At 39.5% G+C, this 72,089-nt stretch overlaps 2 protein-coding genes across 7 annotated transcripts; both read right to left on the bottom strand.

Annotated features, from left to right (window-relative positions):
- Window positions 1–34,297: 34,297 nt before the first annotated feature.
- Window positions 34,298–50,057, bottom strand: LOC114284430 (uncharacterized). Of its 6 annotated transcripts, none has more exons than XM_028227323.2 (4): window positions 49,909–50,057; window positions 47,508–47,655; window positions 38,351–38,719; window positions 34,298–37,610 (listed from the first exon to the last, which is right to left on the bottom strand). In XM_028227323.2, the coding sequence occupies exons 3-4, from the start codon at window positions 38,695–38,697 to the stop codon at window positions 34,487–34,489; spliced, it is 3,471 nt and encodes a 1,156-aa protein (XP_028083124.2). In that variant the 5' UTR covers window positions 38,698–38,719; window positions 47,508–47,655; window positions 49,909–50,057; the 3' UTR covers window positions 34,298–34,486. The 6 variants fall into 6 exon arrangements, with proteins under 6 accessions (XP_028083124.2, XP_082759610.1, XP_082759611.1 ...); XM_082903484.1 differs by having other exon boundaries at window positions 34,298–37,598; window positions 49,909–50,054; XM_082903485.1 differs by having other exon boundaries at window positions 34,298–37,598; window positions 47,508–47,594; window positions 49,909–50,000.
- Window positions 50,058–56,237: 6,180 nt separating this feature from the next.
- Window positions 56,238–56,749, bottom strand: LOC114284416 (uncharacterized). Its single transcript, XM_028227312.2, has 2 exons — window positions 56,414–56,749; window positions 56,238–56,318 (listed from the first exon to the last, which is right to left on the bottom strand). The coding sequence occupies exons 1-2, from the start codon at window positions 56,747–56,749 to the stop codon at window positions 56,238–56,240; spliced, it is 417 nt and encodes a 138-aa protein (XP_028083113.2).
- Window positions 56,750–72,089: the final 15,340 nt, after the last annotated feature.

Raw genomic sequence — 72,089 nt, 5'->3', positions numbered from 1 at the left:
CCTCTTTTTCCATGATGCCACGTATCCATCATCACTTTTAGCTTTCCTTCACCAGAGAGAAACCCCCATTTCATGCATGATTCCTCCTACAAGTTGTCTACTAAGCCCATGACTTAGTCCAATAATTGCTCCATCATCAGCCCTTCCAATGACGCTTGTCCCTTAACTGATATTTGAGCCTGCCACGTGTCGTCGCTTGATGAACGCACCTATCAACAAGAATTTGACAAAAATAGGTACAAGCAATGCCCCCATTTTTATAGTTAAATAAATAACCGTGTCTTTTAAGTTAAACAAATCCACTTGTTGGGCCTAGGCTGAAAAACACCTAGCCCAAACGAAGAAAATCTTTGACTTGTACTCAAATCTGGGCCCATTACAAACTATAAAAGGCTAATCTTTTCAACTTCGCCTTACTTCCTCTTTTGAACTTCTCAGAACTGTTCTTCTCCCTCTCAAAAACTTCCACTCAAAATCTAATCATTTCAAAACCCTAAACCATGGCACCCAAGAAATCAAAGTCCACCAAAGAAGATGACAACAATGATGACCTTCTTCGGTTCCCAAATCCCATCAGAGAACACATATCCCCTTTGAAATTAGATGTCACTTTACTTCCAAGTATGACCTCTATTGCCAAAGCGACCTTAGGCCCCACATTTTTATCCTACTTTCCAAATGAGCTATCCCCTTATTATCCTCTCGCCAATGGTGATAATCTGCTCCTTAACCAACCCAGACTCAACTAGACCAACTGGAATAGCAGCAAAAATCCCCCTAGGTCTTAGAGACAACCAGATCCCTTATGGCAGAGCTAGGTTAAACGAATTGAAGCCCACGACTCTGAGGTATGGAAACATCAAGGCATCAGTGTGGTAATTTGACCGTCGACCATCAAGTATGATATGGATAAGTGGCTAATTGTTATTACTGTATGCTTCTTGTCACTGCCCTGCAACTTGTTACTCTTAAGATTCGGAATGACTGCACCCACCATCCTTGACGTAGCCCACTTTGCTGGGCTTCCCATCCTAGGGCAACAAATTAGTGCATTACTAGAACCCCCAAAAGTAACCTTCACCTTGAATACTAACATGAGCAACATTGAGTTCACCAAGAAGTACAAAGGCAAACAAGGTACCCCTGTCGAGGATAAAGAAAGGACTACTTTTTACCTAGTCTGGCTTTGTTAATTTCTTTTCTGTGTCTCTGGGTGTAAAATCACCAAGGAATACCTTCCCATAGCCTTATGTATCCAATAGGGCCAAGCTATGGCCTTTGCCCCTTATCTCCTAGCCACCCTTTATACTGGTTTATTCTCTCTTGTTGAAAAGAAGATTTCCACCAATTATGGTAGGCCTTTCTGGCTCTTCCAAGCCTAGTTGTATGCCTACTTCTCTAAGGTACAACCTCTAAAACCCGATACTATGAAACCAATCCACCATTCTTATGCAGAACACTTCCTCACTTTTGTTTGCAAACCTTTCCTCAACTTCTCTCATTATCTTACCACCTTCTTCAACTTCCCTTTTGAGAGATCCTCTATTCTTCTCAAGCCATTTCAAGACTATCGATTCTCTTCTTCCAGATTAGATTACCTTTCCATGGATCCTTCTAACTTGACCAATGACCAAGTTCAATCACAAGCTGAAACATGGAAACACATCCTTACCTATAGACACATCCTGGTCGGCTGCTTCATTTCCTCTACCAAAATGTCTAGCTGCAGTTTTGAAACTTACAGCCCCAACCAATGGTCTAGACAATTTGGACTCTTTTAATGTATACCATACCCCTACTTTTATTCAACCATTCATGAGGAAATTAGGTCTAGAGCCACCATTAAAGAATCCTCCCAAGCCAAATCAATCATCTTAGAAAATGAAAACCTTTTTAAGGCTTTTAGTAATTTCGTCTTCAAACTTGTTTCTGACTTTACGACCAATTTTGAAAATTAGTGGAACCTTATGGCTACCATCATATTCTCCAAGCCCCTTAAGGCTTGCCTTAAAGACACCTCTATCGACAACCAAGGCCTTGAACCACCATCTCCTAACCTTAAAGCTACATGAAAGAATTTTTAACTCCCAACTCAACACATCTCACATCATTGCCTATTCCCTTCATTACCAACTTCTTTAGAATCTTGTAGCCAACGCTGTTCCCATGGTACCTGCTGTTAAATCTCTGATCAGGGATCAACATAAAGGCAAGGCCCAATGGACCCAACTATCAATCTTGAAGTCACTTCTCTTGTCCCCAAATTGATGGGAGACTCCATCGTAGAAACAAGAACCAAGAAGAAGCAAGAGCCCTCTGCTACCTTCTTCTCTAAAGAAAATCTCAATGAGTGGGACATTGCACTCAGTCGAATACTTGGCCAAGCAACTCAAAACCCCACCAGATCAGCTCTACCAAGTGCTCCTTTCTATCCACTTATTATGCATCCTTTCCTTATAACCTAACTTCATCTGTGCTTATTATTATTTTATTTTTTTACAGAGGAAAAAGGAGAAGAGTACTCATCTCCACCACTATTGATGATGAAGAAAGCCCTACCATCTCTCCTAAAACCACTGCTCAAGCCCAAACTTCTCCATTTAGAATTGTGCCCAACATACCAACACCAAATCAATCTATTGCACCTACTCATTCTAAACCACCCCATATTGACTTCAGGAATGTTATCCTTGGGGCCTCTCTTGTGAAAGCCCTCTATCCTGGTGAGATTGAACCTATCAACTTTCCTTCGGTGTTCTCCCATCATCCATCAACATCTAACTCCACCAATTCTCAAGCCTCCATCATGCAATAGGAGAGGACTGACCTTGACCCATCTACAAATGGTCAATCACTTCCTCTCAGTCCACATACTTCTCCTAAGGACCAAACAAGTGAGCCTCTTCCATTTGAGACTCAAACCATTCATGGTAAGTATACTTTAAACTATTACCCTGTGTATTTTCCTTCCCTTATTCCACTAACTATTTCTTCACCATCACAGGGACAAAAACAACAAGTGAAACAACATCATCTGCCAAACTCAACGCTTCCAATGCGCAAGATATAATCCCCAAGATTGCAGATGCAAAGGCAACTCTATCAGCAAACAAGGATGCTAGAGACATCACCAACTCCTCAACCAATGAGTCCCTCATTCCAACCAATCTTGAACAACCTTAGATCTCAACAACAGAGCAAATCCTATCCTCAGAACTCACAACTCCACCTGTACCTACTCCCCCTCCTACTAATGAGCAGGTAATATTGGAGGAGTTAAAATAGTCTCCCTTCTAAGTCTAATCTCCTTAGATAGAAAAGTTACATTTTTTACAAATCTTAACAAGGTATTAACACAAGGTCTACATGAGTTGACAGAGTATAAGGATAGGTTACAAAAGATATATATCGATATATAAGAAAAATAACAATTACAAGAGGTATGTCTTTATTACATCAAGAGTTTTGACACTTACAATCCTAAAACATGGTTACAAAAGAGACTTAACAAAACTAGTAGCTAATTCTTCTAGGGTAGCCATATGTCCTCAAATGCTTCAACTTTTCCTTCAGCTAGCTAATAGCCATCAATACCTGGCATAAAATGCCATAAGTTTTGAATGCCTATGTAGACGTCCCCGAACGTCCCCGGGGGGATGAATCCCGTTTCGTTCGTTTGTGGGCTCGCTACAGTTCGAACTCAAATCGTCACGGTTCTTAATTTGAACCAAAGAGTCCAAATCCGGCAAATCGTTTTGAAAAATAGATTTTTAGAAAGAAGTGCCAAACATGGACTGCTTTGCCAGATACAGAGTCGCAACCTAAATATTTTTTATGGGGGAATTTAGGAAACCCTGACTCGTTTGCATAAGGCCACGTGTCCGTCATCACCAAAGTTGCCTCGGCTCGGGAACTTGGATACAATTGGTGAAGGCCAGCTATGAGCACCCCCTCTCGCCCGATCCGAAGATCGGCCTTTACTAACCATGATATCTTATTTTGAAAACATTATGCGTTCTTATACCGGTTATTAGCCTAGAATTACTATGTGATGCGTACAGCAAAACAAGTATAGACTAAATTGCCTAAGTCGGAACAAAGCATCGCATTTCCGTTTGTTTGGAAAAGGGTTTGAATTTTGCTACTCACGAGTAGACTAAAATACGGATTTCAATGAATTATCCCAATTCAAACAATCCAACCTTCGCCCACAGGCATTCATGCAGTTATATCACATAAGCATATAGCCACATGGTAAGCATGCTATCATGTTAACATTCACACTCATGCGAGATGCTAAAACATAAATACTTACATCGTACTCCGTGCCAAAACAGTGAACTAGTTAGTAATCATATGCATGATCCTAATTCATGTTAAGGTGGCTAATGTATCTCATACAAAATGTCACTAGAATAGGCTCGGCTAATCTATGAACGACATGTGAGATGCAACAGATAACATGTATTCAAGTTTGATTTGAAATACGATGCAGTCAGTATGATGTGCGAGCCCGGTGCATGCAAGACTGATGAATGATGCAAACATGCGAGCATAAGTATGCTAATTGAAACATGCCCTAATACTAACCATTGAAAGTAGGCAAGTAAAAGGGGGGGGGGAAGAAGTGGGGGTTGGAAGACATGCACACACGCACTCACACTTATTACAAATTCGCCCTCGCTCGGAGGGACCAAAAGAATAATACAATTTAACTAATCATCAAGCTAATTAAGTATTACAGACAATTAACTAGTTAAGCAAATTAACTAAGCTAATTAAGCAGTAAAAGCAACCTCGGGAAGAGGGCCCAATACATGCGCGCTCGGTTCCGCTCGGAAACCCACCACCATGCACAAGTTTGCCTCTGTTTCCCCTGCTCTGCTCCTCTGAAAATGGCACAATTCCTAATGAATGCTCCATGGACACTGTGGATCATCACTGACCAAGTAGAAACCTCACCGGCCATGGTGGGATGGTCATCTACCATTTGTTGAGCTCTCGGCCATCCATCTTTGGTCAGTCGGCACTCTATTCAGTCAACCGACCAAAGCTTCCTACAGAAACCTGTTTTGACAGCAGCAGAGGGCAAAACATGGCATGGCAATGCATTTCAAGCAAATGTGTGCACCAACACATCCCTTATCATGTTCATGACTCAAAGGGGTATGTTCCTTGATTCTTGGACCACCAATCGCGCATTTCATTGCGTGATGGCCCAAGAAACCAAGTTGTGCATTTTCAATGTAGAATGAAATGCACATAAACAAACAATGAGTTTAACCTCTATCATACTCAATTCAAAAGGCAAAGCATGCATGCCAATGCAATGCAACCTAGGCATGTGAGCTAGAATGCAACATGAGCATGAGGGCAAGTATGCAAGCTAGGCACACAACCTAAGCAAACAAGCATGCAAGGTATGAAGCATCAATGCTAACCAACAAGCATGCAAGATGGAATATGGGTGTTCAAGCACGCAAACAAGCATGTGATAGGCCAAGTATGCAACAACATGCAAGGCTAATGGACATGCAAGACATGATGCAATCAAAGCATGTAAAGTGTAAGACATGTAACAACATGTGAAAAGTGGACTTAGACTAATTTGGGCAGCTCTATACTAGGCCCAAAACAGTGGCCAAAAGCTATGGGGATGGGGCCAAATGCACATACAAGCATGCATGCAAACATGGTCCATCACTTAGGCATCAAAGAATGACTTTTAAGCACACTTAAAACGGGATAATCAGGGACATATGGCATACATATCAAGCTCTGAAAATCATGCAAAGGTGATGCCAAATCAACCTACAATGCAAACAAGACATGCAACCAAGCCCAAGGACTTAAACTATGATCATATGACACATGAAGCAAATGACCAAATTGAATCAAAACAGTCCTGAATCATGCACAAGTGAGCCCCAAAAAACCACTTAGATGGCATCTAAATGATCTAATCCTAGAGGCATACACAATAGCACAAGCATGGAGCATAAGAAAACAACCTTTTAACACATTAAAGGGGCATCAAATGCAAGCATACAAGCATGCTAAATGGACTGAAATGGCATGGCAAGTGGTTCCAAACCACTGAAACAAAGCAAGGATGGCATGCTAGAGGGGTCAATGCTCAAGGCCTACAAGGGGGATTGCATGGTAACTATACAAAGCAATGCATGGACGACCCAAATGACCAAAAACAGACCTTTAGCATACTAAGACAAGCATAAAAGCTTCACAAAGCTAGGCCAAAACACATGGGCATGGTAGTTTAAATGCTATGCATGTCACGACCCCAAACCGCCCCTAGTAGTTTGGTGCCGTGATGGCCAGTAATCCGTAATTACCGAAGGCCAACTTTCAAAAACTTAATACAATCAGAGTAATAATGAACGGGGCTCACAAATGCGGAAAAAGTAAATCAAAATACAAGTCGTCCATAAGAGCTGTGCATAGAGCAAATGCAATGTCATTCATCTCCAATTAACTTTACAACTTGAATACAACAAGTAAAATACGTATTACATCTTGATCAAAAGGCTTCTCGAGCCGACATATACAAAATACAATAAAATACAAGTCAAGAAGCATGATTTTCAAGATTTGCCGACATGCAATGATGGGCATCGCCGACGTAAATACAAAAGCAAAGCCGACATAAGCACGAATCCAAAACAAGCATCCAAAACGATCTAGGCGTCGCCGCCGTCCTGCTTATCACCTACATATATATAGAGGGGTGAGTACAAACACTCAGTGAATGGTACTAATAATAAAGGTTTTGCATGAATAAAGCCGGAGTCCTTTCAAAACAACACAAGTCAAAACTTTGTCGAACAGGGGATGAACCGTATTCATCAATCAAGCATCATAACATCGGCGAAGCAAGGGATGAACCGTATTCATCAGTCAAGTGTCATAACATCGGCGAAGCAAGGGATGAACCGTATTCATCAGTCAGGTATCATAACATCGGCGAAGCAAGGGATGAACCGTATTCATCAGTCAAGTATCATAACATCGGCGAAGCAAGGGATGAACCGTATTCATCAATCAAGTGGTACTGCGAAAGTTTAGAGTCCTCCAGCACAAGGGACTTGTGTTACTTAGGCCCGTAGCCCGATTTAACAAGGACCGTATCCTTTTATACTTAGTACTGCGAAAGTTTAGAGTCCTCCAGCACAAGGGACTTTCCAAGAGAGGACCGTATCCTTTTATACTTAGTACTGCGAAAGTTTAGAGTCCTCCAGCACAAGGGACTTTCCAAGAGAGGACCGTATCCTTTTCAAAGATGGCATCGAAACAAGGAGTATACTTGACACATCAAAACAAGAGCTATTCTTTCATGCTTAACAAAACACTTTTGTCAAAACAAAGCAAGCAAGATTTATCAAAACAAGTATAACATAGCTTTATCAATAATACCACTCACATAGTTTTCCACGGGTGTAGGCTCAAAGCAATTATCAAGGACCTACAATCACATGGCAAATCACATTCTCAAAACAAGCTTTATGTGCATGCAGATGATCTCGGCATTCTCACCAGATCCAAGTCAAAAACAAAGCAAAACATGCTTGGAGTTTAAACACTGCTCCTGCCTCATGGAAACACACTGGGTATCAACCAGGTCCTTGCCGAGGTCCCACACATCCTAGCCGAGGTGTGGTCCTGCTGGCCTTAACCAAAAACAAAGTCGGGGAAACCTGGGTTCCCCTTGAAATAACATGAAGAACATGATGAACACGATCATGAGAAAGATGAATGCAAGATCATAACTTGTTACAAAAATCTAAGATTTCATGCCATGAGTTCAAAACATGGACCTGGGTACCCATACAAGAAGGTTATGCAAGAATAAACACAAAAACATGATTTCCGTTCCAAACTTTCGATCAAAACAAGACTTTCTTCGAGAACATATGGAAAACCATTTTCTCCTTTCAAAAACCAACTTCAAAACAATGGATGACATGCAACACAAATTCGATCATGCAATGCAGCTAGGTGATCAGCAAGAACAACCAAAGGAGATCAAGATTCTAACCTCAAAACTCGGATCCAACGGTTCAACCACGAAGATCAAGCTTGGGAGACTTACTCTCACTCAAGAACTTCTCTTCCTCCTCTCTAGAGCTTCTCTCTCTAAAAACAAAGATTGAGACCAAAAATGATTTGTTTCAAGGTCTGCCGGCTGCCTGAACAATCAGCTCGGACACGTGGCGCTATCGGGTTGGTTCAGCTCAAAAAGGTGATTGATAGATAAGACAGGTCTCTGACAAAGCGTATGCAGCAAGCTCGACAAGATACATCGGCAAGAAATGACATCGGCTCAAATCAAGGATCCGGCAACAGGATAACAAAACATCGGCTAGGGAGGACGACACTTGACTAAGCTGTGCCACACCTTGGCCGGGGCGTGCCACATCTCGGCCTAGGCCATACCTGCCTGCAGACAAGGTTCACTGAGTGCAAAACATCTCGGCAATAAATGCCCGAGGTGAAGGTGGGGGTTGACCAAGGTCTCAAAACAGTTCTAAGTACAAGGGTTCAAAGGCGAACTAAGCTCAAGGCGACCTCGGCCACACACACACACACTAAGCAAAGAACAAAATCATGCAAGCAACTTTAAGCAAATCAAGGCAAGACAAAACCTTCAAATTAACATAACAAAGCAAGATCATGCAAGAATGTATGCAAGTATGACAAGAGTAAGGTGAGGGTTGTTACAATGCACATGTTAAGGAAAATCATGGCATTACAAGACATGTATGCAAGGCAAGCATGGTGTGTCTAAACCAACTTAACATAGTGCTATAGCATTGCAAAATAACACTAAATAACAGCTAGGACATGGCCAACATGAACCTAAACTAGATGCTCACTCATGAGGCTTAAAATGACCATTATTGAAGACAACAAGGAGAGGGGATGGCCCTCTCCTTCTTAGGACCTTAAACCACCATCCTCACCACTGAAATCCCTTAAGATTTCAGTGGTGAGGAGGCCCAAACAAGGTGGTCCCGGAGCTCATCAAAATAGCACAAAAAAGGGGCCAAACAAGCCCTAAGATGGGTCAAACAACCCCAAAGCTCAAAGCAACCTTAAACAACTATTTTAAGCAAGTAAAAAAAAAATTTATATGTTATATACTAAGCTCAAAAACAGATGCAAGGTAGGCAAAAGGACTATGCAAAAATGGAGAATAAAGGGTGAAGTTTTTACCCTTGTTGACCCCTTTCAAGAACTGAGCTCCAGCCCCTTCTTCAAGCTTGAATCCACTCAAGAACACCAAGAACAACTCCTCAGCACCTCAGTAGCCAAGGTAAGGTGTAACACTAGGTGTTTGTGTGCAATAATAAGACCAAACACACACTTATACACAAAAGAGAGAGAGATATAGAGATGGGGGATATGCAAACCCTAACCCGAATATCAGAGCCCTCTGGAAAAATGTTGTAACCCTCATGGAGGGAGAAGAGGCTCCCTCTTATAGAGATTCACTCTTGCAAAGCTTCCGAAACAAGCTAAGCAATAGTGAAATCCCTCCATACACGTGTATGGAGGGGAGCAAAGCGTATGCCAGCTAGCACAGCTGGCATAAAAATATCTGCAAAAGCAGATGTACAGTGGTCGGCCAGCCAAAAATGCTATTTGACCCAAAAAGATGGCCGGTCGACCACAAAGAGTGCCGATCGGCCAAACATTTGGCCGATGGCAACAAACCAATGGCCGGTAGCCTCAAGACATAGCCGGTGATGTGTGGGGATGGCCCACAAGCCATTCCCTGCCCCTCCAAGGCAAAACACAAGTGTTTGGTGCAAAACCAAACACAAAACAGTCAAGTCGAGAGATCCTGAGGCAAGGCGTGTGGCCAAGACCTCCGGGAACTCAAGACGAACACAAACGTGGATAATCACCGAGTGTTCAAATAGTGACGTCCAAGTCTTGAGGATGGTCAAAAATGGGGTGTCTACAGCCTAGTAAATGCACATACACCTCGTTCATTTTTCCCAATCCAATACACAATTACAATTATAACAAGTAAAAAAGACATGTTATTCAAGTAAACAAGCAATAGTTATAAAGTTAGATGTTAGTAATCTAGAAATCCTCCAAAGAGATTTCATTCTCCCAACCACAAGAATTGGACTCAGATTATTCAGTATGCCCCCTCTTTTGCTGCGTTATAGACCTTACCCCAGATGCCTACAACGGTTACATACCACATAGCGCCCACCGAGGACCTCAAAAGAGACAGTAAAATTAGGGCTTTGCCCATAACCTCCACAAACCTTGTCCATCATAAACACCAGAGGTCCGAATACAACTAATCCATTCAAGGGTTAAAAAACAACCACTTGCGCAAGACTTAACCTTCAATTAGGGAACACGTCCCATAAATCCATACTTGAAGTGATAACAATCACTATCTCTATCTCATAAAATTATTCAAGAGATGAAAAACCCATTACCACCATTATTAAGTTTCCCATTAGTTTAGGTGCTTTAATCAAAGTTAGCACAAGTAATTGAAATAAAAACTTCTACACAACAATGAACATTCATGGCATAAGATAAAGGTAATATAACCAAAAACATATGTAAATGTCATACTAAAGCTTGAACAACCAATAAGAAGCATATTCCAGAAATTAAAAGCATAAAATCATCAACAAAAATAAATTTCCAGATCATATATACTTAAAATATCACAATCTACGAGACATTTTAAATTTTTTTCCAAACTCAGCCTTTCTAGGGTTTATAGAGAATTTTATCAAGTTTCCAGATCATCTTTCAGAAATGGATAGCTTTCCTAGATTTTTAGTTATTAAAGAAATACTCCAATACTGTGCAGATTCGTCAACTGTTACGAAAAATTGGATTTTCTCTTAAACCACTAATTCTTTTTCAATAAACCATTTTTACTTGAAAGATAACACTTAAGTTTTGATATAAAAGAGAGGTCAAATGATTTTTCTACATTTTTCTGGAATTTTTTAAAGTAGACTAAAAATACCAATCTTTCTTGCACAAAGCTTGAAATAAGAAGAGTAATAGACAAATAGAGCAACCATGGGTAATTTTCCACTTCTCTTGTGATGAAAACATGCTAAATAGTATATAAATAACTCATATTTTTAGAATGAAGGTATGTTTTTGGAACTAATATGAGAAGTGGGTAAAAAAAAGATAGTTTTGTTTCCTTTAAGTAAAAATACAAGTAATTACAAAAATAAGGCTCTAATTATTTTATTCAAACACAAGAACTTTATGAATACACATCTGAAAATGATACATTAAACCTCTAAGATCATGTATTTAAATGAGAAAATAAAAAGAAAAGGTTGTGTTGTGACTTACATGTTTGCTAGATTTGCTAAGACTTGGACAAAATCTTTTCTCCCTCCAAGCTCACTCTCTTCACTTCTCTCCCTCCCTCTTAGCGGTGTGTGTGTGTGTGTGTGTGTTAATGCTCGAAAGTGTAGAGAGGAGTGATGTATTTATAGGAAAATTAGTGTGAAAATTCCAAAATGCCATTGGTTCTAATGGAATGGAAAAGTTTTGGACTTAGTTTGAATGTAATGGAATGTAGGATGATTAGGGAGCCTAATCATGTATTAAAACATGATCTAATTAGGGTTAAGCTTAAGTAGAATTAAGCTAGCTACAAGTACAAGACAAACTTACTAAATTTTGGAGTACTAGGTAAAAAATCTTCCAAGAATCAAGCAAACTTGTTTCCAAAGTACAATATATATATATATATATGTGTGTGTGTGTGTGTGTGTGTGTGTGTATACATTGGGTGGCCGTCCCATGTGGGGTGATTTGAGGGGATTTTCTTTGATTTATTTGTGTGCAAATTGATATATAATTTTTAGATTTTGTGTACAAAAGGAATTAAATATGATTAAAGGTAGAAACATATATATATATATATATATAAGTACTTGATTTGGGGATCAAAGTGTTAATCTAATAAAATGTGGGGACTAAGGCTTAATTTGTGAATTAGAATATCTATTTAATTGCAGAATTTAATTAAATTCGGGTTAGGGAAAACACTTCAATTTAGGTTTCTCGTTTTCAAATTAAAAGACGATCGATGGAATGAAAAAAAGAAGAACATGAAATCTAGGATTTTGAGCGATCAATCTATAAATATGGAGTTAATTAACTAGTATTAGGGTATTAGAAGTGATTCCAATGTTACCATGATCGATTAGGGTTCGTATGGTTTCGATCATGATGCATTTTCGATTCTAGGGTTCAAATTACAAGTAAACGAAAAATCAAGGGTTTTTATTCAAATAATTTAAAAGTAAGGACCTTAATTGAAATACAAAATGTAAGGGCCTCACACAATATCTAATGGAGCCCAGCTCTTTTTCATTACATATCTGTAGATCTAAAGCTATGAAACCTATGAAGACGTTATGTTTTCTAAGATGTAGATGGAATGATATGTCAACGGTTAAGGGGAATTTTGATTGGTTGGCAGTGGGGTGCAACTGCACTGAGGAAGAGAGATTAGGTGGTGTTGAAGAGGTGGCGGTAAAGATAGGCATCAGTGGGTTTTGGTTGGTGGTGGACGGCTAGTTGGTGATAGGGTTATCAAAAAGAAAATGGTACACATAATCAAGGTTATCTTCTAGCATGCTTCAAAATATACACATTCAACATATAATTGGCTTTGTTTTACTTCAAAATATTCCAAAAACAATTTTTGAAAAAATATTTTTTGAAAAAATATTGAAGAACCATACTGGACATGCATTTTCTTTCCCTTACCGGGGCTTGCCTTTTCTTTTACCTTAGACACAGCCCTTACATTTTCATTTTCATAGTTGGTAAAATATTTTTGGAAAATAAAAAAAAAAAAGGATACGCAAAATTTTTTGCTCTTGTCTTAACAATGCGGATGACATTCAGATCTCGCTCATCACAGATTACAACACCAGCTTTTCTTTCTACAAGAAACTAAGCTATATATACGAAAGTATTAGAGAGATGTTACTAAAAAAAATAGTTTTATGTTAAGAAAAATGTAGAATAAATAAGAAAATAACTAAAGGGAGCCAATATGAGAAAGGAGTATTTTATTATAAGGAAACTAGATATGATAAGTAAAAAATAGGTCTCAACCTATAAGAGATGTGTATTTTTGTTCTCTCTCTCCCCCAAAAGAAAAAGAAAAAAAAATACAACTTTTATGAGGTTGTTGCATGTCGGTGGTTCCTCAACCTAAAAGTGCTTGGTTATGTAATTTTAACAACAGCAACATTAATCATTTCATAAGACCAAAGTAAAATAAAATTAAAAAAAAAAACAAATACAAAAAAAAACAAAAAAAGCAGTTGCATATCACTGGTTGCTTAAGCTAAACATGAGATCAAAGGGCTATAATAAGAATTATTAAAAACGCGAGCAAGGCAATTATGTCTCTAAAATATCATGATTAATTCAAAAGAAAAAATGCCCGATTCATGACAAACACATGTACAATAAAAGTTAACCCAACGAAAAAGAAATAAATCAATTGAGGATGGCAGGACTTGAACCTTAAACCTCACTTTCCGAGTTGGCAAGAAATATAAGCTAAAATTTGCTATGTCATGATAGTAGCTAAAGGTCCTAGGAGTTCTTCTTGATCAAGGGTTAAAATGTGATATACACAACTTCAAAATAAGGGAAACACCAAAATGGTGTTCTTGATCAATGGAACCCATGCCACACCACAATGGAGAATTGGAACCCACACCAATGCTAAAATGGTGTTCCTGATCAAAGTATAAGTAGCAAATTCCATTTAACTATTACATGACAAATAAGTTCACTCATCCACACACCAACGCGTTTCCCACTTATAGTTGAAAACAGTTTTGATGGGCATGGCCCAAGAGGGGCTGTCTTGCGTTACCCAAACAGTCACTCGGCTGAAACCCAGCAAAATAGGCCCAACACCAAGCCCAGTAGAGAACTCACAATGTTCAAGCCTAGGCACTAGCTAGACATGTGTCAAGTAGGGAATTAGCCATGTGGCAGACAAAGATTTTGGAGAGTTATTGAGCCCATGCGCCAAGCATTAAATGAGATTGTCAAAGCATTAAATGCAACAAGACCTCTATGTTATGAGACGTCGGAAAACCACCATGGCTGACGGCAAGTAGATGGCAGGCTTTCGGCTAATAGGATGGCGTGAATGGACAAGGAAATGATTAATAAGCGATATAAGCAAGCCTCTGAAAAACATTCTTTGGTAACAAGTGATACTCTCTCTCTTTCCCTTCTGTCTCAACCCTCAACTTTCTCTAATCTCTTTTTTCCGACCACTTCCTATCTAACTTAACCATCAGAGTGTCCATGGAGAGGAACCACTCCAGCCTTGGCACCTTCCCATTGGACCTTTTGCAGGCTTGCACAAAGAAGACGAAGGCCAGCAGACCCATAGAGCACGTCGATCAGTCTGACCCATACCTTACCAACCATATTGCATTATCAGTTGGCACCGTCTGTGGAAAGGACTCCGATTGACAATTGTGTTCATTGTCGCCAGAGGCACTCCCCCTAATACCCACTCCTTTTACGTCGGAGTGAATGGTTACGACGAGATCCATGGCTTTGCAACACAATGCCACCAACCCTCAAGCTGAGTCCTCCAACCCAAACAACTCACCTTTATATTTTATAGAACTCACTAATAGTATCAACCATTTGGCTGAGTAAAACTAGGCCGTGATCAATGCTTTTCTCTAGCGTGATCTCCCTATTCCACCTCCCCCACTACCAAAAGACATTCCTCTAAACCACCACTACTCATACCAACCGCATGTTTCCCAAGGACCTCTTCCGCCAACCTTCGCCCCACAAACTCAGCCATCGAACTTGGAGGGCCTGCACCCCTTCCTCTGAGGGCGCAACTTCATCAAGACGAGCCTCAGCCCTTCCATAACCATCATTCGCCACACCACGTTACTGTCCATGAAGGCAAAGCTAGCAGTATTCAACCCCCACTTCTTTCTAGAGAAAACAATGTTCCCATCTAGGACGTTGAGTTGCGAGCCATGAAACTCCAACTTCGAGGGGTCATGGAGAACATGCAGAACAAACCTTCCTCCACCGTCAACTCTTCTTTTGCCGCTTCTATAAGAGACAAACCTCTGCCCCTAAGTTCAAAATGCTGTCAATCGACACCTTCGATGGTACAACTAATCCAATTGACCACTTGGAAGCGTACAAGATGCTTATTGTCTTCCATGCTTTCCCTAATGAGATCATGTAACGAGCTTTCCTTGTTACACTTAAGGGGTCGACGCGACTCTGGTTCAATCAGCTCCAGCTGGACTCGGTCATTTTCTTTAACCAGCAAGATGAGTCATTTCTGAGCCATTTCATCGGTGCTCGACGTTAGCATCGCCCAGCAACTCAACTACTAAATATTTGGCAGACAGAAGGAGAATCGCTACATAGCATTGTCAGTTGCTTCAATTTAGAAGGTTTACAAGTTGAGGAGAACGACAACAGCCTTCATGGCTGGGACTACGCTCGTTAGACTTCCTTTTTTCCCTTTCCAAAAATCCTCCAACAACCATGGCCATCCTACTTGCCAAAGCCCAGAGTACATGAACACTGAAGACACATTGGCAACTCGCCAAGATTCTATGCCCAAACCCTCATAACCCAAAGACAAGAGAAAAGAGCCCAAACCCAAACACTCCCAATACACCCATCGACCCTCCCAGTACTCCGACTGACCCCCACGCTTTGACCGATCGGCTCCTTCCTATCCATCCAGTTGTTTCGAGCAGTATACCCCTCTTAACTCACCCATGGAGCAAGTCCTAAACCAAATCCAACAAGACTACAACTTAAAACGGCCCAAACCTTCAAAGTCTCCCTTTACCCAATGGGATCAGTTCAAGTATTGTCGCTTTCACTGCCATCACGGTCATAACACCGAGAATTGCATTAATCTCAAGGATCAGGTTGAAGATCTGATCTGTCAAGGAAGTTTGGCTCAATTCACCACAACCTGACCACACCAAAGAGCCAGGACCGATCCCCTGAGATGGGATGACACACGCACTTTGCCAAGGCAAGTCGACTAGCCAAGGCAAAATGGTGATAGAGCCCCACAATAACCCCGACCTCCAGGAGGACCCACTCCCCCACTGAGTGAAATCAGGGTCATTGTGGGAGGACTCGCGTGCGGTAGACCATCTCGGACGGCACAGTGAGCCGAGCTCCGTAGGATCAGGTAGGGGTTAGACAAATAAGTGACAATGGTCGACCGACCCCTGAAACAACCCAAACAATGGTCGAAGCCGATCACCTTCACGGATGCAGATTGTACAAGAGTCTGGTATTCTCACGACGGCCCTCTGGTCATTTCCTCTCTTATCTCTAGCTACAAAGTCAGACGTGTGCTCGTCGACAATGGCAGCTCATCGGATATCATAAAGCTTTCAAGCATCTCAAAATCGGCGAAGAAAAGTTATCACCTCTACGAACCCCCCTAGTCAGTTTCATAGGAGATCGGGTAACCTCCATAGGGTCCATCGATCTTCCAATCACTGTTGGCGTGTTCCTAAGGCAAACCACTAAGATCCTCACTTTCCTAGTCGTTGATTGCCCCTCTGCTTACAACGTTATACTTGAACGTACAGCTCTCAATGCTTTCCAAGCTATGACGTCCACCTACCATCTGGTAGTAAAATTTCTAACCAATCATGGGGTCGGCACCGTAAGGGGTGAGCAGACCATAACCCTGAGAATGTTACGTTGCTTTGTTAAAAGAGGTGAAGATGAAAGAGGCCATGATCATTGAAGGCCTTGATGTTAGGGATAAAGACGAACTGATTCGGGGGGAACCGGTGGAAGAGTTAGTGGAAGCACCCATTAATTCATTCGACCTAAAAAAGACAGCTAAGATTGGCAGCCAACTATGTCCTCAGGCCAAGACCAACCTTACAGCTCTCTTAACCAAGCACAATGATGTCTTTGCTTGGACTTATGCAGACATGCCAAGCATTGACCGTTATTTTATTACCCACCGCCTCAGCATCGAGCCTCAATTCTGACCATTCGATTAAAAGCAGTGCATTTTTCACCCAGAGCGCAATTATCTCATCACTGCAGAGGTAGACAAACTGTTGGAGGCCAACTTCATCAAAAATGTAGACTATCCCAAGTAGTTATCCAATGTGGTGTTGGTCCACAAAAGTAATGGTAAGTGGAGACTCTACGTCGACTATTCCAACCTCAACCGAGCTTGCCCCAAAGACAGCTATCCACTACCCAGGATAGATCTATTAGTCGATGCAACAGAAGGACACCAGATGCTCAGTTTCATGGATGCTTTTTCTTGTTATAACCAGATCTTAATGCATGCAGCCGATCAAGAGCATACATCTTTCATTATTGACAGGGGGACTTATCATTACCATGTGACATCATTCGGTCTAAAGAATACAGGGGCCATTTACCAACAACTGGTCAATGCCATTTTCAAAAACCAGATAGGTAGAAACATGGAGGTCTACATTGATAACATGCTCGTCAAAAGAAAACTCGCCTTTAATCACTTAACAGACCTGCGAGAGATCTTTCAGGCCTTGCGCAAGTATAAAATAAAGCTCAATCCAGAGAAATGTGCCTTCAGCGTTGGGTCTGGCAAATTCTTGGATTTCATGGTCAGCCACCAGGGAATTGAAGCCAATTCAGAAAAGATCAATGCCTTAATAGAAATGTAGTCTCCCAGAACGGTAAAGGAAGTTCAGGGGTTCACTAGCAAAGTAGTCGCCCTTAATCGTTTCATTTCAAAGGCAACCGACAAGTGTCTCCCCTTTCTTCGGGGTGCTTAAGAAGGCTTTTGCTTGGAACACTGAGTGCGATGAGGCATTCCAACAACTAAAACAGTGCATGGCCAACCCCCCTCTCATCTCTCAAGCAATTCTGGGGGAGACCTCTTCATCTACTTCACTGTTTCTAATACTACGATCAGTGCTACCTTGATCAGAGAGGAAGACTCAATTCAACACCCGGTTTATTACATTAGTCGAGCGCCTCGGGGGGCAGAATAGAACTACCCCTTGTTGGAGAAGATGGCTCTAGCTCTAGTCATCACCGCCAGACACCTCCGACCATATTTTCAAGCCCATTCCATTGTGGTCCTCACCAACTAACCTTTCAAAAAGGTCAAGCAACAACCAGATTCATCAGGTAGGCTCATGAACTAGTCTGTTGAATTAAGCTAGTATGAAATCTCTTATCGACCTCAAATAGCTATCAAAGGCCAAGTCGTTGCAAACTTTATCCTAGAGTTCACTAATCCCATCCCAAACATACCTCCGCTACTAACACACGTCATTCTTGAGGAGGTTGACCCCCACTCCTGGACTCTTAGTGTTTATGGCTCATCCAAAAAAGAAGGTAGTGGAGCTGGCTTAATCCTCACTACCCAGAAGATGAGGACTTCAAGTGTTCCCTCTAATTCTAGTTTGACGCACGTAACAACGAGGCCAAGTATGAGGCCCTAATAGCAGGTCTCTGATTGGCCAAAGACATTAGGGTAGACCGCCTCTAAGTGTTTAGTGATTCCTAAGTGGTTGTCGGGAAGATAACTGGAGAGTTTGACACAAAGGAGGAAAAAATAAGATCATACAGAGGTATCGCTTTGCCCCTCACTCGTCTTTTCAATAGTTTCCACATCAAGCATATCCCACGATCAGAGAACTCCCAAGTAGATGAAATGGCCCAGTTAGCCTCTGTAGACTAGTCTGACCTTAGTATCGGAGTCAGAATCGAATACCTGATACACCCAGCAATTTCACAAGATCAACAAGAGGTCCACTTACTTCAGAACGAGCATATCCCATGGGCACACGACATTATCTTGTTCTTAGAGCGGGAAATGTTTCCAGAAAATAAAAAGGAGGTCGACAAGATCAGAGCTCGGTCGTCCAATTATGTTATCATTGATGGCATCTTATACAAGCAGGAATTCTCAAGGTCATACCTCAGATGTCTAAATGTTGATCAAGTAACCTATGCGATGAGAGAAATACATGAAGAAGTTTGTGGAAACCATTTAGGCGGACAATCTTTAGCCTATAAAATTGTCACGACCCAAACCCGGCCCTATGGGTTTAGCACCGTAACCGGCCAGTAATCCGAGATTACCGAAGGCCTGCTTAACAGAAATACAGTAAAACAGAGTACAGGGCCTGGCGGAAGCCAATACAGTAATTAAACAATGTCCAATAAGCTGTGACAGTCTGTATGCAAAAGATTTTCCATGCATTCATACGTAAACAGTACTGAACAGTGTGTACAATACTTACATCCATTCAAACTAGGGACTCGACCCTACATAACAGTACAGATAACAGTATAGAAAACACTCCGTCTGTACAAAACAGTACGGTCTATACAGAACAGTAAAACAGTACAGAAGGGGGAAACAAACAAAACACCCCCAAGCCATAGCATGGCAACTCGGAACCTCGCAGTGAGGCACAAAGGCTGGCTTGACAAAACTGGAGTTACCCTGACGCTCCTAGCTCCGATCTAGTTCCTGCACACCTACATATATATATGAGCAGTGAGCTAAAGCCCAGTGAATAACATAAAGCGTAAAGGGGTTTAGGATGAATGTCCTTACGGTAATGAAAACAGTTCAATTCAATCAGTATTTCAGTTGTTCAGTACAGTAAACAGTCATATGTGGTACATCCATTAGTATAACAGTAACAGTAGGTCTTAAAAGACCGAACAGTAATGATGGCCATCAGTCAGTAAACAGTAGTGGTTCCACGAGGGAACCGACAGAGAATTCTGTCGCAGTAACAGTAACAGTAAACAGTAGGTACTAAGGATGCCACAGTACAGTTCAGAAATAAAGGACATACATTCATTCAGTAAATAATACCAGTTCAGTAAACAGTTCAGTTCAGTATTCAAAAGATAATCAGTTGAACATATCTTTACACAATTGTTACTCACAGAGTTCTGGGCTACAGTATGCTAGAGCGCGTCTCCCCAGTTGCCAACCCTACACAGTTAATAGGTTGAACACACTAAGCTACACAGTTGGGAAATCTCATAACTTAATCCCTAATGCCTCGGTGTGTTCTACATCTATATCCTCAACAAGATGCCTTAAACTAGGCCTAAGAATGCCTAGAACGGGATGAAGATGCAAAGATGCACATTTAAAAGCATTTTCAGAAAAACAGAGTCCCGCTCGAGCGCATGTTTCCCCGCTCGAGCGTACATGCAACAAAGGTACACGCTCGAGCGTAAACTTTACCGCTCGAGCGTACTGTAAAAGTACTGGATGGGTGAAATCTCCGCTCGACGCCCGCTCGAGCTTGAGACATGACTCCGCTCGAGCGCCCTATCCTCCGCTCGAGCGGCCTGTAAAACAGTGCAGAGAGATGCTGGTTGCTCGGATTCTACGCTCGAGCGTAACTTTCCCCGCTCGAGCGGAAGTGCGAAATCTGGAAAACCCAGATTGCACCTCCAAGCTCAAACTCAAGTTTAAATGCATCAAAACCGATCCTCTTGGGCTCATTTTCTGGAAAACTCTTATAAACACATGGAATAACATGATTCAAAGCTCAATTTGAGAAATCAAAGCCCAAGGGTGAGTCAATTAAAACCATAATCAAACCCATTTACAAAAACAACATTCAAACATGCATGGATGAGTTTTAAACCAAATTAAAGCTCTAAAGCTTGCTCAAAAGAGCTCATTTCTTTTCAAAACCAGATGAAAACATGGTCTGTAACAACAATATGAGCATGCATGTACTAATGTCCATGTAATCAACCTCAAAATGCAACAATACCAACATGCATGCAAGAAATGATCTTCAATCCATCATTAATGAACCACATCATGACTTAGCTCTTCAAATTAACATGAATCATGCAAGAACTAGCTCAAACACATCAATAAAGGTTGAGTTCTCTTACCTAGAGCCTCAATTACAAGTGTAGGACCACAAAGCAACAATCAACCTTCAATTCTCTAAGTTGCTTAAACCAAATCTCAAGAACTACACCAACTCTCACACTCTCTCTCTAAATTCGGCTAGAACAAGAAGAAATGGCTGAGCAAATGTGTTTTGATTCAAGTATAAGGCTCAAGTGTGTGTATTTGAGATAGTAGCCCACTCAAGGGCATAACGGTAAATAAGTCCAACTCTTTAATTAGCTTATTTAATCTAATTTAATCATACCTAATCAATTTTCAGATAATTGTACAATAAAATCACATAAATTACGAGGGTCACAGAACACTAATCGGTTTCAGATTCGGCCGCCGATAAGGCCTTCAATTAGCAGTTTAAACACTAAAATACGAACAGATCAAATAAACAATCAACAGATAGAATGCAGTTCAAACAGATGTATTCATTCAATTCAGTTTCAATTTCGGTCAGTCAGTTCAGTACTTTAGTCAGTTCAATTACCAGTCATTATCAGTTCCATTTCGCAGTAATCAATGATTAACGGTAATCATTCGGTCATTAATCAGTAAACAGTATGAGGGTTGTTACAAAAATTCTCCGTACAAGCTACTTCTGGGCCACGCTCAGCCAAGTCGCCAACGACTTTGTACTCAAATGCAACAAATGCCAACGCTTCTCCAATAAACCTCACACCCCTCCAACAAAACTGATCATACTTAGCAGTCCCTATCCTTTTGCCAAATGGAGAATCGACTTGATAGGACCTTTGCCCACTAGAAAAGGCCAAGTCAAGTTCGCTGTGGTTGCCATTGACTACTTCACTAAGTGGGTGGAAATAGAACCTCTTGCCAAGATCACCGAATGGAATACTACCAAGTTCATCTGGCAGTCAATTGTGTGCTGATTTAGGATCTTACAAGCCATTGTGTCAGATAATGGCAAACTGTCTGACAACGCCAAATTCAGGAAATTCTACAAGGACCTCAGCATCAGGACATGTTTTTCCTTCCCAGGCCATCCCCAACTTAATGGGCAAGTCGAAGTCACCAACCGGTCTCTGTTGAAGATTATCAAGATCAAGTTTGAGGCCACTAACGGACTTTGGGCAGAGGAGTTGCAGAACATACTCTGGGCCTATTGGAGGACAGCAAGAACTTCCACTAGGGAGACCATTTTTCGCTTGACATACAATGCCGAGGTGATCATCCCCATGGAGGTTGGCCTACTAACCCCTAGGGTCATGCATCCCAATCCCAAACTGAATGAAAAGTTACAGAGGGTTGATTTAGACCTTATTAAATAATTGCGAGAATCAGCCGCCGTCAGGCTAGCCTCATACCAGCAAAGGATAAGGCAGCACTATAACCTCAGAGTCAAACCTAGAGAATTTGCAATGGGAGACCTAATCCTGTGAGAAGCAACTCTCACCACTAAAAACCCGACCGAGGGCAAGCTAGCAGCTAAGTGGGAAGGACCTTACATTGTCAAATCCAAACCGCATCCAGGCACTTACTATCTACAAGATATGGAGGGCAAAGATCTCCCTCATCCATGGAATGCTGAGCACTTGAAGCGGTATTTTCAATAAAATGAAGCCTTTCTTTCATGACTCATTTATTTTACTGTCCTGTTCAATTCAAATCACTTGTTGTATTTTGTCTTTTTACAATTCAATGTATGAATGAAAAATATATTCAACTTCTGTTATCGGTGTCACACTTTTTGTAAGTGTTAAATCAAAAAGCCTCAGCTAGACTAAGCATGAAGATCTCAGCTAGACTGAGTTCAAAAAAGCCTCAACCCGACTGAGTATGAAGACCTCAACCAAACTAAGTTCAAAAAAGCCTCAGCCAGACTGAGCATGAAGACCTCAGTCAAGCCGAGCATGAAGACCTCGGCCAAATTAAGTTCATAAAGCCTTAGTTAGACTGAGCATGAAAACCTTAGCTAGACTGAGCGTGAAAACCTCAACTGACTGAGTTCAAAAAGCCTCAGCCAAACGGAGTGTGAAGACCTCAGCCCGACTAAGTTCAAAAAAACGTCAACTAGACTGAGCGTGAAGACCTTAGTCCGACTGAGTTCAACCAAGCCTCAGCCAGACTGAGCATGAAGACCTTAGCTAGACTTAGTTCAAAAAAGCCTTAGCCAGACTAAGCATGAAGACCTCAGCCAGACTGAGTTCATAAAGCCTTAGCCAAACTGAGCATGAAGACCTCAGCCTGAGTGAGTTCAAAAAGCCTCAGCCAAGCTGAGCGTGAGGACTTCAGTCCGACTAAGTTCAAAAAGCCTTAGCCAGACTAAGCATGAAGACCTCAGCTAGACTGAGCATAAATGCTTTAGCCCGATTGAGTTCAATAAAGCTGCAGCCAGTGATGGTCAGCCAACTTCACCACTTCACCTTTTGTTTTTGGACAAGTCCAGTTTTTATGCAATTGCATGATTGGTGGCCATTCTGACGACCCTTCTTACAGATCACCAGAAAGCGTCCCCTTTTTAGTTTTCCTTAACATTTGAACCCTCACCTTCCCTCTTACATTTTACATTTTTCAAACTCCATTTTGTTCTTCATTTCAACTAATGTAAAATGTGCAAGGCCAGTCCATTACACAACTGTGAAAAATGCAAAATGAGCAATAGTTTATTACTCCATAACTTACAAGACCAGTTTTTGAACTATACACAAGTTTATTACAAACTGTAAAATCCTTTACAAAGAAAATTCAAAAATAACACTACAAGTACAGCTTAGCTAGCTCTCCCTCCATCTTCTTTTTGCCCACTAGATATGAGGTCTTTCTCCTTAATCCCCTCATTCAGCGATGTGCAGGCGATATCTCCATCTCCTAGCTGCACAAGGGTGAAGTTAATTTCAAGAAAGGTCGCCTCTGCTCTTTGTTTGAATTTCGTCCAACCGCTATCCCAGTACTCGCTAAGCAAGTGCTTGAAATAGTTCGACTGTTGGAAATTCTATATTATTTCTGCCTTCATCTGCCCCTTCACCCATTCGGCAGTAGCTATGTTAGATGGCCTAGCCTCACTTCTTTTCTCTCTGGCCAAGCTTATGGCTATAGCAGCATCCATTGCTATTTGAAATTTCGTTGATTGCTTGAACTGCTCCACAGTCACGCCATAGAGGTAGGGTAGGTCGCCCTCTCCACTGCCAACATCCTAGCCAGCTCTTCAGATTTGCTCCTCCTCTCCTCCTCCAGATCCCTCTCCATCTCTGCCACTCGTGCGTTAGCCTCCTCCTTCTCCTTCAGAGATGACTCGTGTAACTCTTCATTGTTAGTGAGTGCTTCTTTCAGACTTTCCATAGCAGTGTTACGGGCCAACTGGGCTTCATTTGTCTTTTTCTACTCCGTCACTACTTCAAACTCCAACAACATAACCCTGCTACGAGTGACCGTCAACTTAGCCGTAGCTTGACTTAGTTGGGTCCTGGCCTTTGCTATCTCAACAACAGCCTCAGTTTCCTCAACCTTGGTGCTCTCCACCATGTAACTCTGCACCACCGCCAACACCTCCATCTTCTTCACATTTTAAGCATGCCTAAGGCCTTTGGCACAAGCACTTCATGCCATATTATGCCAACCTAAGATCTCCAGCTTGGCCCCCTGCAGCTCAGATTGGGCTTTTTCTAGTTACGCTCTGAATGGCATGTCTCCCTTCTACCCATCACCCCATTTCCTAGTAGAGTAGCCGCTAGGGTCAAACTCTTCATTTGGGCAGAACCAAAAGCTCTCATCATCTCGGCATCCCCAAATCGAGACACATCCCTAACGACTGCATCATCACCTGCCTCTAGCAAACAGTCGACAACGGCTCTAGCATCACTCAACACATTGGAGTGCTCGTCTGCCTCAGACCAGGGCAAGCCCATCACTATACTTAAGTGACGAGCAATAGTACTTATTGTCCTAAACGTCTGGTTTGCTCCCGCTACACTAGTTTGAGTTGTGCTTGGGTGCTCCACCTCTACCCTTGCCTCTGTGCTGTTTGCCTCCCGCTTTGCCACTGATGCCTCTGCTTCTGGGCAGGAAATGTCAGCCCTTTGCTCTGTTCTCCTCTCTTCAGAATCTCCCAAGTCCACTAACTCAGCGATTAGAGGATTAGCCTCATCTCCTCCAGTGGCCATTTCAGGCCTGGTCTCCCCCATCTCAACCTCTTCGACCAGTTCCTCCACCACCTTCTTGGTCCTTTTCATTACGGACCCTCCTTCCTTACCCTTGTCAATGGCCTTTCTCTTCCTCTTCAGTTGCTTTATCTCTGCCCTACTCCTTTCTTTCAAGGGATCGATTAGCGCTTTGAGGGACATGTTAGTCCTCAAGTCCCTCACTGCCAGAGCTAGGGAGCGAGGGCGAGCAGACCTCTATACATGCGGTTTTGGAGCTAGCCCCAATTTCTTTTCCTTGTACTTTTTTTTGCAGCCGCCAAGACCTGCCGATCTTCTGCTTCTTGGGCTTTTCTCTCCCTCTCCACTTCATCAGGACCAGGATCTTCCCCCCTAGCTCAAGCCCCAGCTTAAGAGCAAATAGAGAAGAAGGTTTAATGAGATCATCCTATTTAAGCCCTTCATATCCCTTTACTGTTTCACCTGTTTCACTCTTCTTTCGGTAGCGGCAGCCAACTTTAGCTCAATCAATTTCGTAGGGATCTTCCAAATTGTCTGCACTTCTCTTCCGCCATCTACGGACACATAAAACCACTTCTATCTCCTACTGGCCTGACGCCTTATAACAGGAGAAAAATTCATCCACTGACATCCTCTTCTCGTCGGTCGCTCGTAGCCAAACGATTGCGCATGCTACCAAGATTTTCCATAAATTTGGCACTAGCTGCCCCGGTGCCACCTCCAATCGGTTTAGCACGTCAGTCACGAGTTGAGGGAAAGGTAGTCTTAAACCCCCCCGAAATTCCTCTTCATACAACGTAAATTTCCCCGACCTGGCATCCGATGCCTTCTCTTCCGCCATTGGCAGCCTTAGTTTCACGGTCTTAGGAATCTGACACGTTCTTCAGATCTCCTCCAAGTCCTCTACCGTCAATGTCAACTTGTCAGGCTTGGTGTGCTAGTGGTCCAGAGCCACTTGGCTAATCGGTTAGACGACTGAGATCATTGTTGGAGGGATGGGTCGAGGTCGTCTCTCTTTTTTCTTCTCAACCATCCTTTCCACCCTGTACTTTTATGCCAGAGAAATTCCATCGTCGTCCCCCAACAAGTCAGATGTTGTAGCAAGTGCTCTCTCTTGAGCCATCTCCCTCATGTTTATGTAGATGGTTTCAGTTGTGGGGGCGAGGAAATTCGAAATATGGAACAGTGGGGAATCGTCCAAAATAAAAGAGCTCAAGTCTAGAATGCATTGGTTTTTTGCCACAAGGTATGTGAAGTGCACAAATGCAAAAGCCCACAGTTTTCCTGTATTCCAAGGATCGAAGTTCAAAATTGCCAGTTTGAAAATTTGCCAAAGTGATGAGGGAAAGCGAAAAGCACACCAGTTAATGCCTTAGCCCTTTCGAATTCACGTGCCATTGCAAATCAATATTATCTATTCTTTTGAATTTATGCCCTATCACCACTTTTCACCTCCGGAATCATTCCAAATTTACATTAGTGGCCTAGATTGCTCCACGTGGGCAGACATGGTTATTCCACTGTCTACCTCCCGTCATGTCGTCACGTGTATTCCTGTTCCTTGAGCCCCGCGCCCTGCTAGAACATTTAAACATTTCTCTCCCCCATGGTCAGCCACCTCGCCGATCGGACACCATCGATCGGTCGTCTTAACGGTCGGTCACCTCGCCAGTCAGACACCCTCGATCAGTCGTCTTGACAATCAGCCATCTTGACGGTCGGACACTCTCCTGGTCGGACACCTTTGCTCAGCCGTCTTACTGGCCTTGCCTCCTCATGCCTTAGCCCGGTCAATTGGCCCCCTCTTCTACGAATTAGGGGGCTATTATCACCTTCTTTATTCCCTTCACTGGACCAAAATTGTGCTCAGAAATGGAGGACTGATGGGCATGGCCTAGGAGGGGCTGTCTTGGGTTACCCAAACAGTCACTCGGCTGAAGCCTAACAAATCAGGCTCAACACCATGCCCAGTAGAGAACTCACAATGGTCAAGCCCAGGCACCAGCTAGACATGTGTCAGATAGGGAGTTAGCCACGTAGCAGACAAAGATTTTGGAGAGTTATTGAGCCCACACGCCAAGCATTAAATAAGACTGTCAAAGCATTAACAAGACCTCTATATTCTGAGATACAGGAAAACCACCATGGCCAATGACAAGTAGATGGCAGGCTTTCGGCCAATGGGACATTTTAAATGGACATGGAAATGATTAATAAGCTATATAAGAAAGCCTCTAAAAAGCGTTCTTTGGTAACAAGTAATACTCTCTCTCTCTTTCCATTTTCTCTCAACCCTCAACTTTCTCTAATCTCCCTTTTCCGACCATTTCCTATCTAACTTAACCATTGGAGAGTCCACGAGAAGGAACCACTCCAATCACGGTACCTTTCTGTTGGACCTTTTATAGGCTTGCACAAAAAAAGATGAAGGCCAGTAGACCCGTGGAGCACGTGGATCAGTCCGACCTATACCTCACCAACCGTATTGCATTATCAAGTGTAATGCCAATTAACCAACCACACTTGAAAACATAGAGGCTACCCACGTGTTTCAGGTTTCAAAATAGTGAATAATTTCATATAGACTAGAAAAATAGTATGGAACCCAAGCATTTCACAAATATAAGTCCAAAATTTATAGACAAAAATTACAGCCTCCATGCTTGCTTGAAGAGCTCAAAAACTGAAGGCCTAAATTAAGCCCACTTGATCGCAACTTCGCAATTGCTGAACTCTTATGTTGCTGAAGGTTGCAGTAATGGGAAGAAAAGACAAGGATGTCGACAATAGAGGGAAGAGATTGCGTTGAAGAGAGGAAGGCATAGGATTGAAGGAGGAAGAGATCTTACAAAAATAATAGAAGAACGAATCCTAGAGAGACTGTTGCGCAAAGTGAAGACGAAAAGTCAGGGAAAGAAGTTAACCGGTTGAGCAGCTACTCCTTTTACACCTTTAAATAATTCTAACGGTTGAGATGAAATGTTATGTATCCAATCAATGTCAATGGTGGTGCAACTTTTTTTTTTTTTCTTGATGACAACTATCAAAGAAAAAGTTTACAACAAAATGCTAGGGGAAAATTTCATCATTGTCAATACATCGCATTCTAAATATGTTAGTTGTAACGACCCAAACCCGCCCCTAGAGGTTTAGTTCATAACCGGCCAGTAATCATGAGATTACCTACGGCCTTAGACAAAAATCAAATCATATTTAATTATATGGTGTTAGAAGCGGAAGCAGAAATATAAAATTTGTCCAATGAGCTTGTGCATAAATGGCATGAACAAAAGCTTTTTATACATTAATAACTCACCCATACATAAATAAAAGATCTCACATGTCCAAAATCATACATATGTCATCATAGAAAAATCAAAGCATATACACAAACATGGTCTAACATGACTAACAAAAGAAAATAAAAGATCAAAAACAAAAGCCTCGTTCGTGAGGCGTTCTATGGCTAACTCCACAAAAACTCGATAATCCTTCACAGGTTCACTAAGGTTGGATACCTCGCTGCTCACCTACATGCATATAAATACGGAGTGAGTGAAAATCCAGTGAATAACATCAAAGTAAAGAAGTAATATGAATGAGTTATAATGCTTGAGTAAAATCCTTCTTATCATATTAATTTTGTACCATAATGAAACAACCTCAGGTCCAATACATGACAGAACAACCTTGGGTCCAACATATACAGAGATACAGAATAGAACAAATCATACTTGTTGGAACAACCTCGGGTACAATGACCTCGGGTCTAATCAATTACAGTTGTATAATGACCATTGGATTAATCACATAACAGATATTCAGACTTATCAAATATTCGGAACAACCTTGGGTCCATCTTGCAAAATATACAGAACGACCTTGGGTCCATTTTAGATATACAGAACGACCTTAGATCCATCATATATATTTGTATTTCATCAAATACATTTACAGATGTCATGTTGATTAGACAGTAGAAACTCACTCATACTTGCAAAATCATAGATTCGGAAAAACTTACTACATTAGGACATTCAAAAAATAGAGTAAATAAAAAAATATATTTATTAAGATATTACTCACAGTGATTCTGTTGTTGACAAGTCCTCACCGATAATCCTACACAATTCATAAACATACACATATTGAATCACATTGCTCATTTAGATTGTTCTCTAGCTCATTCAATTATCTTAGGCTTCATTTCAGCTCTTTAATTCATTTAGGATTCTCAATTCATGCCTAAGAATACTCAGAAATGAATGAGAACGAAAATGTGATCAGAGTATGGCTTTTCAAAATATGCTTAAACAGGAGACATCACTCGAGCGCAACATTGGTCGCTCGACCGGACAACACGGTTTGCAAAAGTACTGAATGGTCTAAATCTAAGCTCGATGGTCACTTGAGCCAATGTTCAAAATAAAAGGCGGTCGCTCGAGCAGTGACTTGGTTGCTCAAGCCAACTGCAAATGTCTGCAAAAATACTAGATGCATGAGATGTGCGCTTGAGCAATAACTTGTTTGCTTGAGTGATCCTCGAATTCTGGAATTTTCAGAACACAGTTTGAACTTCAAAACTCATATTCAAAGTATAAAAGTTTGCATAATATGTCCTAAACTTCATTTACACACCCATAAGCATGGATACAAAACCAATTTGCAAATTTTAAGCTCAAAACTTCATAAATTCCTCATGCATCTCTCAATTGATTTCAAATTCTTTTCCAAGACTTCAAAAATAGGAAATTGAGTTTCAATACAACATAATTCGTGGATACATGTACAATTCAACTTCTAAATTTAACATGGATGATAAAATCATGCTGAAGAACAGTGAAACTCAACAAAACCATGCATGCATGTGTGAACTAGCTCCACATTCATCATTGTTCGCTCATTTATTGTATTTAATCATATATCTTCTTGAATTCACATATTAAATGATTTAAACTCATGAATTAGGGTTCAAACACTTACCTAAGGTCTTCAATAACACTAATTCTAGCAAGAACTTCAGTTGTCTTCTTCAATTCCCCAATCTTCAAACAAAATTCTCCAATTTCTAGCCCCTCTCTCTCTAGACTTGAGCTCCCTCTCTCTCTAACACTTACAAACTCAGCCAAATGAAATGTTTTTGCTCAAATTCTTGATTACAACATATGCTAGATTAGCTTAGACTAATTAAGCAAGCTTAGGGTTAATTAATCTAGGTTAAATCTAATTAGTCATACTCAATTCTATTAATTAATTCTAATTAATTTAGTCTAAATCAAATTTTAATCGAACTTCCCATTAGACTCTAAAAATTATGTCATTCACAATAGACTAATCAATTTCGGTTTCTAACGCCATTAAGGCCTTCAATTTCAGATTATAACATAATTCACAACAGATATTCCTACAGCTAACAGATATGAATCCAAAAATCATATCAATCACATAATTAGCATTCAAATTCACACTAAACACATAAGCACATTCAAAACTAAAGGATTAAAAGTATAATACATGGCGGGATTGTAACAGTAGCACCCAATGCAAGCCCATTCATGTCCAGCATTGAAGCCCGCCAACAATACTAAGAGAGATTCCAACTCAATTACAAAAGCAAATACAGTCAAACAATTAATACCCCTCTTAAACAAACTCTAATTTGCTTAACATTAAACAAAATATCATGAATAGAATACTGACGATCCTTTGATGAAGCTTTCAACCAAATAGCTAATCTGGTTATGATGAGGTCTCTCAGCTTGCCCAAATTAGGTTGTGTTCCATTGAAGACACACTCGTGCTTGTGCTTCCAAATACACCAAAAAGTTGCTGGGGGAATGGCATTCCAGATCATATTTCCAGCTTTCTTCAATCGATTTCCAGCCACTAATGGAGCACACCTTTAATTGTTCCAAGCATAGCCCACTGTGTTCCCCACCAGTTCAATAAATCAGTCCAAACCTTCCATACTTTGGGGTAAAAAAACAGCACATGGCTGATTGTCTCATTCTCAGATATGCAAAAAATGCAAGGTAGAAGCATTGCCATCAAGAACTCCAATCCTTTGCAGAAATACAGAAGTTTTGACCATACATTCCCAAGCAAGCCACCCAAAAAACTAAACTTTGGGTGGGAGAGAGTTATTCCACACCAATCTAAAAGTTCTGATATGAGGGCCAAAAGCTAAGTCACAGCTGGTATAAAATTGAGACCATAGATGGCCTGGTTGGGATGCAACCCACATAGGCTTGTCCTTTTCAGTCAATCTGAGTGTAGGGGCTGCTCTTAGGGTCATAACTCTTAGATCAAACTTTTTTATCAAAGGAGACACCATGAAGAGTTGCACCATTCCATTCAAATAATCCCAATTACTTCTAAAATTTTCCAACAAAATATGGGCAATCTGTTCTCGAGTGCACCATTAGGAAAAGTATAGAAAGAACAAGTTAAAGAGTTGATACATAGAAAGGCATGCTTGGATAGAGCCCACCTTTCTTAACTGAATTCAAGAAGAAAAAAAAAATTTTAAAAAAATTAAAAAAAAAAAAAAGGGTGCTACTGAAGATTATCAATTAATGGAGTCACCGAAATAACAATTTTCACATATTTCTTTCTTTCAAACATCATTTCAACAAGCATCTGGAATGTGCAAATAAGATTTTTTTTTTTTTTTTTTTTAACATAATTTCTATGTTTTTGTAGCATTATTATATTTTAGCCATATTGCCGTAGATGGTATTAGCTGCTTAAACCCTCTGCTGCAACAATTCTAGCTAACAAAAATCTGCAACTGATATATAAAAGGGCAATTTTTTCAATATATACCACCAAAGCGACATATTGTTTTGCTGTAAATTTGCTGGTAATATATATACTCACGGTTTGGGGCACTACACAGTAATCCTGTTTGTTTTTAGTACTTTCATCTTGTGAATTCTTTCTTATTTATTTTCGAAGTTATATAACAAAAGGCTATATTGAAATTGATAATTTATGTCTTATCTATTGGCCAGACATGTGAGAGATATGAATGTTGTTCTCTATGCCAAATCGTCCATCCTCTTCTCCTGCTAGACTTTTTCTCTTAATTTTCTAATGTTGTGTTTGGTTTGGGGATTTGAGGAACGATTTGAAAAAGGAAATGGAAAATGTATGTAAAATGTGAATTAAACATACCTATATTTCATCTAATTTCACACACCTTTTCCCTTTTCTTTTCGAATCTCTCCTCAAATCCCCCAACCAAACACAACGTAAAAAAATTGTGTATCGCTGTTTACATGCTTGTAATAAAACCTTACCATCACAGGCTTCCTGTTTTCTCAATTTTTTATTTTCGTTTCCATTTGTTGGGACTGTATTTTCTATAGACAACCCCTTCAGAGTCTTGTCGGGTCCAACTTGAGAGGATTGGTGGGCACAAATACCATCCTTAAGGAAAATGATGCAGTAACACACCTTCAAGCATCACCATCATCTTCTTCTTCTTATCACATATTTCTGCACAAACATTATTAAATGCCATGGTGGTTCTAGGTGTCCCAGTCGCTCCAGGTGCCAAGGCTCATGGCATGGCAAGCCCCAGTCCTGCAAACCGGAGGTCTTGGAGAAATATGTCTTGGAGCATCTTATCTTTACTTTAAATGAAGTTGTAAAAAATTGTTTGTCGGTGGTGAAAAGTAGTCCTAGAGTACTATAATTTATATTATTGTACTATGGTATGTATTAATATCGTACTCTGACAGGCATGTTGTTCACATGTACCTCCTTCGTATTTGTCTATTTTAATGTAGGCTTCTAATTGATCACTACTTCACAACTTTAGACGAACTTCTAATTTGGAATTAGGCTCTTTGTTTGCAATTGTTGACTTGAGTTATTGTGGCTTTTGTTTCATAGAAGTTCAATCACGGTGAAATTTATGCTAAATACCTTGTGTTCCACAAGAAATTGTTTAGTGTGTATTGTGTGAACGGAAACATGAAATTGTAAGGTTGTGTTTAAATCATGAATTTAAGTAGGAATTAGAAAAGGGAAATAAAAAAGATGGGTGGAATGTGAACAAAACATAATTATATTTCACCCACCTTTGTTAAATCCTCGACACAAATATATTTCAATTTACTATAAATTGGTGACCACTATTAGATCGTCGGCTGGAGAAATAAATAACTTTTCAATTATTGTGAGATTATATCAAGGATCAACCTTTAAGTCCTTATTTTTTTTGCTTTAGGTATGGATGAGTTGACGAAAAATATTCAGGATGATATGTCATAGTGTATGCTTTTTACAGATGATATAGTTTTAGTAGATGAGATTAGAGGAGTTAACACTAATTTGAATTTAGGATAAGCAGAACTAAAACAGAGTACATGGAGTGTAATTATAATAAAAATAACAATGGAAGCAGAGGAGAAGCGAAAATTGAGAACCAAGAACTATCTAAGAATGAAAATTTCATTATTTAGGATCGATTATCACAGTGGCTGGAAAGATTGGAGCGGATGTAGTTCACAAAATTAAGGCGGGATAGCTTAAATGAAGGAGTGTTTCTGGAGCACTATGCAATAAACGAGTACTCACTAAACTAAAAAGAAAGTTCTATATAACGGCTATTAGACCAATAATGCTGTATGAGATGAAATGTTGGACAACTAAGAAACAAAATGCAGATAAGATGATTGTTGCTAAAATGAGAATGCTAAAATAGATGTATGGCAAGACTAGAAAAAATAGAGTTAAAATGAGCATATTCATGAATGGATAGAAGTAGTACCGATAAAAAATAAGTTGAGAAATAATAGATTGAGATGGTTTGATCATATACAACAAAGACCAACAAAGATAGTGGTGAAGAGATGCGATACAGTGATGGTAGATGAAAGTGTTAGGAGAAGGGGCAAATTTAAATTGACGTAGACTAATGTAACAAATAGAGATATGAATCTCTTTGATTTGACTAATCAAATAGCTATTGATAGAGTCGAATAGAGAAAAATGATTCATATAGCCAAACTCATTTGATGGAACTTAAGACTTGATTTGATTTGCTTGGAGCAGTAAAACATTTTTTATTTCATCGAACCTGTGAAAGCACTTGGTGCGACTTTACACTTGGTATATGCGAATATAACAAGATCAAACACTCATAAATTGATAGAAACTGAAAAACTTGAAAAAGAAATTCTTAAATTAGTTGTTGGAAAGCCAACAAGAGAGTTTAAGACAATGCTAAAACTACAACATACAATTCCATTAGTGACAGAAGTGCATATTCAACTTTCTGAATAAATGAGACTACCTCAGTAATTGATTATAGAGAAATGTACAGAATAATACCATACAAGAGGAAGCACAGAAGCTACAACGTAGCCTCGCAATCAACTTTGTTATCCCCTGCTTCCTTGCAGTTAGTGCAAAAATCTACCCTTGTCGTTGGTTCCAGAACATTGGCCTCTTTAGCCTCACAAGAATCTTTATTATGCCCTGCTTCCTTGCTGTTGGTGCATGAATCTACCATTGTCGTCGGTTCCAGAACATTGGCCTCTTTAGCCTCACAAGAATCTTTATTATGCCCTGCTTCCTTGTTGTTCGTGGATGAATCTACCATTGTCATCGGTTCCAGAACATTGGCCTCTTTAGCCTCACAAGAATCTTTATTATGCCCTGCTTCCTTGCTGTTGGTGCATGAATCTACCATTGTCGTCAGTTCCAGAACATTGGCCTCTTTAGCCTCACAAGAATCTTTATTATGCCCTGCTTCCTTGCTGTTCGTGCATAAATCTACCATTGTCGGTTCCAGAACATTGGCCTCTTTAGCCTCACAAGAATCTTTATTATGCCCTGCTTCCTTGCTTTTCGTGCATGAATCTACCGTTGTCGTCGGTTCCAGAACATTGGCCTCTTTAGCCTCACAAGAATCTTTATTATGCCCTGCTTCCTTGCTGTTGGTGCATGAATCTACCATTGTCGTCGGTTCCAGAACATTGGCCTCTTTAGCCTCACAAGAATCTTTATTATGCCCTGCTTCCTTGCTGTTCGTGCATGAATCTACCATTGTCGTCGGTTCCAGAACATTGGCCTCTTTAGCCTCACAAGAATCTTTATTATGCCCTGCTTCCTTGCTTTTCGTGCATGAATCTACCGTTGTCGTCAGTTCCAGAACATTGGCCTCTTTAGCCTCACAAGAATCTTTATTATGCCCTGCTTCCTTGCTGTTGGTGCATGAATCTACCCCTGTAGTTTGTTCTGGCATGTTGGCCTCTTTTGCCTTCGGTTGACTTCGTGATCGGGAGGAGGGACAAGGAGGAAGCACATGCACGATGTCCGAGGCAGTCTCTTCCTCCGCAGGCTCGACAACAGCAGCCACAGGGCTTATGGACTCAGAATATGTTAAATGGAAGCTATCTACGGTGAAGTACTTTGAACAATAATCATATAAGCTCCTGCACGTGTGATTGAGAACAGCAATAGTGTGGCGGCAAGGTAGCCCTGTAGTTTGCCACCCCAGGCAAGTGCACTCCCATTTATTAAGATTTACAACGTGATTGGCATCATTGTGAACTTCAAATAGGGCATCAGATGACATTAACACCTTAAGGCCGCGTGCGTCAACAATTTCTTCATGTAGCTTTTCCTTTTTTGATGGAGTAAGTTTCATAGGCCACATACTTGAATCCATTCGACGTGTATTTATCAACTCTGTAATCATACGTATTAGCGCTTCTATCTTTTGTGTTATAGGTGATTCCCGCACTTCCTCCATCGACTTAATGTACAACTCTGCAACATTTTGTGTAATTTGGTTATGACGCACACCCTTAAATGATGTGCTCGTCCAATATTCTGGCTCAATTTGCATGACCCAATTGTAAGCATCAGAAGAGACCAGCTTAATTTGCTCGGTATACTTTTTGAAACCAAGAAGACGGACTGCGTGGGCAGCAGCTACAAAATTGCCAGGTAAGGAACCTTTCCCATCCCCATGGAAAGGACCCTTTAAGCTTTTTTTGAAGCTTTCCAAAAGGTGGTACATGGAGTAACCAAGACAAGCATTCTCGAATACTTTAAAAACTAACTCCTTTAATCCCTTCTCCCTATCAGAAACAAAAGTTACAGATCCTGAAACTGGCAATGCTGATTTCAAATGTTCCAAAAACCAGTGCCAATTATCATCATTCTCAACATCAACTATAGCAAAAGCAACTGGAAAGAAACCATCATCCGCATCCAGTGCGGTTGCTGTCAGTAGAACCTCGTGACACTTAGATTTTAGGGATGTAGATTCGAGGAAAAGAAGGGGACGACAACCTTCTTGGAAACCATGTATCGAGGCATGAAAGGATAAGAAAAAGCATTGAAATCTTTTGTCATCACCAATTGCGAGCTTAACAAAACTACCAGGATTTGTCTCCATGATCTTCTCACAGTACCAAGATAACTGATTATATGCCTCCTTATATGAGCCCTGAAGTTGTTCCCTAGCATCAACAATTCCACGCCGTACATGTGTATAGTTCAATTCAATACCAAAGTCCCGTAAAATGCCATTAGCAATGTCCTTGGGTTTCTGATATGGGAAATCTCGTAACTTGTCCTTGATTATATTCACCAACCAATTCTTTGTTGGATGAGCTGACTTCCAAGATTCCCCTGCACATGTGTGTGAATTATTGAACTTTTTAATCCTAAATGACGCAGCAGCCGGGACCCAAGATGCATGAATCCTCCAAGAACAACCTTCAACTACACATACGCCACTTGCATGATTACTGTCATTATTCTTTAACCTGTACACAAAGCAATGTGCAATGGAATATTTCTGCAATGCATCACGAAACTCATACACATTTTTGAAATCCTGATCAATACCAGTAATACCATCTTTCCAAGATGCAATTAGTTCTTCCAGAGAGACATCGTCAGAGTTGGGGAGAAGAGTACCAAAATCATATTCTCCAGCTACTTCTTCCCCTTCTTGCCTCATGTCATCATCAGCCACCAAACTTCGACTATTCTTTTTTCGTGGTCTTTTGTCCCCAGCATCATCATCATCAGGGACAGCAACAATGGTCGAGCCATTGACTCCAACTTTCCAGGAGGCAATACGTCTTCGTTTCTTAACGGTATCTGCGGGGGTAGTACCCATATCTACTTCAATTAAGTTGTGATCGTTTGACATAGCAGCAACATTAGCAGGAGAGTACAGAGGAGCACTGGAATTATCACTATCATCATGAGGAGTATTTGAGGTTGTAGTTGCTTTAGTGGGCCTCCTCCTTTCAGTTGCATCAACACCTGTTACTGAGTCAGTAAAAGCAGGAGTAGCCTTCTTTCGTGCTTTAGTCCTCCTAGTGGCAACGCAAGCAGCAGAAGTACCAACAGGACCAGAAGCATCAACCGGTGATGTAGTCACAGCAGCTTTGGGTGCAACAACACAGTTCACAGACTCAGCTACTTTTATGCCAGTCTCCCTGCAAGTATTACTAAGATAATTTCATGCAGGCATGTAAAAAAGATTTGATCAGCAGTAAAATGCCAATCATAAGGGACTACATAATAGCAAACAGGGCTGGCAACATGATTGTTAGAATCTTGCAATTCATGATTCGATTCATATGATTCAATTCATATGATTCAATTTGTACTGTTGAATCTTAAATTATGTGAATCTTATGATTCAATTGTGATTTAGTAGAATTCATTAAGCTTCACTATTCACTTTTGTTTGCATAATACATAAAACGTCATCTTCGCAATAATAAAAAAAGAGACCAATTAATTAAATTAATATGTGATTTTATGTGTATACATATAGAAAATTTCATTATATTGATAATTATTTCATTTTAAATACTATATCTGTATTTTTATATGTATATACATAAATAAAATTATATATTATAGTACACAAAGTGAATTTTACGATTCACAATTAACTATTTTCGCAAAACGATTCACGATTCAATTCCTGATTTGACAACAATGGTTGGCAGTATCATTTCAACAAAAAAAATGAGGATCATTTTAGGGATGCTTTGACAAAAGTGTTTCTCCAGGCTGTGTGTGACTGGCAACAGGCTGTCAACTATAATTGTAGTAACCTTTTTTTTTTTTGATAAATAATAATTGTAGTAACCATTTTATAATATAAAATAAATAAGAAATGGAAACAAGGATAAATAGAGCTGTTATCATAGAAACAATCTGCACCTAAGACAGATACCTGTTGGTGAATATGTTCAAGGTATCACCGTTAAAACCTTCTGTTCCCATAACAAAAACATCTGCTATTACTGAATTCCCATGGAAGTCAAGCATCCTTTTTAGGTCTTTGTCATTTGACAAAGTGATGAGTGTCCGAGTGTTTCCGGGAAGGAAGTACTTGATGGAAACGGTTTTATATTCCAAATTACACATTTCAGCTAATTTTAACTTGAGAGCATCAAACAGCGTTTCACAATTAACATTTACTGCCTGTGCCTCCCCTCCAGCATATTTCAAGGATCCATCATCATCCTTCAAAAACTCACCACCAGATTGGCAAATTAATATAAGCTTCCCCTTTGCCATCCCAAAATATTGTCAGAAGTTCCTATAAGCAATCAAAAAACAAATAAATCTATATTTTCTGTCTTCATACCATTTAAAGCATGTTCACAAATGCAAGTTTTAAAAATTACGGTTGTTAAAAGGTGCGCTTATCATGGTGGAGCTTGCAGAACACCAAATGAAAGTTAAGTTGGCTTGTTATGTATTACACAAGTTGGCTGTAAATTAATTATAAATAATAATATTCTCTCCAGAATAAAACAAAGATCAGTTCATGCCTAAAACCAAATATCAGGAAAGGAGAAATAAATTCATCCAGATGCCATTAAAGAAAGCAGAATGGATCCATTTCCAAATCTTTTGCAAACAAAGGAGTTAATAGAATTCCATGAGCCATCAAAATGTGCAATAACTGTTCGCCTTTATAAATTAATTTAGGCATTGGACAGATGGAAACTACAGACATGCAAATGACTGTGTATCCACTTTAAACACGTGGAATGCCCTGCAAATGACAAACATACACCCATTGGACCTTAGTTCTTCTATTGATGCAATCTAGTCCAACAACAGAAAGTTAAGCTTGACTCAACCAAACCCCGACATTTGACTGACGGAAATTACAGCTATGCAATTGACCATTTATCTACTTTACACACATGCGTAATGTCCTCCAAATTATTAACATATACCTCTTAGATAGGTGGTTACAGTTAAACCCAAGTCCAACAACATAAAATTCAGCTCAGCTGAACCAACCCGAGCAACCAAAGATAAAAGAGAAGGTTGGAGGTAGTCTTCAAATGAATGAAACGGAATCCTGATGCGTTGTGCAGGCTTTAACAGGTGATAACACAGGGAAAGGTTGATAGAATTTGAGCAATCTCTGGCAGGGGCAGAGCTAAAAGTCTCAAATTTTTCTTTTTTATATATAGGTGATGTTGATATCTTTGTGTATTCTTAAACTGGCCCCCCAAAATTTTTTCTGTGTATTCTTAAACTGAAATTATTAAAAAAACTTGAAATACCCAGCAGATTTCACAAAGCCACTCTTAATATTAAAATTTTAATTTTTTTTATTGAATGTTTGCTTTTTGGAACTCAAACTTTACCCTTTTTGACTACTATAACCCCACCACCATCATATTATTACACAAAACCATATGCAACTTTCACATCATTTTGATTAAATTTTGTAAAACAAATGTCAATTCCTAAGCCCATGTCAAAGATACAATATGTATCTACTTCATAGGATTTGTCTATGTTTTAAAAAAATGATTTTGGGGTATCATACCTAAAAATCACTTCTAACCGTCAGATTTATATAAAGAAAAATCTCAACCCTTGATTGGTAAAGATTAAAACCAGATTCAAAAAACAAGATGGTTTATCCAGAAAACAAAGTCGTTTTTGTAATTTTTACTTGCCATTGGATTTGACCCAACTACCACACATTGCCTCTAAAACTGAACCTGTATACCACTGAAATTAATCCTACTTACCACTAAAATGAACTTTACTTACACACAATATGACCATGCCCAAAACACTAGTTTTGTAACCATAGTTTGACTCCCTATTTTATGCACCCAAGATATTCACTTCTTCCATACTGATGCTGAGTATAAGAAGTTCAAGGAAGGCTAAATTTAAATCTTCTATAATTATGTTTCTAGTACTATCAGAGTCTTATTTTATAATTATATTTATGTTTTCTAGGATTTTAAGCTTAGAGGTATTTTGGTAATTTGCAGAATTTCTGAATATGGGTTGTTTGGGCCGCCCATGGGTTATCTTATAGGTCAAGTTATTTAATTAGTTTTTATTTATGTTTCTTATTTGGTCTTAAGATATTATAGTAAACCAAACCAAACCACACTAAACCAAACCAAGCCTTAAATCTCATTAAATGAGGTTAGTTATATGAATCCTTCTTTTCCACTCGACTCTATCAAAGACTAGAGTCTAAGATATTATAGTAGTTTCCTTTTTTGGTTCTAGTTGGTTTAGGAAGTCTCTAAACTCTATATAAAACTATGCTACTAGAAACGCTAATATCCAGCGAATTACGTATTGGTATACACATTTCGAAACATGGTACACTTTTGTTCCAAAACGGTAAATTTAGTGATTTAAAGCGATCCCAAAAGTTTTTTTTCAATATATGCCCTTAAATATTACCTTAGGAGGAAAAAAAATCAAATATAATGAACTAAAATCTAAGGTGAATTAATTTTGACAAGACAAAAAAAACAAAAAATGGGTCATAATGCTCATAGAAAATATTACATTTTATTGTATGTGTAATTATTTTTTTTTTAAAAATTACTCTAGAAGTACCTTAAATTATTAAGTATAATAATATATACAAATCTACCCCTATCGTATCACATTTTAAAGCATGTGGCGTGCCGCATTCCCGTTCCAATTCCCGTTCCACATACCAAAATGATCCACATTTCAGGTAACATAGATAGAAAGTCATGTAATGCTTTGAATTCAATAGAGTTAATATTTTAAAGACTTTTGAGAGTTTTGAAACCTCTTTTGGGTTTGTGTGATGCAACCCTATGTTAATTTTAGAAGAGGAAAAGTTAGCATATAAGTGGTTTATCATACCCTTTTATATTAAATCATAAACATAAGTTAAGGCCTAAATAAAGGCCCATTACAGCAAATAAAGATTGAATGAGAATAAAATAGGAAATATCTTAACACATTCTAACACTCTCCCTCAAGCTGGTGCGAAGATATCTCTCATGCTCAGCTTTTTGAGAATGTCACGGAATGGTTTAATCCCTCATCCTTTGATAAGAACATCAGCCAATTGATCCCCAGACCGCACGAAAGGCGTACATATAGTGCCACTAGTAAGCTTTTCCTTGATAAAATGCCGATCAATCTCCGCATGCTTGGTCCGATCATGCTGAACCGGATTGTGGGCTATATTAATGGCGGCCTTATTGTCACAATATAGCCTCGTAGAATCTGTCTGATGAATCCCCAAATCCCGCAATAATAATCTAATCCATAAAAGCTCACACACACCTTGAGCCATTGCTCTGAATTCGGCCTCTGCACTAGACCGCGCAACAACATTTTGTTTCTTACTTCTCCAAGTAACTAGATTTCCGCCAACGAAGGTACAATAGCCAGAAGTGGATCTTCTATCAGTTACTGAGCCAGCCCAATCAGCATCTGTATATGCCTCTACACTAAGACGATCATGCTTTAAGAAATAAAGACCCTTTCTCAGAGAAGATTTCAAGTATCTCAGAATCCGCATAACCGCCTCTAAGTGAGTTGCACGTGGAGCATGCATAAATTGACTAACCATACTCACTGCAATAGCAATATCAGGCCGCGAATGGGATAAGTAAATAAGTTTACCCACTAGTCTCTGATATCTCCCCCTGTCTACAGGCTCGCCTCCTTGATCCTTACTAAGCTTTAGTCCGGGCTCTAGTGGTGTATCACATACTTTACTTCGAAGTATTCCCGTTTCTTTTAGCAAATCAAGCACATACTTTCGTTGACATATGAAGATACCATCTTTGGACCGAGCAACCTCAATGCCTAGAAAGTACTTCAAGTTGCCTAAGTCTTTGATTTCAAACTCATTAGCCAAATACTCCTTTAACCGAGGAACCTCCTCAACATCATCCCCTATGAGTACAATATCATCCACAGACAATGACGGCTGTCATTTTACCATGTGAGGAGTGTTTCACAAACAAAGTATGATCAGCTTGACTCTGTTTGAAACCATATCTCAGCATGGCCTGAGTAAACCTCTCAAACCAAGCCCTAGGAGACTGCTTAAGGCCATAAAGTGACTTGCGTAACCGGCACACATTTCCTGTGGTTTTAACATCCTCAAAGCCAGGGGGAATGTCCATGTACACTTCTTCTGCCAAATCTCCATGGAGGAAAGCATTTTTCACATCAAATTGATGGATAGGCCAGTCAAGATTAGAGGCAAGAGAGAGAAGGACTCTGACAGAATTCATCTTAGCAACCGATGCAAATGTCTCCTGGCAGTCTACTCCATAAGTTTGAGTAAAACCCTTGGCCACCAATCTAGCCTTGTAACGTTCAATTAAACCATAGGCTTTGTGCTTTATAGTGTACACCCACTTACATCCAACATGTCGTTTGCCCTTAGATAACGCAACCAATTCCCAAGTGCCATTTTTAGCAAGCGCTCTCATCTCCTCCATCATGGCGTGCTTCCACTCAAGAGTAGAAAGAGCATCCTGAAAATTGAAAGGAAGACTCACAGAAGAAACTTTAGACAAAAAAACTTTATAAGAAGAAGACAGATTAGTGTAGGAGACAAAATGAGAAATAGGGTGTTGAGTACATGACCTAACCCCCTTCCTTTTAGCAATGGGAACATCTAGATCAGAAAGAATTGAGTTACCTGGAGGTTCACCAGAAGGAAAGGATTTTGGACACTCATCAGAAGAAAAAGATAACAGTGGAGAATCCGAATTAGTCTCTTGTACCCAAGTAACTTTTTGTCTACCCTTGTCCCTGACATACACTTTGTCGTCTTTCACTGCAGATGGAAAGTCAGCATTCTCAGATGGATCATCAGTAATAATAGTCTCAGGAGTCGCAATAACTGATGGTGATGGCAGTGAGACAGGAATCTCTTCACACCAAGGCCCCTCTGAAGAGATGACGGGGACACCAGGGAGGAGAGAAAGTAGGACTGAGAAAGAAAGACACATCCATAGAGACAAACCATTTGCGAGAGGGGGGATGATAACACTTGTAGCCCTTTTGAGTGGCGGAGTAACCCAGGAAGACACACCTAAGAGACCGAGGATCCAACTTACTACGGGGTAAGAGAATGGTTATGAACAAAGCACACACACACACCCAAAGGTTTTGGGAGGAATGGAGAAGGCAGCAGAAACTTGGAAGCCGAACAAAACCTGAAGAGGAGTTTGTTTATGAAGAACTTGAGTAGGAAGCCGATTGATGAGGAAGGCAGCCGTGAGAACCGCTTCCCCCCAATAGGATCGAGGAATGCGCATGTCAAAGGATAAACAACGCGCAATATCAAGAAGATGCCGGTTTTTACGCTCGGCAACACCATTCTGTTGAGGGATATTTGTACAAGAAGTTTGATGAATAATACCATGAGTGGCAAAATAGCTGGCAAGTCCAGAATCAATGTATTTCCCCCCCCATTATCAGAACGCAGAATTTTGACAACTGCCCTAAATTGAGTGCAAACCATTTTATGAAAATTTTGAAACACAGAAAACACCTCACATTTGTCCTTCATAAAATACACCCAGGTGGTCCTAGAACAATCACCAATAAAGGTGACAAACCATCTTTGACCCTTTAAAGACACAAAACGAGAGGAACCCCATACATCATAATGAATCAAAGAAAAAGGAACTAAACTTTTATTAATAGAATGAGCAAAAGAAGCTCTGTGTTGTTTGCCAAGTTAACATGACTCACAATGAAACTCAAAAACATTATTTTTCAAAAAAACAGAAGGAAAAAGATGCTTAAATAACAAAAAGGATGGATGCCCAAGACGGCAATGCCACAGCCAAATGTCTTCCTTGGTAGATGGAAACTGAATGGATGAGTGAGCCAGCTTGTCTACTTGATCCAAGATATAGAGACCATTCTTGTGTCTACCACTGCCAATCATCTTCCTCGTGATAAGGTCCTGAAACAGACAATAATCAAGGAAAAAGGTCACGCTACAATTTAAGTCCTAAGTAATATGACTCAAAGACAAAAGATTAATACTAAAATTGGGAACATGTAGGACAGAAGATAAAGGAAGAGAAGCGGTGGCATGAGTTAAACCTTTCCCAGACACAGAAGAAATGGTACCATCAGAAATTCGAACTTTATCCTGCCCTGAAGAAGGGGAATACGCGGAGAACAAATCAGAAGAACCAGACATGTGGTCAGAAGCACCAGAATCGATAATCCAAGGTAACATTTGATGAGAGAGGAAAGCACTTGTAACAGAAGCTAAGTTACCTGACTGGGTAATATTACCTGAAGATGAACTAGAGGCCCGACGGTCTAGCAAGTGGCGAAGAGCAACCTCCAACTCAGAAGTAGAAAACCCCGAGATATCAGCAGATGAATCGACTGCAGCAGTGGATTGTGGCTCAACTGCATCAGAATGATGGGCTCGGGCATTGGGCCCACGGCCTCGAGACTGCCTGGAGCGACCCCCTCGAGAACCAGAATGGTCTCCACGACCTCCAGATGGTTGTCCATGCAACTTCCAACAAGTCTCACGGGTGTGGCGCGGGCGACAACAAAAATCGCAGAAGAGAGTATCCTTCTCAGAAGGAGGACGAGAACCACGATCCCCATCTCGAGAGGGGGCAAAAACTAGGGCAGATTGATCAGAAGAGGCAGCTGAAAGCATAGCAGAACGACAACTCTCCTCATTCTGCACAGAAGCAAACGCTTCTTGGAGAGAAGGAAGAGCATCCATACCAAGCACACGACTCTAAACAGGATCAAACTCTACATTCAAATCTTCCAAAAACTTGAAGACCCGCACTTGTTCAACAAATTTCCGGTAACCAACAGAATCTGTGGGACAAACAGGCTTGTAGTCCTGAAGATGATCAAGTCGTTTTCACTCATTGCTAAGGAAAGTAAAATACTGGAGAATAGTCATCTCACCCTGAACGGACCGGTCAATAGAGCGTCGCAACTCAAAAATCTGTGAGAAATTACCTTTGCAGGAATACGTAGTGGCCACAGCCTCCCAAATATCCTGTGTTATGTCCATAGACAAGTATTCCTCACAAATCCCCGGAACCATAGAGTGTATCAACCAACCATGATAAGAGAATTTGTAATCTCCCACTGATCATAACCTATATCGGTGATACTGGAAGCCTGAACACGCCTATCAACATATCCCATCTTCCCTTTGCTCTTCAAAAATATAGTCAAACTCTGTGACCACGCAAGATAGTTCTGACCATTAAAGAGAGAGGTGGTGATTTTCTAGCCAGGGTGGAGAGAATCGGTCATCGAAGTAGTCAAAACAAGACTCGCGCCCTGTGTAGCAGGCTGCGAAGTAGTAGACTCACTAGTCAATTTAGCCATAAAGACGTCGCGACGGAACCCTCACAAACACACCCAGAGTGAATCACAAACCCGAAAGATGGGAGAATATAATAATGAATTTAAAATAAATTTAAGAGAATATTATTATTTTACTTTATTTTTTATTTTTTTTTTTTGTCCGTTTTTTTTTTTTTTTTTTTTTCTTTTTTTTAGAAGACCGTCAAAAGAGAGATTAAGAAAAGGAGAATACAGACTGACATATTACGAAGGGGAGAATACAGACTCAGAGAGACTTACATATTACGAAGACAGAGAGAGATGAAGACGAAAGAGTTACGTGTAAAGACCGAGAGAGCGATGTCGACGAAGACGAAGACAGACCACAGGGCTCCAAGACAGCCGACGAGCCCTAGGGGTTGCGCCTATGCCTTCGACTAGAGTCGTGACTCCGACTGGGGCTGTCGGAACCCTAGATGCCTTCGCCTGGGGCTTGCGGGCTGAGGTGGTGGTGCTGTGGCTTTCCCTGGGGTGGTACGGCTAGGAGTTTTTTTTTTTTTTTTTTTTTTCCTTTTCCTTCTTCTAGTTCTGCTATGATACCATGTTAATTTTAGAAGAGGAAAAATTAGGGTATGAGTGGTTTATCATACCCTTTTATATTAAATCATAAACATAAGTTAAGGCCTAAATAAAGGCCCATTACAGCAAATAAAGACTGAATGAGAATAAAATAGGAAATATCCTAGCACATTCTAACACCCTAACCCTAGGTGTTATGCCTATGGAATCTAGATGAGATACCTAGACCTATCTTCTTCTCTTCTTTCTTCTTCTTTTTGTTTCAATTTACTATTCTCGGATTACTATTTATAGCCCTCTAAAAGTGCACTTTTCAGCCTCAAAACTCTATCCAATCACTCCAAATCAACCCTAATCGCTTCCCTCACCTATTAGTTTTCAATTTAACACTTGAAATCCTAAATTACTCGCTGTTTAGGCCATCAAATAACTTTTATTCTCAAAATCCCACGCTATCCCTACTTGTTTTACATCAGTTTGGTATTAGAACGTAAGGTTCCACCATGATGTTTTCACACTATAGGAGATCCTATACAAGTAGATTGACTTGGGAAGAGGGTAAAGTGCTTCTTAGAGAGAAAATTCGTCTAAGGGATCTTCAAGATGATTTTCTTGATCAATTGCATGCGCTTGAGCAAAGTGATATGCGTGTGATTGATTATGTAAGAAAATACAAGGAATTATTTATCAAATCTAGAGTAGGTTGAGATCTGGAATTAAAGAAGAGATGTCTCATGAATATTTGGAAGATCTTGAAAATACTATTAAAACATCTATGCAATTTGAGTATTTTGTAAAATTTACGGAGAAATCTATAGTTTTGAAGCCTACTACAAAGGTAGGATTGCTGCAACAACCACAAAATTGTGTGAGACACGCATCACAAGTAGTACCAAAACCAAATATTGTTGTCAAAGATGCGCAACTGAAGTCATATGTGAAAGAAAACAATCAGATTTTGCCCAAAACAAAAGAAAACCATATTATAAAGCATAAAAAGGCTCCCATTCCTGAGATAAAAGTGCTACAAGTGAATTCTCAAATTGTTCAAGAAGAGGCAAGATCTCAAATTGAAGATTTGGATACCATACAAGCAGTCTAGGCTGAAAAATTAAAGCAAGAAAATACTGATTCTGAGCAAAATATGCCTTTACAGGGCACTAATTTGTTACCGAAATTTTCTGATGTGGTGCCAACAAACTCATCTAATGAGTCTCTACCCATGACAAGCGTCTGCATATACCAAAGTCACAAGAGGACTGCAAAATTGAATTGCATGATGACATTTCGGTTGAGGTAAAGGTTGAGAATATTGAATCCCTGGTTATTGATGCAAGCAATAGCATTCAAATTCGACACTTAGATCAATTCAAGGGTTCACGTTCTACTTCAATTGATTTTGTTATTCCAAAAAAATTTAACTTTACAGTTGAAAATATCATATTGCTTCCATTGCTACCTCCAATGAAACGATTGCCAACTTGAAGATTTTAATGTGAAGGCATGGATGCAATTTCAAAACTTGTGGATTCTTATACTTCAACACTTCAAAACTCGAGGTCTTTTTCTAACCAAAGGAGAATGACGTAGAGTATAAAAAGCCCAAAGATGGCTAAATTTAAAGAAGCAATGACATTTGGACATTGGCATGATTTCATAGAAAAACTGATAGAAATCTTCTATTATTATGTTTCTAGTACTATTGAAGTCTTATTTTATAATTATATCTATGTTTTTTAGGATTTTAAGATTAGGGGTATTTTGGTAATTTGCAGAATTTCTGAATATGGGTTGTCTGGGTCGGCCATGGGTTATCTTATAGACCAAATTATTTAATTAGTTTTATTTATATTTCTTATTTAGTCTTAAATTAGTTTTGGAAATCTAAGATATTATAATAGTTTTTTTTTTTTTGTTCTAATTGGTTTAGGAAGTCCTTATAGTCTATATAAAGTCATGTAATGCTTCGATTCAATTGAGTTAATATTTTAAAGAATTTTGAGAGTTTTGAAGCCTCTTTTGAATTTGTGTGATGCCTATAGAATCTATGTGCATAGAATCTATGTGCGACGCCTAGACTTATCTTCTTCTCTTCTTTCTAGTTCTTTTTTGTTTCAATTTACTATTCTTGGATTATTATTCACAGCTCTCTAAAAGTGCACTTTTCAACCTCAAAACTCCATCCAATGACCCTCAAACCAACCCTACTCCCATCCCCTACCTATTAGCTTTCAATTTAACCCTTGAAACTCTAAATTACTCATTGTTTAGGCCATCAAATAACTTCTATTTTCAAAATCCAGCAATGTCCCTACTTGTCCTACATTACATACTCTCCTACTTTCTTTGTACATTGTCACTTTCTCCCTCTCTACTTCTTTGAGATGTTCAGATTATATTCCTAACCCAAACTGGGAAGCTCTATATTATCTTTTTTTCATCCATTGTCAATCTTAGTAGCATGAGTTTATATCGTCAAGCATATGTTATTTATTTTCATTTTTCTGAAAATCACCCTTCATAGTATAAATTTGTGCCACCCACCCCCAAAAAAAAAAAATTATGGCTCCGCCCCTAATCTCTGGTCTATTCATTCTCGTGAAAAATCCGGATATGTTATTTTTAGTTTGTGGGACAATTTACTCTTATGTAGTGTTTGTTGAGCTTTTGCTTTTTTATCCAGCACATACTGTGGATTTCCCCTTGAGATGAGTACTGTACTTACAATTGGTAACTATTATTATTTATTTTTTGTAAAAAAAAAAAAAAAAACTCACAGTCAAACCCAGAAGCAAAATTTAAAAATAAGACGTTAAAAACCTTGTCATCCCATGATCATGTTGCTTGAAACAAGCTCAACCCAAGTACTAAGAAAATGAAGTCCAAGGGACAGACAGTTGGTTAGGATAGGATTCACACCCATAAAATGGAGGTCATAGGTTGGATACTCCCAGCTGGGGCATAGAACCCTACAAATTTTTTAATTTATTTTTACAACATTGCTAAATTTTACAAGCTAAGCTTGTATTCCCGGTCCTCTCTCATAAACGGTGCTACTGTATAAAAGGGAATTGTGGATACAACATATAATGGCCACAAGCAGGCACATCAGAGCCTACAAGTACAAAAACCAAACCACCAAATAAAGCTAACTTTTGGAGATGAATGGAGAGGCAAAGAAGTATGAAAAACAGTTTTTTAATCATTATCATTAAAACACCCTATTATTTAGAGAATGCATTTAAGCTAATGATTGAAACGAAAACCCAAAAAAAAAAAAAAAAAAAAATTGAGAAAGGTCTAATATGAAGACGTATTGATTACTGACAACAAAACTATCCTTCGACGAAAAATTTCAAGCCCATAGATCTGAATCAATGCATTACAATACCACTTCATGTCAAAATTACATATATATATATATATATACACATGCACACACATACAACAAGAGGAAGTCGACATAACCCAACAGCTGAATCGCAAACATACAAGGAGACAACACCGAGTTCAATCAACGGAGAATCACAATAGGATGAGAGAGAGAGAGAGAGAGAGAGAGAGAGAACTTACCGGAAATTGAGAGGGAAGAGGAGGGGTAGTGGCCGGTGAAGGGAAACCCTAGAATTGGGGGCTAATTCGGAATTAGGGGAAGACAGAGAGAGCAATTAGCGAATTGAGGGATAAGGGTAGGATGGAAAAAAGGTCCCTCAGAAATTGGGGCTAGGCTTAGACTCACCCATAGTAATAATAATTTCTTTAGGGGCCGTTTTGGAATTTGATGAAAATTGAGAAATTATGGTCTATTTTAGAAGTGGGTTAAAAGTCACCTCCCAACTTTTAACTTACTTCCTCTCTCAAAAAAAAAAAAAAAAGCAAAAAGTAAAAAAAAATCAAAAAATTAACTTTTAACTATTTTCCCAAAACACCTCTATGTTTGATTGCTTCTATTTATTACATCACTAATTAAAGAATGTGTATGAGATAATCTAAATAAATATATTTTTTGACTTTTTATGAAATGATGTGCAAAAAAATAAAGAGATGATATGATCAAAAAAAAATTATAAAAAAAAATGTGTTAATATATGGGATGCCAAATAGTACGTAACTTTGGGAAATTATTACACATCTTTTATGTGTATATGGGAGTGTTTGGGAAGAGAATTGGACTAATATAACTCACTAAAAGATAAAAAGACAAAAAATAAGATAAAATTACACATCTAACTTATATTCATTTCACTTTTTCTCTCACAAACAACAAATCAACTACAAAAAAAATCAACTAACTTTCCAAACACAACTATTTTAGTCAGACTAAAATAGCCAAAAAATCAAATAGCCAACTAAAATAACTAACTTCTCAAACAATGCCATCATACACATTATATATTTTTATGATAAATGTTTATATAATTTTTTAATAAAGTTACGATAATTTGTAATTCTCAAAAATAAAGTTAAATATTTTTATGATAATATTACCTATTTTGTGGATAGAAAATATTTAAATAAAAAAATATAACATTACCATAAAATCTATAATTTTATTTTGAATGTGGTTACTCTATTAAAAAAAAAAAAAGTGGTGTTATTAGCACTCCAAGAATTAATTTGGACCCCTTATTTCTTCGGACTCCCATTTATAATTTTTGAAATCCTAAAAATTTCTTTACACCCCCAAAATAATACCAAAATTATCCTTAAGCATTCCACCTAATTGAATGGACACCCCTACACACCCAAAAACAAAAACAAAAAAACCTCTGTTCCAAAAAAACCCTAACAAAACCTCATCCTTTTCAAACCCACGAACAAAAAGAACAAGTGTAACTCCGTGACTCTGGTATGCTCTGTCTCTCTGGCTCTCTCTATCTCTATTTCTCTCGCTTTCTCTCTCATCCGATTATGACCAGAAAGATAGATCCCCGGCGTGTTTATCCACTTCTTCTTTTCTCTCTCTCATGTCTACTGTTGCTATTTTGTGGTTGGTACTTAGGAAGTTTGAAATCATGTATGTTCTTTCTATTCCTTTGAAATAGTACTATGTTATGTAAATCTAAACTTGTCGTTTGTTTTGCTTAGTTTGTTTTGTTGATTTTGTTCATCTACTAATTACCAGACACTAGATAACATTTATATGGTTTACTTTTGCCAGAAAATCTAATCCAAATATAAACCAAAAAATAAAAATAAGAAAATAGCTATTGTTTTTCCATTCCTATATTCATGATTTTATTTGTCTCTTTTTATATTGAAGCTCATATTCTTTATTGTGCTTGTTACCTCCATTACCTCACACAAGCTACTTGAGTAGATATCTGGGTTTGCTAACTATACATTAATCTGAAACTTTAAAATAAGTTAAATAAATCTTATACTGGACAAAGATATGCTATAATTTTTGCTGGCTAGATATGAGGAATGACAAATTAATCTTAGTGATTATGATTAGGCACATTGAGTCTTTAGGTGAGATTTGTCTCCCTCACACTTTGGTCTGCATTTGAGGTTACAAATGCATAATTTTGAATGGGACTCATTAAATATATAAAGGGACCAACAATGTTGATGGTATGCTATAAGTTTTATGATCTCATGAAATGCTACTATTCCAAATAATTTGTATTATTTGTGTTGATGATACTTTGTTACATGGACTTGGGGTATGTGCGTCACATTCGGGTATATGTCTAACTTCTAAGTGTCAAATTCATCTAATTTTAATGTCAAATACAACCAGACTAATAATGATACGGCAAATGTGGGATGAAGAATTATTAAATGTTAGAATCTTTATAAGGTTTTTTAGGAGTCTGACTTAGAAGAAACAATTGTTTTACTATTGAAAGAGAACTACAATAGAAAACTTCATTAATCAATTTGTCTAATTGTATGTACAAAGATTTCATTATACAAAATTTTATATCCAAAAACTAAAGGTTTTGCTAAACTAATTAATACTCAACTACTAAACAAGTATAGGACATAGTAAAACTTACAAGCAAACAACTTGACAGAAGTAGATTCAAATGCTCTGAATTTTCCATTCTTAAAATCTCTTTAGCTGGTAAAGAATCATTAATTGGTTCTGAAATGGCCCTTCTTTTTTCTTTTTCTTTTTTTCTTTTCTTTTTTTTTTAAAAAAAAGTTTCCTGATGGATGAATATGCTATATATATTTTTAATGTGAGATTATCACTCAATGACTTCTCTTTCTCAGCTTTTAACACATAATTTGTGGGTCCTATACAGTTGACTCCTTGGTTTGTAAATAATTTATTTGAATTGTAGAGACCAAAAGAAGAAAAAGAATCCTTTGACCTAACTTGCTTTTGATCATATACACAGCTACATAGCATTGCATGAGCACAAACAAGCCAACATTCTTTTCATCTACAACATGTCTGCTCTTGCATATAATCATATTATTTCTTTTCATTTTTTCCTTCCCTAATAAGTATGTTTTCATTTTTTTTAATTACTATACCTGTCTTACCTTGTAAGATATTGTCTTCCAAATGATGCAACTAACTTATGGAAGTTAACAATACAACTCGAAAGCGGCAAACGGCATCTTTGAGGCGTAACACAACCCAAGTACCTCAAAATGTAGGTCGGAAACGTCGTGCTCATAATGTTCAGGTTGACGAATTTGATGGTGCTGAAATCATTGTCAATGATATTGGTGGTAATGAAGAGCAAACAAACATTCCTGTCGTTGACCACCACATGGACATTCCTGATGTTGACCATCCCACGGACATGCCTGGTTCAAGTGAAGAGCTTGCTGCATCTTTTCCCGGGGGCCTAATTGATCCTTCTAGTCTAAAAAATTTTAGTTGTCACGTAGCAGCCAAAATTTGGAATAATGAGGTATAACTTACAAACTATTGTCTTGTTTTAATCATTTCAATAAAAAATAAAAAATAAATATGAGAGATACATGACACCGTTGTGATATGCAATGATGCAGGAACGAGATTTGTTAAGATGCTTGAACCATGGCTCTAAGGTTGCCGATTGGTCTTTAACATTGGAAGGAGTTGACAACTCTAAATTTGTGGACATTATTAAACATTCAGGATTGTATTCTTTAACTAGTTGCTCATACAAATTTGTGAACAAGGTAGTTGTATCTGCCTTTGTTGAAAGATGGCAACCTGAGACTAATAGTTTCCACATGCCATTTGGTGAGATATCCGTGTCATTAGATAATGTAAGTACTATATTAGGAATTCCTATGACTGGTACATCTGCTTCAACTAATAAGTTATCACGAGATGAAGCTGCAAAGGTGTTGGTTAAGTTATTGGGAGTGTTAGAAAATGATGCAGTTTTTGAGTTGAAGGGAGCACGGGACCAATCAGTGCGATTGAAATGGTTACATAAAAAATTTCAGTCAGTTTCAGATGTGGATTCAGATGATTTCATTCATTATGCAGCGAGGGCATATTTATTATTCTTACTAGGTTGTACCTTATTCATTAACAAGACTACAAATCGTGTTCCTGTTGTGTATCTCCAGTTGCTCAAGGATTTGATCCATTCGTATGCTTCGGGTGCAACTGCATTAGCTTTTTTGTATCAGCAATTAGGTATGGCAACAAAGTCTGCTGTCAAACAAATAGTGGGATACATGACACTATTTGAGGCTTGGATCTACGAACATTTTTTATGTACAAGAACCTATCCAAATTTAAATTATACATAAAAATAGCCTTGGGCTTATTGTTGGATTCCGCGCATACAATCTAGTTCATCGGTTGCTGTGTTAAAGTCATTGCGAAAGCAGCTTGATAGATTGGAGGCTCATAAGGTAAAAAAAGTAATGTGTAATTCCTTTGTGTCATTGATCTTTTATAGAGAACTTATGATTTTGTGTATTCTTTGTAGGTTATTTTTTATCCATATATTGGTAACTGTGAGAACCATCTATTTACTGAAGTTGCTTACTACATTGGATTGCTGAAATGCATGGATATTGTTGAACCCTATCATCTAGGTAGGTTTTTGGGACAGTTTGGAAGGGTGCAAAATATTCCCCCGCCTCCACTTGCTCCACTTTCATAAGGATCTACCACTGGCAAGTATTGCCTTTCATACAAATATGTGGATCAGATTACAGACAGGTGGAAAAATCATGTGTTGTCTGAAGTGGTGTGTAGTGAGCTAGTTTTACATCCATAGGATTGCACGCCCAATTACATGGATTGGTATTGTCGCATTTCCCATGTTACTATTCAAAATCCGACACATTGATCTATATACGATCCTCATTCTGAGGCATCAATAGCTGACAATGACTCATAACACATTGCAAAAGCCTTGACTATAGCACGTCCAATAATGCAGTTGGATTACATTGAAGTCATTAGTGCTCCGGAGTCTCTCTACAATGCATTCAAACAAGTGACACAATTATTGGAGGGCCAGCACATAGATGAAGAACAACACTCCCTACTGGAACATCACTCTCCACAGAAACAACACTCTCTATCGGAACAGCAATAATCTATTGAAGAAAGTTTGATTTATCACCTTCGCCTTCCCCTTCGTCCTCACCCTCACTAAACTGACACTGGACACAACTAAAAATTCATGATCATTTGTGGGATACTTTGGATGTTTTGTTATTAGAATGAATGTTTATGTGTATTTTCGTATTAATATAGATGATTATGGACCATCTTTTTGACTAAGTAATATTATGGATAATTTTGTCATGGTTGCTTTGATGTACGACAAAAGTTATGTTCGCACCATGATTTTCAGTTAGCAATTTCATTAATGCTTTTGAGTTATATATGTCGTGTTTGATTGTTATGATTGCTTTAATTATTGTTGTTGTGTTTTTATCGTTATGTATACATTATCATTGAGTTTAAGAAATTTTCATATTCGGGCCTGTACTCCCGAACATTACTTATTTGTTCGGGAGTGCGTTATCGAACAAATAAGTAATGTTCGAACCTGTATTCTCGAACATGAAAAAATGCAAACTTCTGCGAGCTTTAAGAATTTTGGCTGTTGAAAGTGTTAAGGAATCTCCATGTTCGGGCCTATACTCTTGAACATTACTTATTTGTTCGGGAACGCATTACTGAACAAATAAGTATTGTCCGGGCCTGTATTCCCGAACATGAAAAAATGCAAACTTCTGCGAGCTTTAAGAATTTTAACTGTTGAAAGTGTTAAGAAGTCGATATGTTCGGGCATGTACTCCTGAACATTACTTATCTGTTCGAAAATACGTTACTGAACAAATAAGTAATGTCTGGGCCTGTATTTTCGAACATGAAAAAATGCAAACTTCTGCGAGCTTTAAGAATTTTGATTATTGAAAGTGTTAAGAAGTCGCCATGTTCGGGCCTATACTCCTGAACATTACTTATTTGTTCGGGAATGCGCATTACCGAACAAATAAGAAATGTTCGAGCATGTATTCCCGAACATAAAAAAATTCAAACTTCTGCGAGCTTTAAGAATTTTGACCATTGAAAGTATTAAGAAGTTTCCATGTCCGGGCCTGTATTCCCGAACATTACTTATTTGTTCGGGAATGTATTCCCAAGAAATAAGTAATGTTTGGGCTTGTATTCCCGAACTTGCATAAATGAAAACTTCTGCAAGCCTTAATAATTTTAACCGTTGAAAGTATTAACAAATTTCCATTTGGTCCAAGTTTAATATTTTTTATTACGAAAGATTAGTAACACCAACCGTTTCATAAATAAGTAAAACTGGAATTCTTGAGATAATAAAAAGCATGTTATAAACATGCATATCTACTTCGCTAGAACTTCATATGTCTACATCTAACTCTATTGTCTCAGTTATCGCTACACTCGATCCTACGAGTGAAGTGAAATACTGCACTCGGGCATTATAAGTTGTCTTTCATCCTGTTACAGCAGGTAAATGGTAACGTCGCCAATTCGTTGCTATAGGTGGCACCAGGTGACCATTCACCAAAAAGACCTACAAATATGAAATAATGGTAAAGTACAATTTATTATTGTATTGCTAATAACGAAAACAAATTTGTTTCAATAAATGGGCCTCATAATGAGTACCTGAACGAAATGGTTATTGTTGACGAACCCGATACATATCTCCTTGCGAGATGCAATCGGCATTGGGATCGTCATAAGAGGGAGAGAAGTGAAGCATTGTTGAGAAGATAAGTGAAATAACACAACATTGTAAAAAGATAATATCATATGACCCATGTCAAGCATTGTCATCCAATGACTATATCCAGCATTTGATTCAAAATACGCTAAAGTTGTAGTTAACTTATCAACTCTTTCTTGGCCCCCAAATAAACTTTTGTAGTGATCTATATGGGCATGTAATTCTTGTAGTAAATCTTTTCTCACTTGCAACAATCCATCTTCTCCGAATCCCATCAATCCACCAATGGTTCAAAATCCACAATTACCATCAGCATCAACATTCTTCACGAGTTAAATATATGGCCTCAAACTTGAAGGAAATTCATCTACAAAAGACAAATTGATTTTTTTTTTGTTTGTTGACTGATATGGGTATACTTACACACATACAATCCATTGCTAAAGTTAGTTAATACATGCTATTGTACAAGTATAAACATAATTAATCGGTTTGCAGACTCACACCTTTGGTCGCTGCATTGATTTTAATTTCTTTGGACACGTATTTTTCTTCAAACCTACACTTGGTGAATAGTTGTCCTGTGTAGATGAAACAAACTCAAATGCAGAGGGCTCACGATGAGTAGAAGTATCAATCTTCAAAGATGGTCGACCCCATGGGTTAAGCTTCACTTCAGGTTCAATCAAGAATATACTCTCAGATGTATGTATCTCCCTCAACTTTTTTAACATTTGAACCTTCATAGTTCAATCTACCTCTTCGTAACATCGAGGAAACATATCTAACTCTGATTTGCAATCCAAAAATGAATTTGATTTTTTAGGAGTACTAAGCATGTCAAGCTTGGACCAGTGTGGATCTACAGAAGTTAGAGGAATTGGTCGGTTTTCTCTCATATAATCTGTTATTTCATGCGCACATGGTAATCCATGTGTACGCCAAACGGCACAACCACATATAACAATGTCAATGCCAACAAAAGATGCTCGCTTGGACTCTGCCAATATCATTTCCAATGCTACAATAGACACGTTCCCACGAAAGATCTTTAAATTGAGCAAGCTTGAAATTATGTTGCACAACTGTCTTGCTCTTCTTAAACGATGATTTGATGTTAGTGTGTTGCAACTCAAGCAAATTGTGTATCCTTGACCAATTTCACTGAAAACTCCTTTGACTTGATCGAAGATATCTCTTGAGCTTTGCATGTGAACTCTCTACCCTATATATGTAAACCATTACAATGGTAAAATAGGAAAATATACATTTTTTTGTTTTTGAAAATAATTGAATTTACCTGTCGTTGTTGAATTTCCCAAGTGCATATATATCTGTCCATGCAGCTACAAATCCCTCCTTATATGTATCCAACCAAGAAGATGTGACATATTGAAATGCTTCTACATAAAAGGTGAACTCATTTTGTAGCAATACAAGTCATTGCATGTACACTTCTTCAGAAGATGACATAACCAACATATTCCAACTTGTTATAAATATATCCCTTTTCTTCTTCTTCTCAAACAATTTCTTGCATTTGGCCAACACATTGTTATTAATATGCCATCTACATAATAAACTTGTAGCTTATGGAAATACCGTTGCAATAACATTCATTAGACTCAATTCTCTGTCTGAAACAATAACATCGGGAAGACTATTCTCATCCATCAAACTACGCAAAATACCAAGTGCCCATGCATAATTATCCTCCCTCTTATACTAGAGGTATGCAAAACCCACAGAGAAAGTCTTTTCTATGGATGTTACTCCTACAATCTCTAAAAGTGGCAAACGATATCGATTGGTCTTATATGTACAATCCATTAGTAACACATCTGGGAATGCACGTAGCAAATCCAAACTAACTGGATGTGCAAAGAACAAATCGGTAACAGTCTCAGTATCTTTACAGTTCCTATGTCATTCTATGTATTTGTACACCGCTAACTGACCCAATAGTAATTGCATTTCAGATCTCCCAGCCTCCTCAAAAACTTTATGCTGTTGATGTGCATTGTAGATTGTTTTCATTGTGGAAACAGTTTTACTATTGCGTTGTTTAAGTATGACTAATATCTCACTTAGTCGTACTATACTCTTCGACATATCAACCAATAAAGAAGTTTCCTCATGTGATAACCTCCCAGCATAAGAATGACCTTCAAGACAAACCGCAGTAGGATGATTATGCACACCACATATTACGATCAATGTCCAATCATCGTTTGTATCTAATTTTTTAGCTTTTAACAGAAAAGGACAATCACATTTTTTAGTACCAGTAAGCTTTAATTTTTTTTTCCCCTTAGGTCTAGTGTTTTTCCTAGTGTCCCTGTAACATACACTCCTCTCACAAGCAAGAGTTAGTCTTGGTTTCTTACGATGAGCACCACCCACATCTGATTTCTTCACAACAATAACCAAACCATTTCTCCTCCCAACATCATGTGCCCACCGAATTAATTCATCTCGAGACTTGAATATCTAAAATTGTAAAAATAAAGTAATGATTTTGTTTCCAATATACACATAAAGAAATAAATTAATGCACATTAACAATCCATATGTAAAAAATATTCATATATAATTTTCAATACATTCATATATTACCTCGTGAGTCACAAATTCATTACTATAATCTATTATGAATTCTGAGCCAACTTTACTGCTTCTATTTGACTTGCCATCATCCTAAAATAAATAATAATACAAATTAAATTTCAAAATTTGATTGGTAAACAGGTCCGAACCTATGAATAATGTTCGGTTATCGATTTCCGAACAAATAAACAATGTTCGAGCCTGTGTTCCCAAATTTCGGTCAAATGTTCAAGAGTTCAGTCCCAAAAAAATGACGAACAAATTTTATTATTTTTGTCATTTTTTTCAAGAAACTTACCCTTAACATCAAAGTTATGAATCTCCTCTGAGCTTTTATTGCCGTACTCCTCTCATTTTATGGAGTTGTAGTTGCCTGAAAAGCTTCCACTCATTGTTATTGCCGGAGGAGTGTAGGTAATCAAATGGTTGCCACCATTAACGCCGGAATATTGCTGCCAAAGGGTTTTCAAGGTTTTGAGAGTAGGTAAGTTTTGAAGGTGGGATTTGGGGAAGATGAATGAGTGGTGATGGAGATGGGTGTTCACATAAACCTTAATTTATGATATAGTAGGTGTGTAGGTTTAAATGTAAGATGGGTTGTCGCAAAATTAATGATATCTTTTTTAGTAATTTCATTTAAGGTTATTATTATAATAAATAAAAAAAACTAAAAATTGAGGGATCTAACATAATTCATGGGGTGCTAATAGCACCACTCTAAAAAAATTATGTAATATTTATACAAAAATACATACACCACAGCATGACCTTTTAACTTATTACACTTCTTATTTTATTTGTTTTATTACAATAATTTCTCTTGCCATATTTTCTTGGGAAAATTGTAAATATGTGTAATAGTGGAGAAATTATTGCATTTGAGATGGGCTTGTTTGTAGTGCAATCCTGACACATAGTAACGAATTTTGCTATATACACAGTAAAATTACACCACAATAAGTATAAACAATTTTTTACTATCCCACTAATTTGATATTTCCCCTATTTTCTTTTTCTTTCCTTTATGAACTACAATTTGCCGCCAGTATTATCTTCCACTATCAACCACCACTTTTTCTCCTTCACTAACCATAGGGCTCGTTTGGGATTTTGGTTATTTTATTATTTTTTTGACTGTTTTAACTTGTCTAAAAAAATTGTGTTTCGAATAATAGTTGCTTTTATTTTTATTTTTTTGTGATAGTTAATTTGATAATTGTGAGAGAAAAAATGAAATAATTATGATTTGAATTTGACATTTTATCTTATTAATTAATTTAATCTATTATCTTTATTAACTATTTCAGCAAAAAAGCCACCAACCCAACTTCCCAAACACCCCCAACAACTCTTTTCCCCCTCTCTCACTCTCACCAATACTTAGTACCTGAGAGGGTAATTTTTGGGAAAATTGGACCGAGCTTCGAGTTGGGTTTTGAGGCCCAAAACGCAGAGGACTAGGTAAAAAGGCCGTACTGAATACTCCGGCCTAGAGGGCAAGGTTACTCCGGCCTTGGGGAGACAAAGTTACTTCGGCCCAAGGAGGTGAGTTTATTCCGGCTCAAGAAGTGATAGTTGCTTCGGCCCAAGGAAGAGTAAGGCTACTCCGGTCCAGAGACAACTCGGAGTGGGACCGGTCTCAGTTAGTCCGGTCGCAGTATGTTCTGGGAAGGCCGGTGTCAGAATTAGTCCGGTCGTGACTTACAATGGTTAGGTCGGTCAGAACTTGTTACTTGGAAGTTTGAACTAAGCACATCAAGGTTGAACAGGGCAGCCGAAGTAAGGAGTTGGAGGAGAAGACCGAGCTAAGGATAGTTCGGCCCTCTGTGGCTCGGTATAGCCAATTTTACTTCGGTCAAATGGAAGTTCGGCCATAAAGAAAACCATCCCACTTGGTTTAAGCAGTGGGGGAGGGTGTAAAAGGATAAGCATTATCCTTAGAAGAATGAATCCTAGGAGGACTCTGCATGGAGAAGTACAAGTCCTACTAGGATTGTGCCACGGGAAATTTATAAAAGCTCACAAGCATCACCTTGGAGGAGGTAATTGAACACAATCTTTTTGAAAGCATAAATCTTTGTCTATTTGTCAAGCTTACTGACTTAGGCATCGGAGAGGTTTCCGGCACACACCCGCCGGCTAGCTCACGTTTGTGTTTTCAGGTGACAAAGCGACGTCGTACGGAGGAGCGTGGACTTGGTCAACAGGATTATACGAGGAGAATTATTTCCTCCCCGTACAATTGGCGCCGTCTGTGGGAAGATCAGACAAGAACAAAAACCTCTTGACCAAGCTTCTCCTTTGCTCATTCAATGGCACACATTGAAGACTTGCCACAGTCCGCCGTCGACGGACTAACTCCAGAGGGGGGCGCAAGGCGCGAAGGATTACCCTCTGTCCCTCCTATGGCAGATCTGGAGCCCCAACAACATAACTCCAGGAGGAGTGGCAAGGGAAGGCGGAATAGCAGCCCTCGACATTCTCAGAGCCCTGACAGGCAAAGGAGGAGGATGGATCCTCAAGCCCTGGAAGATCGCGTGAAGGAACAAGATGAACTAATTCGAAGGATGGCGGCGGACATGGAGGCTTTGAAACGCCAGATGAAGACTGAAGATGTGGCGACAGGAGAGGGGCGCAAGCACAAGACGCCCCCTCGCCACTCAGAGAATCGTAGTAGGAATACTACACCCTCCCAAGGAGAGAGCAGAAGCCTCAGGACAGGCGACACTCACTCCTTATCTTCAAGGACTCGTCACTCCAGGTCTGAGAGGACGAGATCCGAAAGGTCATACACTGAAGGAAGCACGTATTGGCCTTCACATTCACACCAAACCAGATCCAGACAAACAGAGCTGCCCAGGTCATCCGACTTACGAACCGTGCTAGAAGAAAAAGCACGATGCAAGGAGGATGCCAGGGCAAGAGATCCACACCGAGTTTCGGCCTTACAACGGTTGGCTCCTCGGACGCATGGAAGCGTCGAGGTTGGAATGCCAATACCGCGACCGGCCTACGAACCAACGGACAAGGCATTAGCAAGACTACAGACTTCGCCGTTTGTCCCAGCGATCGAAAACGCACCCCTACCATCAGGCTTCCTTCAGCCGAAATTCAATACATATGAAGGGAAGACGAACCCGTATTCACACTTGAGCCACTTTCGCCAAGTCATGGCTGTGTACAGGCGAAACGAGGCCTTAATGTGCATACTCTTCCCATCAAGTCTGGGCGACCTAGGCTTGACTTGGTTTGAAAAACTCCCAGAGGGCAGCATAGCCTCCTGGGCCCAATTGGCAGAAGCGTTCGTAACAAGGTTTCGGACAAATACTAAAACACCGGTGGAGATAGACCAGTTACTCTCCATCGACATGGGTGAAAAAGAGACCCTCAGATCTTACAACAGTCGCTACTGGGAGACATTCAACCAGATTGGAGACTGCCCCACTAATCTAGCCATTGCGCAGTATAAAAGAGGCCTACCAGTAGGGAATCGACTAAGGGACTCGATCACCATGACGCCACCCCTCACCATGGAGGCCCTGATGGAAAGAGTGCATCAGCACATCAGGGTAGAAGAGGATGGCGCGCGTGCTAAAGCAAAATCAAGTACGACCGCAGCACCAGAAAAGAAAACCCCTGCCAAGGTCAACACGGTTGACCGAAATAACAAGAACGGACGTGGCAGATGAGATAACGGAGAAGACCCAGATAAAAAATGGTTGAGAATCCGTACTGCCATAACAACGGTGTTCAAGAAACCAATATATCGGATCCTGAGCGAAATAAGAGATGAGCCTTTCGTCAAGTGGCCAGCCAAGCTAGGAGAAGCCTAGAAAGACTACGACGACAGATCACGGTGCACCTTCCACCAAGAAAAGGGGCACCGAACTGAGAATTGCACGCCACTGAGACAGCACTTGGAGGAATTGGTGGCAGCAGGACACTTGGATAAGTACATTGAAGGAGGGACGCAACCAGCCCCCCAGGACCATAATAACCACCCCAATGGAATGCCAATAGACGCCCCGCCTCAAGGCGTCATCAATGTCATACATGGAGTCTTTGAACCTGAGCGTGTATACGAGCTCAGGGGATCGATCAAAAAGGCAGAACACTTTAGAGAAGTACTAAGTGCCCAACCAGCCATCAAGAAGGGGAAGACGGAGGCAACAAACGTCATGACTTTTTCCGATAAAGACTTGGAACGAATTTACTGCCCCCACAATGATGCCCTGGTCGTCACTCTCCGAGGCAAGGATTTTGACGTCAAGCGGATTCTGATTGACCAGGGTAGTTCATGTGAAATCATGTACTACGAGACATTCAAGCAATTGAAGCTGCAAGACAAAGACTTGGCACCTGCCGTATCTCCCCTAATTGGGTTCAACTCCATGCCAGAATGGCCCGTCGGCAAAATCATTCTTCCAGTCAGAGCAGGAACCGTGACAAAACAAGTGGAGTTCTGGGTATTGAAGGTCCCCTCCACTTACAACATCATCTTGGGCAGAACATGGCTGCATGCCATGCGATCAGTGGCGTCATCCTACCACCAAGTAATGCGGTTCCCCAACAACACCGGCATAATTGAAGAAGTCTATGGAGATCAGATCATGTCAAAGCAATGCTTCGTCACGGCGAATGGCAGCCGCACTGCCAAAGGATATGTTCATTCGGTGGAAGAACCGGAGAGTAATGAGCTATTCACAGATGTCGGCAAAGCGGCGGACCGGAAAGCAGTGGAGGACCAGGAGATGGCAAGTTAAGGCCAAACTGGGAAGGTCCTCACAAAGTGGTTTGGTTAACAGACAAAGGGGCATACCGCCAAGACAAGGACGGCAAAGCAATCCCTAGGCCATGGAACACGGCCAACCTCAAGTTATTTTACTTTTAGTTTTTTTCTTTCTAGCACGTGTAATTTTTTCTTTCTTCAATAAAACAAGCGATTCTTTTCAGCATGAGTTGTTCTCTGTAAAAGTTAGCTTTAGTGAAGATTAGGTACATAACAAGCATTTTACTCTAAGTTAGCTGGAAAAACTAACTTAGAGGTTGGCTGGAATAAACCAACACCCCTCCTAAGCCCAGGATAAAGGATCCAGGCTGCAGGACGTTTGGTCGGAATAACCAAACTTTATTCTAAGTTAGTTGGAAAAACTAACTTAGAGGTTGGCTGGAATAAACCAACACCCCTCCTAAGCCCAGGATAAGGATCCAGGTTGCAGGACGTTTGGTCGGAATAACCAAACTTTATTCTAAGTTAGTTGGAAAAACTAACTTAGAGGTTGGCTGGATTAAACCAACACCCTTCCTAAGCCCAGGATAAGGATCCAGGCTGCAGGACATTTGGTCGGAATAACCAAATATTAGAAGTTAGCTGGAAAAACTAACTTCAATAGTTGGCTGGAATAAACCAACACTTGTTACTCTTCAGCCGAAGTAAGGGTATGGCTGAAGAGTGGTTGGCTGGAATAAACCAACTCTTGTTACTCTTCAGCCGAAGTAAGTGTATGGCTGAAGAGTGGTTGGCTGGAATAAACCAACTCTTGATACTCTTCAGCCGAAGTAAGTGCAAGGCTGAAGAGTGGTTGGCTGGAATAAACCAACTCTTGTTACTCTTCAGCCGAAGTAAGTGTATGGCTGAAGAATGGTTGGCTGGAATAAACCAACTCTTGTTACTCTTCAGCCGAAGTAAGTGTATGGCTGAAGAGTGGTTGGCTGGAATAAACCAACTCTTGATACTCTTCAGCCGAAGTAAGTGCAAGGCTGAAGAGTGGTTGGCTGGAATAAACCAACTCTTGTTACTCTTCAGCCGAAGTAAGTGTATGGCTGAAGAATGGTTGGCTGGAATAAGCCAACTCTTGTACTCCTCAGCCGAAGTAAGCGTATCGGCTAAGGAGTGGTTGGCTGGTAAGCGTAGTTTAAAAGCCAAAACCGAAGTAGAAATTAGTGTAATAAAAGACATTACAAGTGCAAGCATACGCATCAAGACCGGAATAAGAGTTGCGCAAAATTTCCATTCATTAAAAAGGTAAGTACAAGAGGGGCATAGCCCGGTTACAAAGACGAAATAACAAAAGAAAAAAATACAGAGTCAAGAAAAAAGATCTTCAATCTCGGCGTCAAAGGCAGCATCGGCGTCAACCTGAAGACCGGTTTCTGGCGCAGGGACATTTTCTGAAGGTAGAATGGTTTCGGCCGGAGCCACGGTTTCACTTGGTTGATCAATAGTTTGATCTTCCACCATGGGCTCCGACCGAAATACCTGACCTGCATTCACAACCGAAGTATCCTCAGGGGCAGTGTCTTCATCAGAATCTTCATCGTCAGAGCCCTCAAGGAACTGCTGTTGCATGGCCTTGGCATACCCCATCAGGGAGTTCGGTATAAAGTAGGCTGGAGGGTTGAAAACCTCGGTCTGAGGATCATGACCGAGCGTCTCAACGGCCCCCCTCCAGCCGCACTTGAAGAACAGCTCCTTGGCAGCATCGCATTGTTTGGCGTAAGCATCCTCTGCCCTCTTGAAGCCTTGTTTGTCAGCCTCCTTCACCTTCTCCTTTATTTCGGCATCCTTCTTTCTTTCGAGCTTCACCAGCTCACGCAAGTACTTGTCCTTCAGAGCAATGGCAGTCTTTTATTTTTCAGCTTCGGCCGAACTAACCATTCCGGTCAGTCGGCCGACCTCGCCTCGGAGTTCGGCCATTTCCTTTCTGGCCTCTTCCAGTTCGGCCGACTTCGCCTCTGCTTCTGCCGCTGCTTGCCTAGTCACTTTCCTCAGCTCTAGCACTTTCCTGTGGGTGATTTGGTTTTTCTGAATGGCCTGACAAAGCAACAACTTCCCTTTAAGCCGAAGAAAAAGTTGAAAGAAAAAGAAAAATAAACAGAAAAGCGACCGAAGTTACTAACCAGAATCATAGATTTAGTAGCAGACCGGATGGACTTCAGCTCGGTGGTCAACTGTTTTTGGTGATGCTCCATATCTTTGGGCAGACACACGCTCTTGGCCAGATTGATGGCCAACAGGTGGTCTTTCTCAGCAACAACCGAGTCTGTGTCTAGAATTTCTCGGTCGTTGAAAGTTAGTTTCGGTGCCCAGCAGCCGATGGTTTGGTCGGAAGACACCGGTTGGGGGCTTGGTGGTAAGCTCGGCTGAATAGCAGGTTCTTCATCGACCAAAACCTGTTCGGTTTCGGAAGTTCGGGCACGTTTGGTTCGGCGGGAGGAGGATGGCTGCTGAGAAGGGAGGGCCACAACAGCAGGCTGCGATTGACTGGGAGGGGTTACTTCGGGCCTAGTTGTTTCGGTGAGAAGGGCCCTAACTCTGCTCCTTTTCGCCATCTCTTCTTCTGCGGTTAGTGGAACAAGTCTTATCTCGGGCAAGGATGGGTCCGGTTCAGGTGCTTCTTCAAGAAGGAAGTCAGTCACTCTTGCTTTTCGGCGACCACTATACCGGTAGGTCAGTTCAAAATTCAGAAGCTTGGCCCAACCTCGTTCTTTAATCCGTAGTGCGGCTCGCAAAACCACAAGGTTGGGATAGCTGTATAGAGAATGCAGGTGGGCGAAATCTGCAAAAAAGAAGAAGTGTTAGTTCGGTCAATAGATTAGAAAACCGAGATAACAAACAAAGAACAAGACCGAAGTTAAATTACCAGGCTCTCCCATTTTCCAATTTATAGGTCGGCCAGGAATTTGGGCTTGAAAATCCTCAAAATTCCCAGAGACCCAGAAGAAGTCATCATCATTAAGGTCTTTGTTCGGTGTGTACTTGACAATCTTCTCTCGGCGGCGGCGGATCCTAAGGTAATAGACCCATCCAGCATCTTTCGAGCCGCTGGAATATTGATGGAATATTTCGGCAAGGCCGAGGTTTAAACCGGTTTGGTGGTTTAGTGCGGCTATTCCCATAATGATTCGGTATGTATTGGTGGACAGTTGGGTGGGGCATAACCTAGTTTGCCTAAGGAATTCGCAGATCAACGGTTGTACGGGAAACCGTAGTCCGGTTTCTATTATGTATTGAAGAGTAAAAGGGACGAAGCCTTCGTTATCCCAGGGTGTGATGTCTTTTTCGGCCAAAGTCAAATGGACGTCGTCCGGAATGTTATAGTCCTTCCTGAATTCGGCCATCCCACCAGGGGTCTCAACTAAATACCTATACTTACCCATTTGTTGTATAAGTTATGAATAAGTTATCTCGGCGCAAAAATCGTGCTCAGAAGCTCGGTTGAGCACACGCAGGAGTGCCTGGGCAACCTAAGTCTGCAAAGTAAAAAACAGGGGGTTAAAGCACTGATCAGTGGACCATGCTACAATTTAAAAGCAAGGTATAAGAACCCTACTTCGGCCTCAATTGGCTGGTTCTATTTCGGTTCATCTAAGGGTTTGGCACCTCGGCTTGAGCAGTTTGCTCGGTAGACCGGTTTAACGTCTAGGGGCAGCTTTCTGAGTTCGGTCTAAAAGACTAAGAGAGCTGGTTTAGCCCCAAGGCCTAAGTCGGTTGCAGTATGAGGAAAGTTACTTCGGTTGAACCCCTAGGGGCGTTTTTCTGAGTTCGGTTTAAGAGCGAAGAAAGCCGGCTTGGCCCCGAAAGGCTCAGCTCGGTTATAGACCGAAGTACCTAGTTCGGCACGTGCACGTTTTTTCGGTGATCTTATCTTGGCTAGAGTGGTTCAGAAGAAACTACTGATATTCCTACAAGTCCTAGTTCGGTTGTTCTCTGAAATCTATCTACATACATAACACAAACAGTATCCTAATTCGGTTGGGATGTGATTCTGGATCAAAAACGAGTTTTCTCTAGGGTATAAGACATATACTCATGGGTTATACTGGTTTCTTCATAAAAGTACGAAAGCAAAGCAGACAAATGAAGAAAAATGTTTGCAAAAAGCATACAAAACAAAAACAGATGGAAAAACAAATAAAAAAAGCGAGAAGGGTAGGCTTGCTTACCAGATTGGAGAAGAAGAAGCTGAAGATGGAGCAGTAGCAGCAACGGAAGCACGAACACAGTAATGAAGCTCAAAAACTCAGGAAACAGAGGAGAAGAGAAAATGAACAATGGAAGGTGAAGTAATTCGAGAAAGAGTAAAAAGGTTGTTTTGTGAAAGAAGGGAGAGAAAAAGGCGGCAAAAAGAAGCGGGAACAGTACAAAAATTCTGAAGGGCGGCATGACAGTTGGCCACAGCTTATCAGAGTTTGCCACGTGTCACTGGAATGGGAAGCGTTACAGTCGCTGTGATTGAAGAGACGTTTTGACCGGACATAGTGATACCTGAGGTAAACTTAGTTCGGCTGGAAAGGCTAAAAAGGGTTTTTTAGCTCGGCTGAAAAAGCGTAACAAACTCTAGCTCGGCCAGAAGGCTGGTAATCCCAATCATGTTGCACAGATGGAATTAAGGGGCAATTGAGAGGGTAATTTTTGGAAAAATTGGACCGAGCTTCGAGTTGGGTTTTGAGGCCCAAAACGCAGAGGACTAGGTAAAAAGGCCGTACTGAATACTCCGGCCTAGAGGGCAAGGTTACTCCGGCCTTGGGGAGACAAAGTTACTTCAGCCCAAGGAGGTGAGTTTATTCCGGCTCAAGAAGTAATAGTTGCTTCGGCCCAAGGAAGAGTAAGGCTACTCCGGTCCAGAGACAACTCGGAGTGGGACCGGTCTCAGTTAGTCCGGTCGCAGTATGTTCTGGGAAGGCCGGTGTCAGAATTAGTCCGGTCGTGACTTACAATGGTTAGGTCGGTCAGAACTTGTTACTTGGAAGTTTGAACTAAGCACATCAAGGTTGAACAGGGCAGCCGAAGTAAGGAGTTGGAGGAGAAGACCGAGCTAAGGATAGTTCGGCCCTCTGTGGCTCGGTATAGCCAATTTTACTTCGGTCAAATGGAAGTTCGGCCATAAAGAAAACCATCCCACTTGGTTTAAGCAGTGGGGGAGGGTGTAAAAGGATAAGCATTATCCTTAGAAGAATGAATCCTAGGAGGACTCTGCATGGAGAAGTACAAGTCCTACTAGGATTGTGCCACGGGAAATTTATAAAAGCTCACAAGCATCACCTTGGAGGAGGTAATTGAACACAATCTTTTTGAAAGCATAAATCTTTGTCTATTTGTCAAGCTTACTGACTTAGGCATCGGAGAGGTTTCCGGCACACACCCGCCGGCTAGCTCACGTTTGTGTTTTCAGGTGACAAAGCGACGTTGTACGGAGGAGCGTGGACTTGGTCAACAGGATTATACGAGGAGAATTATTTCCTCCCCGTACAGTACCTCTCAACACTTCTATTACAAGAACAAAACAAAACAAAACAAAAAAATAGCACGACAAATAACAAGAAAAAAAAAATATAATAAATCAAATTAAAACATACATGATCATTATAAATACATTTTATACAAAATTTTAGTGTTTAAAAGATGTTTGAGCGTGAATAGTAAGATTTATTTTATTTGGCATAATATATATTTATATAATATATGGATAAATTACATTGATACCCCTTGGAGTTTGGTCCAATTACTATCCACCCCTTGACGTTTTAAAAATTACATTCCCACCCCTGTGGTTAATAGTTTCATTTCACAAACCTCCCTACTATATAAAAAGTAACAACTCTTAGTAGAAAAACAGAGGAAATTACATTAAAAAAAAAAAGTAAAGGAAAGGGGAAAAAAAAGAGAAAGTAAAGAAAAGCAAAAAAAGAGAGAGTGCATTCAATGTCTTCATTCCGTCTAAATAATTACAATGATAGGAGGGTTAGTGTAATTTCCCAAACGTCAGGGGGTGATATGTATTAAGCCAAAACCTCAGGGGATGTAAGTGTAATTTACCCTATATATATATACATATAAAAATACACATAATGTTTAAAAACAAATAAATATCTATATAACTAAACTGTATAAATGTATACATATAAAATTACGTATATCAATATAATTAGTTGATCCCTCTTTTGATTTTGCTTAAACAATACCATTTCATGCATTATGCAAACAAACTGAATAACTTGAATCACAATTGAATCGTAAGATTCACTCAATTTTAGATGCAATTACATAAATCAAATCGTTTTGCTTGAAACTCATACCTAATTATATGAATCAAATAATGAATCGTAAACTTCTACAACCGTGTCTATTACCATTTCATTATGTATGCAACCCGTATTTGTACATGCATGCATGGCACATATATTAAGGCAAAAATGTGAGTGCGCACATTAGTTGTGAGTGCGCACATTAGTGGTGTGTGTGCACAATGGTTGTGCGTGCACACATCCAAGCGTGACAGAGTTATTTCTTAGTAACTCAATCTTCCTGCATTTCTGGTGGGAGGTGGAAGAGAAAGTGATGGGGGTTGTCCTAACTTGCCTTCCACGCCTCTTAGTGCCTATATAAGCACCATCTCCCCTTCCCTTTGAGGGGGTTAAGAAATTGAGAGTTTTTGAGTGATTTTTAGAGCAAAATTCCACCATCCTCTCTTCCTTGTGCCTTGACTCCGAAAATACCACCCCTTTATAGCAACCTTAACTTTTGAATATCCTTTAAGGCTTGAAGGACTCGAACTATATTAGAAACCTGAGCTTGAGAAAGGTTTGCAAGCAAGAAACTTGAGTTTCTTTGCATTTTTCTTCATGTGCCTTCGATTTAATCAAACCAGCAGGTAATCATTTTTTCTTTTCTACTTTCAGTACCTCTTTTGATCTTTATTTCAATAGTTAATCATAGTTGCAGTATCCCTCAATCATTTTAACATGTAGTTTGTATATATCATCAAGTTCTTCTCCTATTTTGCGTGCTTCTTTTCTTTTAATCAAAATAACATGTTTTAGATTTGTTTTAATCATATACTATGCATGCATAAGCCCAATTTGATTATTATGTAGTTTTAGGTTATTTTTGCTTTCATATTTGTTAGTTGCTTTTCTTGTATAATCATCATGTTAGTAGCCTCAAACCGAACTTAGGATCATATTTTGTATGTTTAGTTGCATACTAGGTCATTTTTATTTCAAGTATTGCATGAAACACGCTTGAGTGGGTATTCGAGTAAGTCTCCTTGAACTTCATAGCATATGTTTGTCCTTTGTTGCACCATTCTTTAAATAATCCAAGTTTATATGCTCTTTATGTGCCAAATTGTGTGCTTTGTATGTTTTTATAAATATTATGTATTTTAGTTTATGTTGAAGGCCATGGATTGTCAAAAATCCACTTTTAAAGAAAAATAATTTTTTTAATAAAAATATTGCTTTATTCATTCAATCTAAAATATATGATATCCATTTTTACTCCAATCACATAATTTTAGGTTAGTTAAGGGTTTTAGGGCTTAAAATGAATATATGTGAATAATTAACCATAAAATCATAAAATAGAAAGTGAGTAGAGACTAATCTTCGGATTGGGCAAGAGAGGATGCTATCATTTAATGACCTTAAGCCCATGAACCCGGAATTTTCTTAGTTGTAATGGACTGATCCTTAACTTAGTTTTCATTGTTAAAGGTTTATTAATTCCCCTTAAAAAATTAAATGGTGGTTCCTTATTGGTCAAATCAAGTTAGTGTGGGATGCATGCCTAAGACTCAAAAAAGGCACGACGCCTACACTAGCTATCTCTTATTCATAAATAACATGTGATTACCCCACCAGGTGCCTCTTGTTCACAAACCTCATGTGATCACACCTTTTGCTTATCTCTTGTTTGTCTTTTATCAATAATAAAATATAATACGTAAAATATTTTATGTTTATAGATTAGGATGAAGTCCAGACTTGAAGTCCAGAAGTGCCCTATAAACAGCCTTCAATAAGAGCAAAGGGATAAAGATTATTTAGAGTATACCTGAAACTAAGAAAGAAGTCTGGATCGCAAGCCTTCTTAGAGCAAATAATACTCTAGTAATTTAACAGTCTACAAACTCCTCTTTCCTTATAAATTTTTTGTTCAATAAATAGAAGTCTTTTCTTTTCAAAACAAAGTGTGTTACTTTTATATGAGAGATCATTGATCTT

This window comes from Camellia sinensis, chromosome 13 (assembly GCF_055761805.1).
Source record: "Camellia sinensis isolate YWXY chromosome 13, ASM5576180v1, whole genome shotgun sequence".
NCBI lineage: Eukaryota > Viridiplantae > Streptophyta > Magnoliopsida > Ericales > Theaceae > Camellia > Camellia sinensis.
Note: the sequence above shows the minus strand (reverse complement) of the source record. Positions and strands in the feature narration are given on the sequence as shown.

What these genes read in the sequence shown, in the direction of transcription:
- LOC114284430 (XM_028227323.2), bottom strand. Translation starts at nt 38,697, where the DNA reads ATGGCAAAGGGGAAGCTTATATTAATTTGCCAATCTGGTGGTGAGTTT. An exon ending in TTGAACATATTCACCAACAG is followed by an intron (nt 37,611 to 38,350) that starts GTATCTGTCTTA and finishes AAATTATCTTAG; the next exon opens with TAATACTTGCAGGGAGACTG.
- LOC114284416 (XM_028227312.2), bottom strand. Translation starts at nt 56,749, where the DNA reads ATGGGATTCGGAGAAGATGGATTGTTGCAAGTGAGAAAAGATTTACTA. An exon ending in ACAATAACCATTTCGTTCAG is followed by an intron (nt 56,319 to 56,413) that starts GTACTCATTATG and finishes TCATATTTGTAG; the next exon opens with GTCTTTTTGGTGAATGGTCA.